The sequence below is a fragment of the Equus quagga genome, chromosome 7, assembly GCF_021613505.1.
Source record: "Equus quagga isolate Etosha38 chromosome 7, UCLA_HA_Equagga_1.0, whole genome shotgun sequence".
NCBI classification, from domain to species: Eukaryota; Metazoa; Chordata; class Mammalia; order Perissodactyla; family Equidae; genus Equus; species Equus quagga.
Window position 1 is genome coordinate 37,114,492 of NC_060273.1, and position 72,089 is coordinate 37,186,580.

A 72,089-nucleotide genomic window follows, 5' to 3' on the forward strand; every position below is an offset into this window, starting at 1 on the left:
CTGTGTTCATCAGCGATATTGGCTTGTAGTTTTCCTTTTTTGTGCTATCCTTGTCAGGCTTTGGTATTAGAGTGATGTTTGCCTCATAGAATGTGTTAGGAAGTGTTTCATCCTCCCTAGTTTTTGGGAATATCTTGAAAAGGATAGGTATTAAATCCTCTCCAAAAGTTTGGTAGAATTCCCCAGGAAAGCCATCTGGTCCTGTGGTTTTATTCTTTGGGATGTTTTTGATTGCTGTTTCAATCTCTTTCCTTGTGATTGGTCTGTTCAGATTGTATGTTTCTTCTTGACTCAGCTTTGGGAGGTTGTAAGAGTCTAAGAATTGATCCATTTCCTCTAGGTTATCCATTTTATTGGCATATAGTTTTTTGTAGTATTCTCTTACAATCTGTTGTATTTCTGCGGAGTCTGTTGTTATTTTGCCTCTTTCATTTCTGATTTTGTTTATTTGAGCTTTCTCCCTTTTTTTCTTTGTAAGTCTGGCTAAGGGTTTGTCGATTTTATTTATCTTCTCAAAGAACCAGCCCTTTGTTTCATTGATCCTTTCCACTGCCTTTTTTGTTTCAATAGCATTTATTTCTGCTCTGATTTTTATTATTTCTCTCCTTCTGCTGACTTTGGGCTTTGTTTGTTCTTCTTTTTCTAATTCAGTTAGGTGTAATTTGAGATTGCTTATTTGGGATTTTTCTTGTTTGTTGAGCTGTGCCTTTATTGCAATGAATTTCCCTCATAATGCAGCTTTTGCTGCATCCCTTATGAGTTGGTATGGCATGTTATCATTTTCATTTGTCTCTAGATATTTTTTGATTTCTCCTTTAATTTCTTCAATGATTCATTGCTTGTTCATTAACATATTGTTTAGTCTCCACATCTTTGTCCCTTTCTCAGGTTTTTTCATGTACTTAATTTCTAGCTTTAAGGCATTATGATTGGAGAATATGTTTGTTATTATTTCAATGTTTTAAAATTTATAGAGGCTTGCCTTGTTTCCCAGCATATGGTCTATCCTTGAGAATGTTCCATGTGCACTTGAGAATAATGTGTATTCTGGTGTTTTTGGATGAAGTATTCTATATATGTCTATTAAGTCCAACTGTTTTAGCTTTTTGTTTAATTCCACTGTTTCCTTGTTGATTTTCTGTCAGGATGATCTGTCCAATGATGTGAATGGGGTGTTGAGGTCCCCTACTATTATTGTGTTATTTTTTGTATCTTCTGTTATGTTTGTTAATAGTTGCTTTATGAACTTTGGTGCTCCTGTGTTGATTGCATAGATGTTTATAAGCATTATTTCTTCTTGATGGAATGTCCCTTTGATCATTATGTATTGCCCCTCTTTGTCTCTCTTATCTTGAAGTCTACTTTGTCTGATATAAGTATTGTGACACCTGTTTTCTTTTGTTTGCCATTAGCTTGGAGTATCGTCTTCCTCTCCTTCACTCTGAGCCTGTATTTGTCATTGCAGCTGAGATGTGTTTCCTGGAGGCAACAGATTGTTGGATCTTGTTCTTCAATGCATGTTGCCACTCTGTGTCTTTTTATTGGAGAGTTCAATCTGTTTACATTGAGGGTGATTATTGATGTATGAGGGCTTAGTGCTGTCATTATATCACTCATTTTCCAGTTTTCCTGCATTTCCTTTGTTTCTCATCCTGTGTGTTTTGGTCTACCCATTGAATTATGCAATTCTTTATGCTGTGTTTCTTAGTTTTTCCTTATTTATTTTTTGTTTCTGTGTTCTGCTTTTTAGTTTAGTGGCTACCCTGAAGTTTGTATTCAGAATCTTGTGCATAACATAGTACATTTTCTGATGGCCTCTTGTTTCCTTAGTCTAAACTGATTCAGTCCCTTTCCTCCTCTCCTTCTAAGTTATTACTCTCATATCTTATTCTAACTTGTGTTGTGAGTTTGTGGTGAAAGTGACAAGATTGTCTTTATTTCTTGGTGTTTTCCTTCCCTTTAGCCTAATGCGATAGTTGAATATTTGCTACCCTATTCTGATTCTATCTGTCTCCTTACTCTGTGTTTTGTCACCCCTTTCTCCCTTTTTTCTTTTTTCAGGTGTGAGGGCCTTCTTGAGGATTTCTTGTTTGGGGGGGGGGGTCTTGTGGCTACGAAGTCCCTTAGCTTTTGTTTGTCTGGGAAAGATTTAATTTCTCCCTTATATCTGAAGGATATTTTAGCTGGATAGAGTATTCTTGGCTGAAGATTTTTATCTTTTAAAGTTTTGAATATGTCATTCCATTCTCTCCTAGCTTGTAGGATTTCTGCAGAGAAATCTGCTGAAAGTCTGATAAGGGTTCCTTTGTACATTATTTTCTTCTGCCTTGGTGCCCTGAGTATTCTTTCTTTGTCATTCATTTTTGCCAGTTTTTCTACTATATGCCTTGTAGTAGATCTTTTTACATCAACAAATCTAGGAGATCTGAAAGCTTCTTCCACACACATTTCCCTCTCATTCCCTAGATTTAGGAAGTTCTCTGCTATTATTTCTTTGAGCACGCTTTCTGATCTATTCTCCTTCTCCTCACCTTCTTGAATACCTATAATTCTTATGTTGCATTTCCTAACTGAGTTGGATATTTCTTGGGGACTTTCTTCATTTCTTTTTAGCCTCAGTTCTCTCTCCTCCTCTGTCTATCAATTCAACATGTCTATCTTCAATTATGCTGATTTGCTTCTCTATGGTGTTGACACAAGCATTCAGGGAATCCGTATTTTGTTTTATCTCTTCCATTGTGTCTTTCATTGCTAGTATTTCTGACCAATTCTTCTTTATAGTTTCAATCTCTTTTGTGAAGTAGCCCCTGAACTAGTTGAATAGTTTCTCTACATTCTCTTTTACCTCATTGAGTTTTTTGATGCTAGCTATTTTGAATTCATCGCCATTTAGTTTACTTATTTCTGAGTCCTCAGGACTGAATTCTGGGTATTTATTGTTTTCTTTCTGTTCTGGAGGTTTGATGAACTGTCTGATGCTGGAAGAATGAAGTTTTTCCATTGTGATAATATTCGGCTGCCGTTACAGCCTATCGCCACTGGATGGGTGTCGAAAGCCACGTATTCTGAGCCCTCCACCATCAGCCGGGATGGTGTGGTTTGGGTCAGGGGAGGGGCACTGTCTCCTGCGTGCAGCCTGCTGTTTCCCAATCAGCTCTCAATATCTGATCTCCCGGAGTCTTAGCTTGGTGAGGTCTCACCCCATTAGAGGGCTTCCCTCTAGGCTGCAAGGGCCGTGGGAGTCCTGGTGATCCCGTGGATGTGCGACCCCTCCCTGACTCCTTTCCTCACAGGGCCTCCCGTGGCAGCAAACCTAGTCTTTAGGGGAGGGAGTGAAGTTCTCTCGTACCCCATTCCAGCTCCTCTGAGGTGGGGGTGTCAGCTTCTCCGCACTCCATCTTGTGGCTGCGTGACTCTCCGAGGATTCCTGTGCTATTAGGATATTTTCTGTTGGAATATGGTTGCTCCTTTTTGTTGTATGTTGGAGGGGAGAGAGTCCCAAGCAAGCTCACTCTGTCATGATGCTGACATCATTCTCTGAGTACCTGTTTTTAATTCTTTGGGGTATATATCTGGGATTGGAATTGTTGGTTCCCATGGTAATTCCACGTTTAATTTTTGAGGAACTGCATGGCAAGATGTTCCAGGCAAACTTTATTCATTTTCCATCCCAGACTTGGAATCAGGCATTTCCCCAACAAGCCTCAGTTCCTTTTAGTGGGAAATGATAATTCAAGACCATAATCTTGGTTCTATGAGTGCCCATTCCATGTGGTTGGTTATCATTTCACTGTTTCAGTGGACAGAACTATGAAATACTTTTATCTTTTAACTCAAAAGCCGTCATGACTTTATACTGGTACTTCCAATTAAAGTGAAAGATTACAGGGTTTTTACTTAATCTCATCTATTTTACCAGCTTTTCTAAAACTCTAATCTGACAGTCTTCCATTTAGTGATTAATTTAACTAATTTGCATTTCTTGTGATTATTTATATATTTGGATTGTTTATACTCTTTCACTTTTAAATTTTAGTTTGATCTGCTATTTTTTCTTTTTTCTCCTTTTTTTCTTTTCCTTCCTTTCTTCCTTTGTTCCTTCATTCCTTCGTCCCTTCCTTCCCTTCCTTTCCTTCTTGGTTAATGTCTTCTTCCCAATAATAGAAAACCTTAAACACATGTTCATGTTCCTTATTTTCCCTTCTTGTAGCCCAATCATGTTGATAATACATAGGGTTTTTAGTTATGGACACACTTTTTTCCTTCACATTGATTTCAGCTTCACAATACATTTTGGACAATAAAATACGCCTTACGTCCCATATCTCTTGTGGCATCTCCTGGATTTGGTTCTATCCTTTTTGAATAATAAAGAAGGATTTTAAAAGTGAATCTTTGTCTAGTAAACCTTCTGATGCATTATACACCTGGGAGTATTTTTATTACACTCTCACATTTGAATAGCAATTTGGCGACATACAAAACTCTAGGTTCAAAATTCTCTTCCTACAATACTTCAACAGTGTTACTTCATTGTCACGACTGTGAAAGCCATCTGAATCTTGCTCCTTTGTACGTGACTTGCTCTTACTCTGAAAACTCTTAAGAGTTTTTTCTTTGTCTGATATTCTTACCTTTCATTAAAACACATGTAAATTTTGTCCTTATTTCTCCTAGTTGGCACTCAACGGGCCCACTCAGTCAGGACATTTCTCTTTTTAAATTAAATAATTAAATAATGTCAGGCAATTCTGGGAGATTTGTTTCTATTTGTATCAGTCAGGGCAGGAGACAGATGGCATTCTCAAGTGAAGGTAATGGAGGAGAGTTTAATAAGGGGACGATTTTTCAAAGGAACGGGAAGGATTATGGGATGCCAACAGGGATGGTGGACTCTACAAGGGTGTAGAGTGTTTGCTACCCATAGGTCTGAAGAGGCAAAGAGAGGGAACAATTACCAGAATCTGGGATAAGTAGCCATAGTTTTAGGGAGTAGAGGAAAACAGCAACCCAGAGTGATTCAGCAAGGAGATCTCCTCCCCTTGGTCAGCAGGGGTCTCCCATTGGCAGGTCCCAATAGGAAGTAAGAGGGCAAATGCACCTGGGTGATAGGGTCCTAGGAATCAGCCTCCTGGGGTATGCAGGGTGGAGAAGGTTGGAGACTGGATTTAGGGGGTGAGGAGCAAATATAAAATCCACCATTCCATTGTTTTTTCCCCCCTCTCTATTTAAAAAAATACACTTTTTGTGTGTGTGTGTGAGGAAGATTGGCTTTGAGCTAACATCTGTGCCAATCTTCCTCTATTTTATATGGGATGCTGCCATAGCATGGCTTGATGAGCGGTGCTGGGTCTGCTCCTGGGATCTGAACCTGCAAACTCTGGGCCACTGAAGTGGAGCACCTAAACTTAACCACTGTGCCACTAGGCTAGCCCAATAATAGATTTTTTAAAGAGCAGTTTCAGGTTTACAAAAAAGCTGACCAGAAAGGACAGAGAGTTCTGAGCATGAGAGTCAACTTTGCTGCTAAAAACTCTTTAGTGGTGTCCCATTATGTGAGAGAGCAGAACTTTAAAAACATGGCCTTCCATGTTATGCTTGTTCCCCCTTTCCCCGACCTCTCTCTCCATCTCTCCATCCTTCGCCTTGCTCTCTGGGTCCAGGTATCCTGCTCTACTTCCAGCTCCTCAAACTTCCTGCACAACTTTCCACCACAAGGCAGTTATCTGATCTTTGCCTTACCTGAAATGTTGCTTCTCCCTAATCCTACTTCTCCCTTTGCATTAACTCCCACAGTGCCTTCAGACTTCAACACAAACATCACTTCTTCTGGGAAGTTTTCCTGATCCCCAAAACCAGAGCAGCATAAATTGCGACACACGTTCTTGATACTTGGTGCTATTTCTTTCTAACAGTCATCACGGCATCACAGTTTACCCTTTCTGTTTATTTGATTGAACACTCTCTCCTCACTAGCCTTGAACCTCCATGAGAGCAGAGACTGTGCTTGCTTTTGCTTTCTATGGCATTCCCTGCACCTTGCACAGAGCCTGGCACACAATAGATTCTCAGAAAATATTTTTGAGTAGTTGAGTATAAGCCAGAGACAGCCAGAAGATTGGAAGCCCCAGGACTCTCTATGTCCTGAGTAGTTGAGAACTGGGAGCTTTCCTTTACAAGTTCCAAAAAAAATATGCAATCTTGCCTTTGAAGTCGACAGGCAAAAATTGTGAATAAATTAAAACATTCCTTGTTCTTATGAAGGAAATTGTAAGAATCTGAAGCTGACACAGTCATCATTTAAGACTCAAGCTGTGAAGAGGTGAGTGTGGCTGTGACACTTTGTACCATGTTATGGGAAAATAAGTCTCTCATAAGGAAGGAGGAAGAGTGGAATGTCGAGCTTTTACATATTCAGCTCACTTTTATTCCTTAGCGTTACTTCATCAGTGAGGCTGAGAATCCATAAATTGCTACATGGCAGTATTTTTTCCTATCAATTTGAATTTATTTTAAAAAGTTGTAGCAAGAATAGAAATAAATCACTGGGGAAAGTCTATCAGATGACTAACCCAAGAAAGACCCTCTTTTTTAAAAAAATTGAGACATAATTACATATGGCATTATATTAGATTCAGGTGTACAACATAATGATTTGAACGATTTAATATTTTTATATGTTGTGAAATGGTCACCATGATAAATCTAGTTAACATCCATCACCGGTGTAGTTACAAATTTTTTTTCTTGTAATGGGAACTTTTAAGATCTCCTCTCTTAGCAACTTTCAAATGTGCAATACAGTAGTGCTAATTATAGTCACCAAGCTGTACATTACATCCCCATGACTTTATTTTATAACTGAAGTTTGCAACTTTTGACCACCTTCACCCATTTTGCCCACCCTTCCCGCAACCCCTGCCTCTGGCAACTGCCAATCTGTTCTCTGTATCTATGATCTCTCTTTTGTTTACATTCGACATATAAGTGAGATTATACAGTATTTGTCTTTCTCTGTCTGATATATTTCACTTAGCAAAATGCCTTCAAATTCCACCCATGTTGTTGCAAAGGGCAAAATTTCATTTTTATGGCTAATATTCCATCACATGTATACACACCACATTTTCATTATCAATTCATCCATTGATAAATACTTAGGTTGTTTCCATGTCTTGGCTCTTGTAAATAATGCTGCTGTGAACATGGAGATGCAGATACATTTTTGAGTTAGTGTTTTCCTCTCCTTCAGATAAATAACCAGAAGTGAAATTGCTGGGTCATATTGTGACCAAGGAACCAGGCAAAGAAAGGGTTACTGAGGATCTGGTTAATGACTAACCTAATCTGTCAAGTGTTTTTCAGACAGAAAGGAACTATGTGTTCTGTTTTGCAGAGGTTGCTGTCCTTGTTTTACAAATGTTGCTGTCTTGCAGAGAAATCACACATTTGCAGGAAGACCACCCCTCCCCAGATTGCTTCAGCACCAGACATCCTAAAACTACCCTGACTCATTAGCATTATAAATTCTGGAAGTAGGCAGCCCAAGGCTGACACAGTAGATTTGTGACACCAGATCTGCAGGGACCCTGGCTTCCTGTATCTTTTCCTTTCAACCAACCTTAGAACGTGCTTTGTTCCCTGTGGTCATAAGATGCCTGCTTCCCTCCAGCACCACATCTGCATCTTAGTAGGTGAAAGAAGAGAAAGAGAAAAGGGCAAAAGACATGTACCAGCCAAGTCTCTCTGCCTGTTAAAGAACTTTCCTGAAGCCCAACTCAGAGACGTCAGCTTCTATAGGTCATTGGCTAGAACTATGTCACATGGCAACCCCTAGTTGCAAGAAAGTCTGGAAAATGTGGCTTTTTCACCAAGAACTTGGCTACTCTGGAAAAAAATCAAGATTTTTTTAGTAAGGAGGAAGGGAAGAATGGACTAGAGTGGGAAAGTATTCACATCTGCCACATCATCCCTTTAATTCAAACTTTAAAAAATAAAGGGTTCAAAAGTTCATTTGGAAAAGCTTAACATTGCTTTGTGTTTCTTTTTAAAGCAGGAAATATAATTCAGCTACATGAGGACTGTGGCAGCCATGAGAAAGTGGCCTACAGACCTCAAACTACAGACAGCATAATTAACCCAGGGTCCCAATGACCATGCTCTGAAAGAGGCAGCCGTTCATCCTCACAGGTTTGGATACTAGTCCAGGTATGGGTTTCCTTTTCCTGCCACAGAGCCTAAGCCAGAACTACTATCTTGGGGCTTATTGATGGCTTGATCCAGTGGCATGGAATCCCATGCAGGTCAGTATCCAACCAGGTGATTCACCTCACAGAGGAGTGGGACTAAATTCCTGACCATGGAATCTGCCATTCCTATCACATACTGCATCAGTCAGAGGGAGCCAGCCTTACAGTATCTTGGAATGGCCTTCGGAAGGTGCAGCTGAAGCCCCAGCTTGGTGGAAACACTCTAATAGGATGGCATGCCTTCCTTCATTTATTTGTTAGATCAGAGACCCCTAAATGATGCTGTGTCTCCAATAGGAATCAAGGGTTGGAAGCATCACACCTAATGACTCACTGGGGGAATATGTGCTTCCTCCAGGGTTGGAGGTTCTAATGCCCAAAGGGGCACACTCTTGTTTGAGGATACAGCAAGGATGTCCTTGAACTAAGTGACTACTGCCACCAGTGCCTTTGGACTCCTTGCACAAGATGAGTTAACAACTTGACAGGGATAATTGATCCTGATTAGCAGGAGGAGAGAGATCTACTTGCACAGTGTGAGAGCAGAGAGGAATCTGTGTGAAATGCAAATGATCCTCTTGGCCACCTCCTGGTACTCCCACACACCATTGTAACTTGGAACCAACATGTGTAGCAAACCCAGACAGAGAAGGGCATGATTATCAATGAGTCACGTCCCTCAGGAATGAAGCTTGGGGCCACGCCACCAGGTAGGCCACCAAGATCTGCTGAGGTGTGACAGTTAAGGGTGAAGGGATGTAGAATGAATAGTGGAGGAAGGAGAAGATGAGTACCAGTTGCAGTTCTGAGATGCACGGCAGCAATTGGGGCTGTGTGTCATTTCACTAACTTTCCTCTTCTGAGTCTTCTCTCAGGAAGTAAAGCCCATGAGAACCACAGAGGAGGTGCTTTCTGACCCTGTATGGAAAAGTAGATTTGCCCAGTGCAAGAGGTGGGCCCTGGTGGCCATGAGAATGCATTTTGCAATCTCTGACTACAGGGATCATACTTGACCAAGAGCCCCAGCTTCTATACTCTGAAATCCCTCCTAGTGAGGCCTCTCTTCCCATGGGCTGCTGCCATCCAATGACCGAGTGGGGCAGGGATACTGAGGCTGGCCATTCCTGGGAGATGCTTTGATTTCAAATGCTTTTCAGCTTTGATTCAAGGACTTCCCAATGATCTTGCCAATCTTTCCTTAGACTTCCCAGTGACCTACAATGCTTCTACCCAAGCTTCCTGCCCTCTCTCCTTTATTCCAGGTCGGCCTTGCATCATGGTCTGACAACTCTCCCAGCCTTACTTGTCTACCTCCGCATTACCTCTCACTGGCGTTTCCTCCAAACATATTTGCACTTCTAATCCTTTTGGTACCTGCTTCTTGGAGGACTTGGGCTGACCAACCGGCATACCAAAATCCTCTTTAATGTCCATTACGACCTTGGAAAAACCCCATGATGTATGTCTCAAGTTAAAAAAAAAAAGGAAGAAGGATAGAAATTTTTTTTCACATATTGAAAAATTTTTGGAAAGAACTGTACTTCAAAAGTGATTATCGGGCTGGCCCGGTGGCGCAGCAGTTAAGTGGGCACATTCCGCTTCTCAGCGGCCCAGGGTTCGCCAGTTCGGATCCCGGGTGTGGACATGGCACCGCTTGGCATGCCACGCTGTGGTAGGCGTCCCACGTATAAAGTAGAGGAAGATGGGCACTGATGTTAGCTCAGGGCCAGGCTTCCTCAGCAAAAAGAGGAGGACTGGCAGATGTTAGCTCAGGGCTAATCTTCCTCAGAAAAAAAAAAGTGATTATCTCCAGTCCAGGGTAAGAGCTCTGGTGACCTCTGCCAGCATCTGTGTCAGCATGCCTGTACTGTGTTACAACAATGGCCGCCACCAGTGTCTCAGTCTCTAGAGAGGTCTCACCTCTCACCAAGATGCACCCAGAGCCTACCAGACAGGATCTGGTGCCCCGAACACAACCCTTTGACCTGGCATCATGGAGCTGGGAGGAGCCTTCACCATCTTTCTGGCATTCTGCTTGTCTTGTCTGCTCATCCTCATTGCTTGGAAACAGATCAACAAAGGAGGAAAGCTGCCCCCAGTTCCCACAGCAATACCTTTCCTGGGGAACCTGTTGCAAGTCCATACTGTTTCCACCTTTCAGTTTTTCATGAAGCTCAGGGAGAAATATGGTCCAGTCTTCACCATGTACATGGGTCCCCGGGCCGGTAGTTGTTTCATGTGGACATGAAGTGGTCTACTGCTGGTAGACCAAGCAGATTATTTCAGTGGCCCTGGAGAATTGGCTATGGTAGAGTGAAATTTCCAAGGTCATGGTGCAGTTATGGCTAATGGAGAATGATGGAAGATTCTCTGATGCTTCTCCCTGACCATCCTTCGGGACCTTGGGGTGAGAAAGCGGAACATTGAGGAGCCAATCCAGGAAGAGGCTGGCTTCCTAGTGGAGGAATTATGGAGGACCAAGGGTGCCTCCATTGAACGTACTTTCTTCCTGAGCCACACTGTCTCCAACATCATCAGTTCCGTCATTTTTGGAAGCTGCTTTGACTATGAGGACAAGCAGTTCCTAAAGCTGCTGCAGATGATCAGTGAGAGTTTCACTGAGATGAGCACATTGTGGGCACAGCTATATGACATGTATTCCAGAATCATGCAATATTTTCCAGGAAGACACAATCACATCTACCTTGGTAGAGGAGCTCAAGGACTTCGTTGCCTCTAGGGTCAAGATTAAAGAAGCATCCCTTGACCCTCAAAATCCTTAGGACTTCATTAATTGCTTCCTCATCAAGATGTACCAGGATAAAATTAAACCCCACATGGAATTCAACCTCAAGGACTTGGTCCTCACCACTTTCAACCTCTTCTTTGCTGGCACAGAGACTGTGAGCTCTACATTATGCTATGGATTGCTACTGATGATGAAGCATCCTGGGGTGGAAGCCAAGATCCATGAAGGACCACACCAGATCCCAAGTGTGGATGACTAGGTCAAGATGCCCTACACAGATGCCATGATCTACGAGATACAGAGACTGACAGATATCATGCCCATGGGTGTTCCCCATAATGTCATCCAGGACACTCATTTCTGAGGCTACTTTCTGCCCAAGGGTAGTGACAAGTTTCCCCTGATTGGCTCAGTCCTCAAAGACCCCAGGCACCTTCTATCCCCAACACTTCTTGGATGACCAGGGCCACTTCAAGAAGAGTGAAGACTTTGTGTCTTTTTCCCCTGGAAAGTGCATCTGCTGGGGTGAGGCCATGGCCCACATGGAACTCTTTCTCTACTTCACCTCCATCTTACAGAACTTCTCCCTACACCCACTGGTGCCACTTTCTGACATCGACATCACACCAAAGGTCTCAGGCTTTGGCAACATCCCACCAACCTATGAGCTCTGCCTCATGGTCCACTAAGAGCCCCTTCCTGGGATTGGAAAGAACCATCAGAGAACAGAGCTCTGTTCTGTTCCCATCCACCTCATCTCCCTAAATTCTCACAACAGCCCTAAGAGAAGACACAATTACTACTGTCATGGGACCACAGGTCAGTGGGGGATCATCTGAAAATATAGAGCTGTGTATTTTCTACATCCAGTGGAAAAACAATGCCCTGTCCAAGATTTCAGCAACAATCTGGAGGATTTCTTCTCATCCTCTAGATCATTGATCACCTCCACCGAGGCTTTCTGTCTCCACCAAATTCTTGCTGTAGATTCCATGTCTTTATGTTGTTCCTTTGTCTTTCCCTTGATAACGACCAAAATGTGAGTCACAATCCTTTCTCCTTGATTGTCTATTCACCACTCCCAAAAAAGGCAATAAAGAACTTAAGACTGTCAGAAAAAAAAGGTGATTATCTCCAAGTCATGGGATTCTAGGTGATTTTTATTTTGTTTGTTAATTTTTTGGTACTTCTTCAAATTTTCTACAAAAAACATGTATTACGTTTTAGAACTAGGAGAAATATTTTATTTTACAAATAATTCCATAAAAATCTTTATATATATAGGCAGGCTTTCCACCAAGGTGGCTCTGATCAACTGGAATGGAATCCATCTCTTATATATTTGCAAAGCTGGTTAACTCTCTCAATGGAGACTCCGGCACAGAATATCACAGTCCTCATATGTACTGATGTGATAGATGTTGCTGACTCTGTTCCCACCCTCTGGTCCCCTCAGCACTGCTTTTCCACATGGAACTAAACCTTTTAAGATGCATTGGACCATTGCCAGGCTTCCCTCTCCTGCCACCACCCACATCCCAATTCTTGCTGGTTGATTTTTTGCCTGTGCATTAGATGGAGGTAAGAGGAGAGGTACAGTCAGCTGAGGGGAAGGGCTTCCAGGCTTGATCATTGCCCCAGCTCTCCACCCACCCAGCCCAGTACCTGCAGAAGCACTCAGGGGGTGCAGATGAAGGACAGGAGGAAGTCCACCTCATTGTGGATGATGAGTGGCCTTGAGTGGATGCTGTCTGGCAGGGCCAGCCTGGAGGTCATTTCCCAGGTATCCACAAAGTCCACATGGAGGTCAGAAAAGGCACCTCAGAGGAGCCAATTCATTTGGCAGGTGAACTAGTCACTGCTATAAACAGACTGGTAGCCAGTGTTGGCCAGTTTGATGATCACAAGAGTACGGGGTTCCTGGGCCAGCAGTGCAGCTGCAGCAACCTGAGTCCCTGCCATTTGTTGCACAAAGATGGGTGTGGGGAAGGTGGTGAAGTGGGCACCCAGGTCCAGCACCACCACATGCAGGGGCCCCCAGCTTGGTCACCAGGCTCCCAGACCATGGAGCGCAGAGAGGCCCCTGGTGTGCAGAGGCAGCACAGGGGCCAGCTGTGGGCTCGCCAGTGTAGCACTATGCCCCGAGTGATCTCCACGGCCATCAGGGGACCCATCTGATATCTGGCATGTAGATCCACCAGCTTCAGGGCTATGGGGAGGATGACAGAGGAGGGGGCTGGTTATTTAGAGCTATGCACTCAACCTGTACAAACAAAAATTCCAGTTTTGACCTACTTTCCAGAACATGGATATTCTGCCCATTACTCAGGCCTCGTCATCCAGAGCAACACATTGCTTTGGCCCCACTGATTGTCCTCAGGATGGATGGGTCACTTAAACTAGTCCAGTCTTGATAATCCGAGGGTCTTTGCTGGAGCTAGTGGAAGAAAGTCAAGCTCTTTCCTGCAAGACAGACATGGGAGGATGGGTCATCTTGCCACCTTCTTGGAAGAGCCCATTGCTGCTGGGCCACCAAATGCAGACCAGGAATGAAGCTAAACAGAAGGGGGCAGAAGTGAGCAGTTAAGAGAAAGAGACCTGATGACCAGCTTCAGTCTTTGCTGAAAGCCAGATCCACTCCTTAACTCTTTAGCCACTTGGGCCAATTAACTCGTTTCCTCCCGGAGCTGCTTTAACTGTGTCTTCAGTTACAACAAGAATAGTCCTGAATGGATGCAAACACTGGTGGAAATGATCCATTACAGGGAGGCAGTGAGGCCGGTGTGGAGAAGGGTTGATGACAGGGAAAGCAGTGCTTAAGATATTAGGAGACTGGGCTCAGAGTGATTGTCCTCTTAGAAGTTTCTTTCAAGCTTCTTTTTGTGAAAGCTCTTAAGAAAACTTGACCCATATGATTAGATTCCTCTACTCGCAATGTTCAATGGCTCCACAAGGCCTGCAGAATAACCCAAACTTTCTCACCCAGTCCTCCTCAAGGCAGACTCTCCGCTCCAGTTTGGCTGGACTGCCTGCTGCCTTCCAGACACGCCTGCACCCTCCTTCAGATACTCCCACCACTGCCGAAGTGTGGAGTCCCCCACCATGTGGATGAGCAGTCAGTCAGGCAGCCCAGGATGCTGTCAACAGTGGAGGAGGAGTGGCCAGAGCAGGACAGTGAGCACTACACATCTCAGTGATAGAAGCCAGAGAATTTTGGGACCAGGAACTCAGAGCTGCACAGGCGCCACAGGGATAGGGCTATAGGAATGGGAAAAATGGAACAGGCTAAATTAGTCAAAAGAGCTAACAATTTTTGAGTGTTTACTCTGTGCCAGATGCATATACTTTAACCATCCTCTTAACATTAGATGGGAAAATTAAGTGAAGTGAGTTGGTAAATGTCAGAGCATGCATGTGAATGCAGGCTTCCAGACTCCACTGCCCATCCCTTAACCACTGCAGGGAGAGGCTAATCTCAGTTATGGACAGAACCCTCCAGGTGGGCTAACCTCTACCCCTAACTATCCCAGATGCACTCACCCAAGCTGCTGCCTCTCTTGGCTGCCATCTGGCTGTGGATCAGAGAAAGAATCCGAAGGAGAGCTTTGTCACATTCCTGAAGAGGCAAGTGTCTGTGACAAGAATGAAGGTGATGGTGAGGGGCTGAAAGCCTGAGTTCAGGTACGAGAATATTATTCGTAATTTTAACTACTCCTTTTTCCAAAAAGGATTCCAAGTGGCCACCATAGATATATGCATACTATATGGTATAATTAAAGATTAAAAGAGAGATTAGAAACTAGGTAGAAGGCAAAGATAATTTTATCAGGAACTTGGGAGTTTTATCAGGACACTTCCTGAAACTGAAAACTATATTTGGCTCTAAACCTCCTAGCAATACACACTCACAAATAATGTTTTATAGTTTTCCTTTTCTAGTAATAGGAGACATATGAGCTTGTTTGGAGAAATTTTTTCTTGAGTTTGCATTCTAAAAGGATCAAGGAGTGGATGAAAACTCAGACAAAAGGAAAATGACTAGAAATAACCAGGCAGCTATGAGTGTGCTTTAAAAATTGTCGAGTGAACTGATGGTATACCAATTAGCTTTTATTGCATAACAAATCACCCCAAAACCTAGTGACTTAAAACCACAAACGTTTATTATTTTTTACAATTCTGGACTTTATATCTGACTGTCTCGGTTGGAGGTGAGTGGTCTATCATGGCCTCACTCATGCATCAGGGGCCTCAGCTGGAATTGGTGGGATGGCTGAGGGCCCTTTCTGTATGGTTTCTCAACCTCCAATAAGCCAGCTCAGGCTTTTTCACATGGTGGCAGAAGTGTTCCCAGTGCTCGAGCAGGAGCTGTAAAGCCAGTTGAGGTCTAGGCTCAGAAATACACAATATCTCTTACACCACATTCTGTTGGTCAAAGCAAGTCATAACGACAGACCAGATTCAGGAATAAGGAGATAGCTTCCAGCTCTAGATGGAAGGAGCTGTAAAGGATCTGTGGAGATTTTCGTGGTTGCAATCTACCACAATGGGTGTGTGCATGAATTGGTGATGCTAAATGTTCACCATCTCCAGTTGTAGATAGGTCTTAAATGCACATTTTTTATGCCTTCTCCCATTCCCCAAGGCAGTCCTGTCAATCACGCCACACCATTCCCTCCTCAGCCCCAGAAGGAGGAAGCACTTCTAACTTCACAGAGAAAGCAAAGACCGTTGTTCCAGCCATCTCTGCTTCAAGACACCTTACCAGAAATCTAGTCAGCATCTGCACCCAGGCTCACCTCCAGAAGAGAAGCAGTCCCCCACTCTCCTACCAGACATTTTCTTTATATCCTCGCTGATTCCTTTTCAGCATTTTCCATTCTCTGTCTTGCTCAGTCTGGCTCCCACTCTGACCACTCCACTGAAAGGGCTCTGGACGAAGTTGCTCATGAACGTCATAATTGCCAACTCCACGGGACACTTAGTGCTCATTTTACCTGACTGCCTAGTAGCACTTGACATTCCTTCTTGAAACTTACATGCCCCCTTGGCTTCCTTGACCATACACTGCTCCATTCTGCACTTACTGCCCACTTCCCTCTCAGTCCATACTGGGGGCTCTTCTTTCTCTTCACGCACCTTAAATAAAATTTTTTGTTGTTGATTGGTCACGAGAACATCTCTAGACTAAAAGGTATGAAGAACTATAATGCAACATACTCACCACCCAATTTAAGAAAAATATATTATCATTACTTTGAAGTCTCCGTTATGTTTTTCTCCAATCCTATTACTTTCCTGGCCCCTCAGAGGCAACCACTATCTTGAATGGGGTTCTTTATTTCCTTGAATTTTTTGGTAGTCTTACCAAATGTGTTTGCATTTCTACACAAGGATTGTTTTTGTATGTTTTCAAACTTAAAATAAATGAAATCATATTGTAAATATTCTTCTACAACTTTCTTTTTATCACTTAAAATTATGATCCTGAGCTTTATTCATTTATTGTGGATAGCTGTAATTCATTCATTTTCACATATAGTACTCAGTCTTATGAATAATGACATAGTGTTGGGAAAACTGGATATCCACATGCAAAAGAGTGAAACTGTACCCTTATCTTACACCATACACAAAAATTAACTTGAAATGGATTAAAGACTTAAATGTAAGACCCTGAAACTGTAAAACTCCTAGAAATAAACATAGGGAAAAAGTTTTTTTTAAATTGAGTTATTGATAGGTTACAATCTTGTGAAATTTCAGTTGTACATTAATGTTTGTCAGTCATGTTGTAGGTGCACCACTTCACCCCTTGTGCCCACCCCCCACCCCACCTTTCCCCTGGTATCCACTAAACTGTTCTTGGTCCTTAGTTTTAAATTCCCCATATGAGTGGAGTCATACACAGATTATCTTTCTCTTGCTGGCTTATTTCACTTAACATAATTCTCTCAAGGTCCATCCATGTTATTGCAAATGGAATGATTTTGTTCTGTTTTGCAGCTGAGTAGTATTCCATTGTATAAATGTACCACATCTTCTTTATCCATTCGTCTGTTGATGGGCACTTAGGTTGCTTCCACGTCTTGGCTATTGTAAACAGTGCTGCAATAAACATTGGGGTGCACAGGACTTTTGGGATTGCTGACTTCAGGCTCTTTGGATAAATACCCAGTAGTGGGATGGCTGGATCGTATGGTAGTTCTATTTTTAGTTTTTTGAGGAATCTCCATACTGTTTTCCATAGTGGCTGCACCAGTTTGCATTCCCACCAGCAGTGTATGAGGGTTCCTTTTTCTCCGCAACCTCTCCAACATTTGTTGCTATTAGTTTCAGATATTTTTGTCATTCTAATGGGTGTAAGGTGATATCTTAGTGTAGTTTTGATTTGCATTTCCCTGATGGTCAGCGATGATGAGCATCTTTTCATGTGCCTATTGGCCATCAGTATATCTTCTTTGGAGAAATGTCTGTTCATGTCTCCAGCCCATTTTTTGATTGGGTTGTTTGATGTTTTGTGATTGAGTTGTGAGAGTTCTTTATATATTAAGGATATTAAGCCTTTGTCAGATATATGACTTGCAAATATTTTTTCCCAGTTAGTGGGTCGTTTTTTTGTTTCAATCCTGTTTTCATTTGCCTTGAAGAAGCTCTTTAATCTGATGAAGTCCCATTTGTTTATTCTTTCTATTGTTTCCCTTCTCTGAGAAGGCATGGTGTCCGAAAAGATCCTTTTAATACTGATGTCAAAGAGTGTACTGCCTACGTTTTCTTCCAGAAGCCTTATGGTTTCAGGTCTCACCTTTAGGTCTTTGATCCATTTTGAGTTTATTTTGGTGAATGGTGAAAAAGAATGGTCAATTTTCATTCTTTTACATGTGGCTTTCCAGTTTTCCCAGCACCGTTTGTTGAAAAGACTTTCTTTTCTCCATTGTATGCCCTCAGCTCCTTTGTCAAAGATAAGCTGTCCATAGATGTGTGGTTTTATTTCTGGGCTTTCAATTCTGTTCCATTGATCTGTGCACCTGTTTTTGTACCAGTACCATGCTGTTTTGATTACTGTAGCTTTGTAGTATGTTTTGAAGTCAGGGATTGTGATGCCTCCCGTTTGGTTCTTTTTTCTCAGGATTGCTTCAGAAATTCGGGGTCTTTTGTTGCCCCATATGAATTTTAGGATTCTTTGTTCTAATTCTGTAAAGAATGTCATTGGGATTCTGATTGGGATGGCGTTGAATCTGTAGATTGCTTTAGGTAGAATGGACATTTTAACTATGTTTATTCTTCCAATCCATGTACATGGAATGTCTTTCCATCTCCTTATGTCGTCATCCAATTCTCTCAGAAAGGCCTTGTAATTTTCATTATATATGTCCTTCACTTCCTTAGTTAAATTTACCCCAAGGTATTTTATTCTTTTTGTTGCAATTGTGAATGGTATTGTGTTCTTGAGTTCTTTTTCTGTTGGTTCATTACCGGAGTATAGAACTGCTACTGATTTATGCAAATTGATTTTATACCCTGCAACTTTGCTGTAGTTGTTGATTACTTCTAAGAGTTTTCCGATGGATTCTTTGGGGTTTTCTATATATAAGATCATGTCGTCTGAAAACAGCTAGAGTTTCACTTCTTCCCTCCCTATTTGGATTCCTTTTATTCCTTTTTCTTGCCTGATTGCTCTGGCCAGGACCTCCAGTACTATGTTAAATAAGAGTGGTGATAGAGGGCATCCTTGTCTCATTCCTGTTTTCAGGGGGATGGGGTTCAGTTTTTGCCCATTGAGTATGATGTTGGCTATGGGTTTGTCGTATGTGGCCTTTATTATGTTGAGGTAGTTTCCTTCTATGCCCATTTTGTTCAGAGTTTTTATCATAAATGGCTGTTGGCTCTTGTCAAATGCCTTCTCTGCATCTATTGAGATGATCATGTGGTTTTTATTCCTCAGTTTGTTGATGTGGTGTATCACGTTGATTGATTTGCGGATGTTGAACCATCCCTGTGTCCCTGGTATGAATCCCACCTGATCCTGATGTATGATTCTTTTGATGAATTGCTGAATTCTGGTTGCCAAAATTTTGTTTAGAACTTTTGCATCTATGTTCATCAGTGATATTGGCCTGTAGTTCTCTTTTTTCGTGGTGTCCTTGTCAGGTTTTGGTATCAGCGTGATGTTGGCCTCATAGAATGTGTTAGGAAGTGTTCCATCTTCCCTAATTTTTTGGAATAGCTTGAAAAGGATAGGTATTAAATCCTCTCTGAAAGTTTGGTAGAATTCCCCAGGAAAGCCATCTGGTCCTGTGGTTTTATTCTTTGGGATGTTTTTGATTGCTGTTTCAATCTCTTTCCTTGTGATTGGTCTGTTCAAATTGTCTGCCTCTTCTTGAGTGAGCTTTGGGAGATTGTTGGAGTCTAAGAATTTATCCATTTCCTCTAGGTTATCCATTCTGTTGGCATATAGTTTTTTGTAGTATTCTCTTATACTCTGTTGTATTTCTGCAGTCTGTTGTTATTTCTCCTCGCTCATTTCTGATTTTGTTTATTTGAGCTTTCTCCCTTTTTTTCTTTGTAAGTCTGGCTAAGGGTTTGTCAATTTTATTTATCTTCTCAAAAAACCAGCTCTTTGTCTCATTGATCCTTTCTACTGCCTTTTTCATTTCAATAGTATTTATTTCTGCTCTGATTTTTATTATTTCTCTCCTTCTGCTGACTTTGGGCTTCATTTGTTCTTTTTTCTCTAGTTCAGTTAGGTGTGGAAGCACATATTATTTTAAAGCAAATTCCAGAAATCATATTTTTTTATCTGGAACATTTCAGTACACATACACCATGTATACTTAGATGTACATTGTGTTTCGTGTATTTAGTGTGCTTGTTATACGCAGTGTATACTAAAAAACCTTTAAAAAAACATAACTACAATACCATCACCAGACTTCAAGAAAATACCAGTAATTCCTTCATATATCAAATAACTACTCACTGTTTAAAGTTCTCTGATAGTTTTTTTAAAAAGATTGTATTTTTTTGAGCAGTTTTAGGTTTACAAGGAAATTGGGAGAGAAGTACAGATATTTCTCATATATCCCCTGCCCCTAGACACACATAGCACCCCCCGCCCCCATTATTATCAACGTCACTCACTAGGATGGTATATTCTTTAACAGTGACACATCATAATCACCTAAAGACCATAGTTTACCTGAGGTTCACTCTTGGTGTTGTGTATTCCATTGGTTTGGACAAATGTATAATGATATATATCCATCATTATAATATCATATAGAGTATTGGCATTGCCCTAAAAATCCTCAGTGCTCTGTCTATTCATTTCCGCCCCACTGGCAACCCCTGTCCCCAGCAATCAGTGATATTTTTATTGTCTCCATGGTTTTTCCTTTTCCAGAATGTCATATAGTTGGAATCAAACAGTATATAGCCTTCTCAGATTGGCTTCTTTCACTTAGTAATATACATTTACGATTCCTCCACGTCTTTTCATAGCTTGCTACCTCATTTCTTTCCAGTGCCAAATAATATTCCATTGTCTGAATGTAAACAGTTTATTTACCCATTCACCTCCTGAAGGACATCTTGTTTGCTTCCAAGTTTTGCAAATTGTGAACAAAACTGCTATAAATATCAGTGCGCAGGTTTTTGTGTGGATATAAGTTTTAAACTCCTTTGGGTAAATACCAATGAGTGTGATAGCTGGATCTTATGGTAAGAGTATGTTTAGTTTTATAAGAACCATCAAACTGTCTTCCAAAGTGGCTGTACCATTTTTCATTCCCATCAGCAATGAATGAGAGTTCCTGTTGCTCCACATCCTGGCCAGCATTTGGTGTGGTCAGTATTCTGGATTTGGGCCATTCTAATAGATGTGTAGTGCCTCTCATTGTTGTTTTAATTTGCATTTCTCTAATGGTATAGGATGTGTAGCATCATTTCACATGCTTATTTGCCATCTTTATATATTTTTTGGTGAGGTGTCTGTTAAAGTATTTGGCCCATTTTTAAATTGGATTGTTTTCTTATTGTTGAGTTTTAAGAGTTGTTTGTGTATTTGGGGTAACAGGCGCTTTACTGGTTGTGTCTTTTGCAAATACTGTCTCCCAGTCTGTGACTTGTCTTCTAATTCTTTTGATGTTGTCTTTTGCAGAGTAGAAGTTTTTAATTTTAATGAAGTCCAGCTTATTAATTATTTACTTCATGGATCATTGGTGTTGCATGTATTTCATTGGTGTTTTATCTAAAAAGATATCACCAGGGGCTGGCCTGGTTGCACAGTGGTTAAGTTCATGCACTCCACTTTGACAGCCTGGGGTTCGCCAGTTCAGATCCTGGGTGCAAATGTACACACTGCTCATCAAGCTATGCTGTGGTGGTGTCCTACATAGAAGAACTAGAAGAACTTACAACTAGGATATACAACTATGTACTGGGCCTTGGGGAGAAAGAAAAAGAACTAAAAAGTCATCCCATACAAGATAATTTAGGTTTTCTGCTATGTTATCTTCTAGGAATTTTACATTTAGATCTATGATCCATTTTGAGTTAATTATTGTGAAGAATGTAAGGTCTGTGTTCTAGATTCATTTTTTTTTTTTTTGCATGTGACCATCCTGTTGTCCTTGCTAGGACCATTTGTTGAAGAGACTATCTTTGCTCCATTATATTCCCTTTGTTCCTTTGTCAAAGATCAGTTGACTATATTTATGGGGATCTATTTCTGGGCTCTCCATTCTGTTCCAATGATCTACTTGTCTATTCTTTCATCAATACCACACCATCTTGATTACTGTAGCTTTGTTGTAAGTCTTGACGTTGGCTAGGGTCAGTCCTCAAACTTTGTACTTCAATATTGTGTCGGCTACTCTGGGTCTTTTGCTTCTCTATGTAAACTTTAGATTAAGTTTGTCAATGTTCATAAAATAACTTGCTGGAATTTTTATTGGGATTGCATTGAACCTATAGATCAAGTTGGTAAGAACTGACATCTTGGTGATCTTGAGTCTTCTTATCCAGGAACATGAATTACCTCTCCATTTCTTTAGTTCTTATTTGATTTCAATCATCAGAGTTTTGTAATCTTCCTCATATAGATGTTGTATACCTTTTGTTGGTTTTATACTTAAGTATTTCATTTTTGGGGGTGCTAATGTCAATGGTATTGTGTTTTTAATTTCAAATTCCACTTGTTCCTTGTTGGTATATAGGAAAGAAATTAACTTTTATGTAATAACTTTGTCTCTTGCAACCTTGGTATAATCATTTATTAGTTCCAGGAGATTCTTTTTTGTCAAGTCTTTCAATTTTTCTACATGGACAATCACATCATCTTCAAACAGACAGTTTTATGAAATCCTCCCCAATCTGTAGACATTTTATTTCCTTTTCTTGTTTTATTGCATTATCAAGGACTTCCAGTACAATGTTGAAAAAGAGTGGTGAGAGGTGACATCCTTGCCTTGTACCTGATCTTAGTGGGAAAGGTTTGAGTTTCTCTCCATTAAGTATGATGTTAGCTGTAGGTTTTTTGTAGATAGTCTTCATCAAGTTGAGAAAGTTCCATTCTATTCCTAGTTTACTGAGAGGTTTTTTTTTTTTTTTTATCATGAATGGGTGTAGGCTTGGTCAAATGCTTTTTCTGCACCTATTGATATGATCATGTGATTTTTCATTTTTAGTCTGTTGATATTATGCATTACATTGATTTTCAAAAGCAAACCAGACTTGCATGCCTTAGATAACTTCTACTTGTACATGGTGTACAATTTTTTTTTGTACATTGTTGGATTTAATTTTCTAATATTTTTTGAGGATTTGTACATCACTGTTCATGAGAGATACAATCTGTTTTTTATTTTTTTCAGGAAGATTAGCCCTGAACTAACATCTGCTGCCAATCCTCCTCTTTTTTGCTGAGGAAGACTGGCCCTGAGCTGACATCCGTGCCCATCTTCCTGTACTTTATATGTGGGACACCTACCACAACATGGCTTGCCAAGTGGTGCCATATCCGCACCCAGGATCTGAACTGGTGAACCCCAGGCCACCAAAGCGGAACGTGTGAACTTAACCACCGTGTCACCGGGCCAGCCCCACAATCTGTTTTTTTTTTCTTCTTGTAATGTGTTTGTCAGGTTTTGATATTAAGGTAATGCTGGCCTCATAGTTTGAGTTAGGAAGTATTTTCTCTGCTTCTAGCCTCTGAAAGAGATTGCAGAGAATTGGTATAATTTTTTCCTTAAATGTTTGGTAGAATTCACCAGTGAACCCATCTGAGCTTGGTAATTTCTGTTTTGGAAGGTTATTAATTATTGATTCAATATCTTTAATGGATATAGGCCTACTCAGATTGTCTCTTTCTTGTTGTGTGAGTTTTAGCAGATTGTGCCTTTCAAGGAGTTGGTCCATTTTGTCTAGATTATCAAATTTGTGGGCATAGACTTTTTCCTAATATTCCTTTATTATCCTTTTAATGTCCATGTGATCTGTAGTGATATCCCCTCTTTTATTCCTGATGTTTGTAATCTGTCTCCCCTCTCTTCTTTTCTTAGTTAGACTGGCTAGAGGTTTGTTGATTTTATTGATCTTTTCAAAGAATTAGCTTTTTGTTTTGTTAATTAGCTCTATTGATTTCCTGTTTTTAGTTTCATTGATTTCTGCTCTAATTCTTATTAGTTCTTTTCTTCTGCTTGCTTTGAATTTAATTTGCTCTTCTTTTTCTAGTTTCCTAAGATTGAAACTTGGATTATTGATATTATATCTTTCTTCCTTTTTTTTTTTTAAAGATTTCATTTTTTTCCTTTTTTTCCCCAAAGCCTCCCAGTACATAGTTGTATATTCTTCATTGTGGGCCCTTTTAGTTGTGACATGTGGGATGCTGCCTCAGCGTGGTTTGATGAGCAGTGCCATGTCCGCGCCCAGTATTCGAACCAACGAAACACTGGGCCGCCTGCAGCGGAGCGTGCCAACTTAGCCACTCGGCTGTGGGGCCAGCCCCTCTTTCTTCCTTTCTAATAAGTGCATTCCATGCTATAAATTTTCCTCTAAGCACTGCTTCTGCTGCATCTCACAATTTTGATATGTTGTGTTTTCATTTTCATTTAGTTCAAAATATTTCCAAACTTCTCTTGTGATTTCTTCTTTGACCTATGTGTCATTTAGAAGTATACTGTTTAATCATCACGTATTTTGGAATTTTCCAGTTATCTTTCTATTATTGACTTCCAGTTTAATTCCATTGTGGTCTGAGAGCAGACATTGTATGATTTCTGTACTTTTAAATTTGTTGAAGTATGTTTAGAAGCCTATAATATGGTTTGTCTTGGTGAATGTTCCATGTGAGCTTAAGAAAAATGTGTATTCCATTGTTGTTGGATGAAGTAGTCTATAGATGTCTATTATATCCAGTTGATTGATGTTGTTGAGTTCAACTATGTCCTTACTGATTTTCTGCCAGCTGGATCTGTCTATTTCTGAGAGAGGGGTGTTGAAGTCTCCAACTGTGATAGTGGATTCAGCTATTTCTTCTTGCAGATCTATCAGCTTTTGCCTCATGTAGTTTGACACTCTGTTGTTAGGTGCATACACGTTAAGAACTGCTGTGTCTTCTTGGAGAATTGACTCCTTTAGCATTATGTAATGGCCTTCTTGACCCCTGATAACTTTCTTACTTTGAAGTCTTCTTTGTCTGAAGTTAATATACCTATTCCTGCCTTCTTTTGATTAGTGTTGGTATGGTATATTTTCCTCCATCCATTTACTTTTAATCTATATGTCTTTATGTTTAAAGTGGGTTTCTTGCAGACAATATGTAGTTGGGCTATGGTTTTTGATCCGATCTGAAATCTCTGTGTTTTAATTGATGCATTTAGACCACCAACAGTCAAAGTAATTATTCATATAGTTGGATTAATATCTATAATATTCATTATTATTTTCTATTTGTTGCCCTTGTTCTTTGTTCCTGTTTTTGTCTTCTACTCCTTTTCTGCTTTTTCGGGTTTTCATTGAACATTTTATATAAACACAGTACACACAATGGAAACATAATGGTTACTGATTTGATTTGATCTAGAGACAGGAGAATGTTAAGGAGGTAGGAGCTAAAATTTATGGAGTGTTGCCGTGGGCTGGTAGACAAAGACTTCCATGCTTGTTCCCTTTAATTCTTTCAAAATCTCTATAACTAGAGCCATTTTAAAGATAAGGAGACTGAAGCTCAAATGGTGTAAAATTGGCTTAAGACCCATGTCTAGCATATGGCCGACCCATAGCTTGAATCCAAATCTTTCTCCCTCCAAAGGCCATATTCTTTCTACTGAGAAAGGTCATCTTTTCCAGAAACTTTTTTGGAAGTAGAAATTAAGGAGCATGCCTTCTAAAAGGTAAGAACAGATAATCTATCAGGAATCTCAGTTTCATCACTTTTTCATTAAGAAAGAAAAAAATTAGAACTCCTGAAAGCAAGGCCTTGGTAACCAGCTTCTTGGAGGAAAAAGAAGCTAGAATGGTGCCAAAGGGCCGGACCCCACCAGCTCATTGCAGGGCCTGTCCTGCGGTGTGGACAGAAGGGCCTGGACCTCAGGAGCCACCACGTCAGGAGGCTGGAAATTTCCTCCCTGACGATGAAGCCTCCAGTGATCTGGACCTGGACCAACTCACGGAAGATGTTGGAAAAGAGCCGGAGCAGAAGGAGGAGCTGCCGCATAGAGACAACGCAGAGGAGTTCACCACGGTCTTCTTTGAGGAATAGTTGTGCGCTCTTTTCTCCTTCCTGCTGTCTCACCCTCCTTCCCTGGGAGCAGGAGGGACAGCCTCTCAGATGCTCCCTGAGAAGCTGATAAGTGCTGGGCTGTTCATTGGCCCCAAGGTTAATTGGCTAAATTTGGAGTTGTGCAGTTTATGTGTTAATAAAACGGGTTATTGTTTTAATTGGTTTGGTTCATCTCTAACCAGGTGCTTCCTTTTGGCTTCGCTCCCTCCTCCTCCATGTCACCATGTCACATCATTGTTCCTTGGGGGAGGCCTGCTCAGTATAGGAAGCTGGGAAGGCAGTGACCCCTGAGTCCTGGGAGAAGGACATCGAGACTGGGTTCAAATCTTGGCTCAGTCACCTACTAGCTATGTGGCCTTAGGAAAAGCACTGTGGCCATTCTGGTTCTTGTTTTCATGCCTCAAGTGAGTACATCTAATACCAGATAGGGTCGTTGATGATGTTTAAATGAAGTGATGCTTGTGAAGCACTTACACGATACCTGCTACTTATTTTCCTTAGGGAAGGAGAATGGTTCGACTCGGGGCAGTCTTTGAGTTCCAGGCTGGCTACAGGGGATTTTGGGGGTTATTGTTCCCTGGCCTGAGGCGGTCACTGAACAAAAGTACTGGAGGAGGGATCTTGGCTGTGAGCTATTGATTAGAATTCATTGTTGGCGAGAAGGACAGAAGGTGAAGGGGATGTCAGTTTTCTCCTTAGATGCATTCAGGCAAATTCTCTGGGTACTTTTATTTTGGTGGGTAAGGCTAGGAAGTTGAAGAGGGAACTGGAGCAGATGGCTCTGTCTCAGGTCCCTGGTGGCCTTCAATACCTGCTGGCTTCTGAGTCGTGTGTGTGGCCAGGGTTATTTTTGGAAGCTGAGACCCTCTGCAGAGCTTACTCTAAGGAGCTGGTCACTCAGTCCACTCCTTAGACCTTCAAGGTAGAGTATAGGGTCTCTTCCTGGGGGCTCCCATTGGGAGGGGGGCAGGGAGGTGCTGCTGGTGAGGTCTAGCTGGAGAGGGCAAGGGAGGCGTAGAGGATGATGTCATCCTGGGCAGTGAAAGAGAAGGGGGTTGGTCAGTGAAGTGGGGAGCTGTCCCCATCTTAGAGCAGCGATCCCACACCTGAGTGCCCTGCTGATACCACATCCCTCTATTCCTTCCACCCCACCTTCTTCAAGCTTCCCTCTAATTCTTTCTGGCCCTAGTCTGAGCCGCTTATCTTTGGTCTAGCTTGGGGCCTGTATATTGTGCTGGGAACAAATTAAGATCTGCTGGGGTCAGGTGGCAAGGCATCCAGGGTAGAGAAATGGGCAGGGGGCTCCAGTACTGAGGTTATCTGCTACGTCAGGATCAGAGTCGTGTGGGATGGTGGGTGAGGAAAGAGGAAAATACTGGGGCACCTGTGTGGGTAGGGAGTGTGTGGGGAAGAAGGAAGACTGTGGTGGACAGTGGGGAGTGATGGTGGTAGGACTTACCTGTATTCCCAATATTCTCGTACTTCTCCTCAGTGTTCTGGAAGGATCCCCTGCATGGGAACAGGAGGGTGCCTAGAGGCAGGGCAGGAAGGAGTTAAAACCCGCATCTGGCGGTTCTCTTTGTGGGGGGCTCTGCGACCTGCCTGGAGAGGCTCAGAAGATGAATGCAGTGGTGTAGGGTCAGAAGGAGGCTGCCGGGAAGAGGACTGAGAAGCAATTTGCAGTGTAGCCCAGCAGAGGTCACTGAGTGTGCACTGAAGGCAGATTGTTCTAGTGACGTGGCTTTTATTGAAGGGGGCAGAGAGGAGAAATCATCAGGCTGAGCTCCTGTCCTCTCTGCTGGCACTGCCTCCTTAAAATCTACAGCATGAAAAGCAGCAAAGCTAATCACAGGTCCTCTGGGTGGGTGCTCAGGCCCTAGTCCTGGGAGGAGATGCCATGGAGTGGGGGGTGGGGGGGACCCAAGGAAGGCAAGTGGCAAGATTAGGGGAGGGAGAGGAAGGAGGGAGAGGTCTGTGTGAAGGGAGAATGTGGGAATGGGAACAGAGGATGGAGAAGAGGAGGAGGTTGGAGGGTGTGAAGGACCAGGGCTGAGAAAGGAAGGGGAGCCCGGCGAGAGGAGAGGAGGCGAGGCTGGGAGCTGAGGAGGGAAGCTGCTCTGAGAAAAGACAGCAGTGGAGGAGCTGGAGGCAGAGGATCTGTGGCCCTTCACCCAGGTCACAGGGAAAGGACAGACTGGATGACGAGCAGAAAGAGGAAGAACGTGGAAGAGGTGGAGGTGTTTGGGAAGCATGGTGTTCAAGATGGAGAGAAACCAGGAGGCACAGAAGGACAAACAGAAATGGGGACGAAAGGTGGAGGAAAGGGGGCACCAGAGAAGGATGAGGGGGAAGCATTCTGCCATTCTGGGAAAGAGTCAGAGAAAGTGCTGGACCCTTCGGTCCACTGTTCTCAGGGTTTCGTTTTTGTTTTTTGTTTTCTTTAGGAGACAGAGCCTCAGGAAGTGAAGGGCCTGGCCTGTTGGGGACACCTGAGGATTCAGACTGGAGAGTCAGGATGGGAGCAGCTGTGAAAGGCTCACTCCTGCTGTTCTCATAGGAAACTCCCTGTTCCCCAAACCAGCGCCCCCTGCCCACCCTGCCCCACCTTGGAGAACAAGCACTCACCTGGCTGGGGTTCTGGCTTTAGTCCGCAGACCTGTAGGGGGATAAATGGGGTGTTAGTGTGCCATCCACAGACGGCATCTCTCCTCCTGCCTTCTCTGCTCCATCCTACTCTGAGACCATCCTTGGAGAGACCGTAGCAGCGAGCAGCTCTGCCGAAACCCCCCTGGGAAGGGCCTGGGACTCCGTACCCACACCTGTTCTACCATTGTCCCCAGCACCACATGAGGAGAGCAGCTCTTCTCTGCACCATGCGCCCCCTTTGCCTTGCCCTCTCTCCCAACCGTTCCCTCTGTTTCTTTCTCCCTTCCTTGGACTCCCCTGCATTCCCCAGTCTGCTCCTTCCACTGCTGAACCCTGGCCCCCCCAGGCCGCTCCTTCCCTCCTCTTGTCACAGGCACCCCTCACTCCTGCCCTGACAAACCAGCTTCTTGTGCTTTCCTTCTGGGTTGTGGCTGTTTTTCTCTGCCACCTTGTGAACCTCATGACTGGAATCCGTGTTTGCACTGCAGCCCGTTCCTCTCCATCATCTTCCACTGACCCTCTGCTGTCTCCCCGTGCCCTCTCCCCCCACATCCTCCTCAAGTCTGTCTGCAGTATTTCCCAGGGAATGGGCCCCTGGTCCACAGACCTCCTCTCCACCACCCATCACCATCTTGGAGGTCTCATCATGCATGGTGACAACCCTGTGAACACACTCCAGTGAACTCCACTCCACTCAGCCATTCCCTGCACTTTTATTTTTCATTTATTGGCACTGAGAACTCTAAATATTAAGTGCTGGTATCATTTTCATGCTACAACTTTCTTTCCTTCCAGCTCTCTCTCTCTGCTATACCTGTGCTTTGACCTCACTGAGCTCTTGTCCCTTGATAATCCACTCTCTTCCAGGTTATCCAAGCTCCCTCCTGAGCCCTGCACTCTCCGTCATGCTCTCACTAGCTCCTTGGCCTCCTGTGTTCCCTGTCCTTGGGCCACACCCAGCTGACAAATCTCCCATCCTGGATGTGTCCCATGGCAGAGAATGCTATTTGCTTCCCCAATATCCATTCACTTCCTACTCAATTACAGAATCTGGATTTTATTTGTAGTGGCAGTGTGCTCCCCTACAGATAGATGTGGGATGTGTGACTAAATTTTAGCCAATAAAATGTCAGGGGAAGTCGTGGGTAGGACTTTCAGGAAGGCTCTTTAAAAGGAGGACAGACAGCTGGGGCATACGCTTTTTATCCTTTCATCCTTTCTCCTGCTTCCTGCCTGGATTCAGAAATAATGGGCTGGAGTCCTCGCAGCCGTCTTGGACCATGAGGCAACCTTCAGGATAGAAGCCAGTATCCAGGACAGTGAGCAGAAACATAGGAGCCTGAGTGCCTAGGGACAGTGGCCTCTGCTGTCTGCCTCCAGATGCTTTTATATGAGGGAAAAAATTAACTCAAGGTCATTTAAGCCACTATCACTTCTGGTCTCTGGTGCTAGTGGGTTTTATCTCATAATTACGATGGTCTTCGCCACTCCACAGTTATAAAATAGTCTCACATGCTTTCTTCTAGCACTAGGGTTAGTTTTCTCCTCATCTGATTCTTTGATTTCCAAAATAAATGGAATTTGTTTTGGTGCAAATTATGAGGTAGGGAGATCATTTTTTCTTAGATGGCTACTCAATTGTTCCACCTCTACACCATTTATTACATTAACCATATTCCTGCACTGATTGGAAACGCTACCTTTTAACCTACTAAATTCTGCATGTATTTGGGCCTGTTTACATCCTGCCTGTATTTGGGATTTCCTCTTCCCTTCCATTGGCTTTTCTGTGTATTAATATGACAGTGTCAAGTCATTTTAATTATTGTAGCTTAGTAATTATAAGTGCTAATGCTCATCTAGTGCTTACTCTGTGCCAGAATCTATTCCAAGTGCGTTACGTTCAATCATCATAACAACCTCCAGTGAAGTACTATTATTATTCCCATTTTATTGATGAGTAAGTTGAGGCAAAGATAATAGTACCATGTGCCAGGGTGTGCCCACCCCGGGTGTCAGACAGGATTGACGGCAGGCAGTCATATATGTTTAGTAATATATATATATATAATTATATCCACATTCTATGCTCATCACCTCTGTGCTTTAGTATCTGATAAGGCTAATCTAGTCTTGTTGCAAATTCTCTTTAAAGTAATTTCAAATCCATTTTGGAGGGTGTTGGGGTATAAATAATCAATGCCTCAAGCCCTGTCCTCTCTGTGGGCTGTGAGTGCATACATCCAAATTTCTGATGGACATCTCTACTCAGATGCCACACAGGTATCTCAAACACAAAGTACCCAAACTAGAGAATCTTCGTTCTCTCCAAACATGGTCTTGACCTCTTTTGTTTCCTAATTTACTTGATGGTTCCATCATAGCCTCATTCACCCACGTTGAAAACAAGGGACTTATTTCCACTCCCTTGCCCCACATCAAGCCCATCACCAAGTCTTACTGGTTTCCCCTCTTAAACTTTTCCAGGATCTGGCCATTCCCTCCATCTGCACGGCCAGGGCATTAGACTGACCCCAGCCTGGCCCACCTCCGGCCCCTCCACCACAGACTGATGTATCTGTAAGGCGAAGCTGAGGTTGCCACTTTGCTGCTTCACGTTGCCTCTGGACCACAGGCTCTTGGTATGATTTACAAGGTCCTCTCCTCCAGCTGCTGCCTGCTCCACAGCACTGAGCTACTTATAGGTCCCAGAATGGCTTCCTCCCCCTGGATGGACAGTGACCTCTATCCAACCCTCACCACTTGCCTGGCTAATGCCTTTTTAGTCTTTGAGACTTTTTGAAGGTGTCACTTCCTCTGGGAAGTCCTCCCTGATCACCTCTCCTTTGTCCCAATCTAGCATAGGTCTTTCCAATTGAGGCAATTAGCCCTTGAACAAGCTTACACCTCCTTCTTCTTCTCCTTCTGAGTTCCTTGAAAGAAGGGCCTATGATTTATTTATTTTTCTATCTCCAGTTATAAGCCAGGCCCTGGAAAATGGGCACTCAACCAATACTTGTTGAGCAGAGCCAACTTCCTGTGCCTTCAGCTCTCTCCTTACCTTTCCAGGGCATACCCTCCCCTCCCCGTGAACCAAGAGTAAGGACTGATGAGAAATGATTAAGTCAAGAGACAAGAAGCATAAAATGATCAGATTGTGGAGAGGGGCTGGTCTTGATCAGTGGTTCTCCAAACTTGATCATGCACAGACTCCCCTTGAGGAGACCGTTACAAATGCAGATTCAGATCCTCCCCCATGACCTCTGACCTCGAGCCCAGCAGGGATCTGCATTTTTAAGGGCACCTGGGGTCATTCTGATGCAGATGGGTTCTGAGAAACACCAACTGGGAAGCTAGGGGAGAGGGCGGGGCTCCGGACCACTTACCTTTCCTTCTCTTCCACCTGAGGTAGACCATCAGTCCCAAAATTGTGATTTTCAGCACAGCACTGGCCAGTGCCACCCCAACCACAGGTTCCAGACTCGGGGACTGAGACTCTGAGTTCCTCTTGCCCCCTGAGTCCCTGCAGTCAACTGTGGTCGTGGTGGCAGTGGTGGTGGCAGCAGTGGTGGTAGGGCCCAGGGTGGTTGTCTTGACAGCTGAAAAGACATGAGATATAAGCAAATTCTCCCTTGGGGGTGTGGCAGTATCTGGGTGAAACTGTCACATCTTGTTCCCTAGTTTGGGGAATGTTGGGGGTGGGGAGCAACTCTCTGGAGCTCTCACAAGGGAGGGGAGTAACAGGGGAAATGCTGAAGGCTTAGAGTCCAGATCATGCAGTTTAAATCCTGACTCTCCCACCAATCACTGTTGTGACCACAGAACCTCATTTCATCACGGGATGAAATGGCTAAATCTCAGGATTAAAAAAATTTTTAAAATTGTGGTAAAAGACACAGAACATAAAATGTACCATTTTAACCATATTTAAGTGTACAGTTCAGTGGCATTTTGTACATTCACATTGTTGTGCAACCCTTACCACCATCCATCTCCAGAGTGTTTTCATCTTCCCAAACTGAAAACTCTGTCCCCATTAAACACTAACTCACCATTCCCTCTTCCTCCAGCCCCTGGAAACCACCATTCTACCTTCTGTGTCTTTGAATTTGATTACTCTAGAGATGACGTATAAGTGGAAACAAACAGTATTTGTCCTTTAAACATGGTTGTTTTAATATGTGAAAAAACATCTACAAAGCACCTGGTGTATATAGAATGTGCTTTTAAGGTTAAATTCACATTTAAGTCCAAGAAAAAGATTGTACCTTCTTTTAATGGACCATTAAAAAATTGACCAAATATTCAGCCAAAGAAAAAAGATCCAATTCCAATATTACCTTCAGGTCAGTGTGGATGGAATTCACTGTCCACTCTTACTAGAAATTAATAATAAAAATGTCAATACCATTCCTCAATTGAAAAATTAAAATATAATCAAAGAAAAAATATAGTAACATGTCAGATAAAATAAAACTGATAGTAATGCATATTAAAAGCAAAACAAAACTAAAGCTACACTCAAAGTTAACTTCACAGTAGTAAACACTCTCATTATTTTAGGTGCAAAGAATATTAAAAGTGAAATTTTCAATTTCCAGAGAAAATGTACCAAAAACAGAGAGGAGCCAGCCCTAAGGAAACTCAGAGTTAGACAGTGATGAAAACCTATGTTGGAATAAATTTATTAGGAAGTAGAACAGTGGTAGGAATAATAAATGCAAGAAGTGGTTATTTAGGGGAAAAAACACAAAAAAACTGACAAGACTCTTGCAAACCTAACGAGAAAGAAAGAGGCCATTGAAATCATGATTGAGCATGTGCTCAGTTACAGGTTGATAAGTCTAAGGACCTCTGTGAAGTGGATTATTTTCTGAAACAATAAAAAATTTGACAGGAGATCTCGTTAAGATGGCAGCATAAGCAGACTCTGAACTCACCTCCTCCCATGAACACAACCAGGTTACAACTATTTTTGGAAAAATTAGTCTGGAGAGAAAACTGAAAACTGGAAAAAAGAACCCCCAGAACAAGTGACAGCCCTGACTAAGCTAGAAGAGGCAGAAATTCCTGCTGGAGAGGGAAAAAGCCACCTTTGGGAGCAGTGGAGCATCTCAGCTGGCCAGGCAGGAGCCACCCTAAGGTACGTAGCCCTCCCTGGAGGAGTGAGGTCTGGAGCTGGGGCCGATACTGCTATAAGCATCCTTCAGACTCAGCCCAACTGAGACAAGGGTCTTACTGTCTGGCTTCACTGGCTATTAACTGCAGCGAGGATACCCTCAGAAAGGCTGTCGGCCAAAAGCCGAAAAGACCTGGGTCTTAAAGGGCCCACACACAAACTCACTCATTGCAGGAAACTAAAATCACCAGAGAGAAGGCTGACAGTCCTTTGGTGAAATGAGACTCACCTGGTGGGCTCTGGGGGTATCTTGATGAGAGGAGGGACCTCTCCAGAGACTGACACATTGGTGGGGCCATTGTTCTGAGCTGGTCCAGGTGTGCTGACACAGACCCCAGGTGGGCGCCATTGAGGTTCTTCCCTTTGCCTGTTAGCCCAGGGATCTGCCACACCCAGTAGAGCACAGATTTAATCCAGGGCAGGCAGCCCACCCTAGGGACCGGCCCCACCCAACAGCAAGTCCTCAGGTTACTTTTTGGCCTGCATTGACTGGGTGCCTTGATCCTCTACAGACAGGTGAATGTGTCTGCCTCTGTGGGGCAGGGCCTGTGTGAGGACCAGGTGAACTGTGGGGGGCATTGGTAGAGAGGCAGGGACCTCTGCAGTGCAGCATCAGGGTACAATCCAGAGAGTTGGCAAGTGTACACAGACCAAGACTGTGTTGACAGGTGTGTGTGGTCCTGTGGGGGGTGAGGCTTAGCAGCAGCAGCAGACCTGTGCTTCACAAATAGCCATAAAAAGGATAAGCCCCACCTTCCAAAGCCTGAAACAACTGAGTGCTCCCATGCCTGAGGCCAGCCGCACTCAGCTCACTCCTAAGAGAACTGACAACAGCCTTGTAGGCCTGAAGCCTATCACAACTGTAAGCCCCTGAGCCTAGCAACCAATTAAGAGGAAAACTGAAAGAGGAATGTGCTGACAGACTTTGTAGCTAATGGTGCTGAGGCTCCCCAAACTGGATTTACAAACAGTTGGCCAGGGAAGGAAAGACTAGATTCCCTGGGCACCTGAAGTAAGAGAAACCCTGCCACAGCAGAAAGATGCAAGTAGCCCACAAAGGAGTCACTCCTAGATCATTTTGACTGGTGATGAGAGGCAAGCACACTTCTGGGCCTCATAAGGCATCTCATACATAAGGCCACTTCTCCAAGATCAGGAGATGTAGCCGACTCACCTAATACATAGAAATAAGCATAGAGAAAGAAGCATAATGAGGAGACAAAGGAATACTTTCCAAGCAAGGGAACAGGACAAAACCCCAGAAAAAGGACTAAATGAAACAGAAACAAGCGACCTACTAGACAAAGAGTTCAAACAAAATATCATAAGGAGGGTCACAGATATTGCGAGAAGACGGGATGAACACAGTGAGCTCATCAGCAAAGAACTAGAAAATATAAAAAAGAACCAATCAGAAATGAAGCATGCAATACTGGAAATGAAAAATTCACTAAAGGGACTCAATAGGAGAGTAGAGGATGCAGAAGAATGGATCAGTGAGCCAGATGAAAGACTGGAAGAAATCACACAAGCTGAACAGAAAAAAGAAAAAAGAATTAGACAGAATGAGAACAGTCTAAGGGAACTCTGGGACAATATCAAGCATGCTAACATTTGGATTATAGGTGTTCCAGAAGGAGAAGAGAGAGACAAATGAGCAGAAAATTTATTTGAAGAAATAATAGATGAAAATTTTCCTAACCTAAGGAAGGAAACAGACATCCAAGAACAGGAAGCACAGAGAGCTCCAAACAAGAGAAGCCCGAAGAGGCCCACACCAAGACATATTATAATTAAAATGTCCAAAATTAAAGATAAAGAGATAATCCTAAAAGTAGCAAGAGAAAGGCCACAAGTGACATACAAAGGAAAGCCCATAAGGCTATCAGCAGACTTCTCAGCCAAAACCCTACAGGCGAGAAGAGAATGGCACAACATATTTAAAGTGCTAAAAGCAAAAAAACCTACAGCCAAGAATACTCTATCCTACAGCCAAGAATACTCTATCCATCAAGGTTGTCATTCAGAATTGAAGGAGAGATAAAGAGCATCCCAGACAAGCAAAAACTAAAGGAGTTGATCACCAAGAAACCAGTTCTACAAGAAATGCTGAAGGGACTTATTTAAGTGGGAAAGCAATGACCACAAATAGAGATTAAAAAATTATTTAAAAAAAACACAAAAACCAGGCAATAAAATCACTTGTAAAGGTAAAAATATAGTAAAGGTAGCAGGTCAACTACCTGTGAAGATAATATGAAGGTTAAAAGACAAATGTACTAAAATCACCTATTTCAATGATAAGAGGGTAATGGATAGACACACACTAAACAAGAGACTATATATAATTTGAAAAACATAAAGTGTGGCAGGAGGAGAGTGAAAAAGTAGCGCTCTTAGAGGTCAAGCTAAAGAGTCTATCAACTCAATATAGACTGTTATATGCATAAAATATTAAATAGGATCCTCATGGTAATCACAAATCAGAAACCTATAATAAGTAAGCAAAAAAGTAAGACAAAAGAAATCAAACATATTACTAAAGACAGCCATCAAACCACAAGGGAAGAGAGCAAGAGAAAAAGAAAGGAACAGAGGAGAACTACTAAAACACTCAGAAAAAAAGTAACAAAATGGCAATAAATACATATTTATCAATAGCTGCTATAAACGTCAATGGACTAAATGCTCCAACCAAATACCATAGGGTGGCCAATTGGATAAAAAACAAGATCCATGTATACACTGCATACAAGAGACACACTTCAGACCTAAAGACATTCTCAAACTGAAAGTGAAAGGATGGGAAAATATATTCCATACAAATGGCAAAGAAAAGAAAGCGAGGGTAGCAATACTTATATCAGACAAAATAGACTTAAAACAAAAACTGTAACAGGAGACAAAGACTGGCACTACATGGTGATAAAGGGAACAATCCAGCAAGAAGATATAACATTTGTAAATATCTATGCACCCAACATAGGAACACTTAAAGATATAAATCAATTATTAACAGACATAAAAGGAGAAATAGACAGTAACACAATAATAGCAGGAGACTTTAACACTCCACTTACACCAATGGGTAGATCATCCAAACAGAAGATCAGTAAGGAAACACTGGCCTTAAAGGACACATTAGACCAGATGGACTTAATAGACATATACAGAACATTCCATCCCCAAACCACGGAATACATATTATTTTTCAAACGCACATGGAACATTCTCCAGGATTGATCACATATTAGGTCACAAAACAAATCTCAATAAACATAAGAAGATTGAAATAAAACCATGCATCTTTTCTGACCACAAAGGTATGAAACTAGAAATCAACTACAGGAAGAAAACCAGAAAAGCCATAAAAATTTGGAGATTAAACAAAATGCTACTGAACAATGATTGGGTCAATGAAGAAATCAAGGGAGAAATCAAAAAATTCCTGGAGACAAATGAAAATGAGAATACGACATGCCAAAATCTGTGGGATACAGCAAAAGCAGTTCTAAGAGGGAAGTTTATAGCAATTCAGGCCTACCTCAACAAAGAAGAAAAATCCCAAATAAACAATCTACAAGTGCATCTAAACGTACTGGAAAAAGAAGAACAAACAAAGGCCAAATCAGCAGAAGGAAGGAAATAATAAAAATCAGAGCAGAAATAAATGAAATAGAGACTAAAAAACAACAGAAAAAATTAATGAAACCAAGAGTTTGAAAAGATAAACAAAATTGACAAACCCTTAGCTAGACTCACCAAGAAAAAAAGAGAGAAGGCTCAAATCAATAAAATCAGAAATGAAAGAGGAGAGATTACAATGGACACCTCAGAAATACAAAATATAATAAGAGAATACTATGAAAAGCTATATACCAACAAATTGGATAATCTAGGAGAAATGGATAAATTCTTAGAAACATACAACCTTCCAAAACTGGACCAAGAAGAAGTAGAGAATTTGAATAGACAAATCACCAGTAAGGAGATCAAAACAGCAATCAAAAACCTCCCAAAAATTAGAAGTCCAGGACCAGATGGCTTCCCTGGTGAATTCCACCAAACATTCAAAGACGACTTAATACTTATCCTTCTCAAACTCTTCCAAAACATTGAAAAGGAGGGGAGGCTTCCTAACTCATTCTACGAAGCCAACATTATCCTGATGTCAAAACCAGACAAGGGCAACACAAAAAAAGAAAATTACAGGCCAATATCACTGATGAACATTGATGCAAAAATCCTGAAGAAAATACTAGCAAATCAAATACAACGATACATTAAAAACATCATACATCATGATGAAGTGGGTTTCATTCCAGAGATGCAGGGATGGTTCAATATCTGCAAATCTATCAATGTGATACACTACATTAAGAAAATGAAGAATAAAAATCACATGATCATCTCAATAGGTGCAGAGAAAGCATTTGAGAAGATACAGCGTCCATTTATGATAAAAACTCTAAATAAAATGGGTATAGAAGGAAAATACCTCAACATAATAAAGCCCATATATGACAAACCCACAGCAAACATCATTCTCAATGGAGAAAAACTGAAAGCTATCCCTCTAAGAAGAGGAACCAGACAAGGACGCCCACTGTCACTACTCTTATTTAACATAGTATTGGAAGTCCTAGCCAGAGAAATCAGGCAAGAAAAAGCAATAAAAGGGATCCACATTGAAAAAGAAGAAGCAAAACTGTCACTCCTTGGAGATGACATTATTTTATATATAGGAAACCCTAAAGAATCCACTAAAAGACTTTTAGAAACAATAAATGAATACAATCAAATTGTGGGATGCAAAATAAACATGCAAAAATTGGTTGCATTTCTATATACTAACAATGAAGTAGCAGAAAAAGAAATTAAGAATGCAATCCCATTTACAATTGCAACAAAAAGAATAAAATATCTAGGAATAAACTTAACCAAAACCTGAAAACTATAAAATATTCTTGAAAGAAATTGAAGAAGACACACAGAAATGGAAAGATATTCCATGTTCTTAGATTGGCAGAATTAACATTGTTAAAATGTCCATACTTCCTAAAGCAATCCATAGATTCAACACAATCCCTATCAAAGTTCCAACAACATTTTTCACAGAAATAGAACAAAGAATCCTAAAATTTATATAGAACAACAAAAGACCCCGAGCACCAGTTTGGGACGCCAAAGGATTCCTGAGAAAAAAGAACAAAGCTGGAGGTATCACACACCCTGATTTCAAAATATACTACAAAGCCATAGCAACCAAAACAGCATGGTACTGGCACAAAAACAGACACACAGATCAATGGAACAGAATCGAGAGTCCAGAAATAATCCCACACATTTATGGACAGCTAATATTCCACAAGAGAGCCAAGAGCATACGATGGAGAAAGGAGAGTCTCTTCAATAAATGGTGTTGGGAAAACTGGACAGCCACATGCAAAAGAATGAAAGTAGACCATTCCCTTACACTATGCACTAAAATCAACTCAAAATGGATTAAAGACTTGAATGTAAGACCCAAAACCATGAAACTTTTAGAAGAAAATATAAGCAGTATGCTCTTTGACATCGGTCTTAGCAGCATATTTTCAAGTACCATGTCTGACCGGCCAATGGAAACAAAAGATAAAAATGAATCAGTGGAACTACATTGAACTAAAAAGCTTCTGCGCAGCAAAGAAAACCATCAACAAAATGAAAAGACAACCTAACAAATGGGAGAAGATATTTGCAAACGATATATCAGATAAGGAGTTAGTATCCAAAATATACAAAGAACTCACACATCTCAACAACAAAAAACCCAACAAACCAATTAAAAAATGGGCAAAAGATATGAACAGAGATTTCTCCAAAGAAGATATACGGATGGCCAACAGGCATATGAAAAGATGTTCAACATCATTACCTATCAGGGAAATGCAAATCAAAATTACAATGAGGTATCACCTCACTCCGGTCAGAATGGCTATAATAACAACACAGGACACAACAAATGTTGGAGAGGATGTGGAGAGAAGGGAACACTTGTACACTGCTGATGGGAGTGCAAACTGGTGCAGCCACTATGGAAAGCAGTATGGAGTATCCTCAGAAAATGAAGAATAGATCTACCATATGATCCAGCTATCCCACTGCTGGGTAGTTATCCAAAGAACTTGAAAACACAAAGGCATAAAGATACACGCACCCCTATGTTCATTGCAGCATTATACACAATAGCCAAGACTTGGAAGCAACCTAGGGGCCCATCAAGGGATGAATGGATAAAGAAGATGTCATATTTATACACAATGGAATACTACTCAGCAATAAGAAATGATGAAATCTGGCCATTTGTGACAACATAGGTGGAACTTGAGGGCATTATGCTGAATGAATATAGGCAGAGGGAGAAAATCAAACACCGTATGATCTCACTCATAAATAGAAGATAAAAACAACGACAAGCAAACACATAACAATGGAGATTGGATTGGTGGTTACCACAGAGGAAGAGGGGGAGGGCAAAAGGGATGATTAGGTTCACATGTGAGGTGATGGACTATAATTAGTTTTTGGGTGGTGAACATGATGTAATCTACACAGAATTCGAAATATATTACGATGAACATCTGAAAGCTATATAATGTTATAATCCGATGTTACTGCAATTAAAAAAATAAAAAAGTTGAAAAAGTTGATTTAAGCAATAGTAAACTATAACTGACAGGTAGACAAAGAAGATGTTAAGAACGCTATGAAAGAACTACCTTTCATAAAGATTTTAAGTTCAGGAGGTTTTATGGGTAAATTCTTGTAAAAATTTAAGGAACAGATTATTCCCACATAGAAGATTCTAGAACAGAGAGAAATATGGAAAACTATGTAATTCTAATTCACTTCATAAAATGGTAACATAACCCTGATGCTAATATCCATTCATAATTTTTAAAGATGCAGATTAAAACAACAAAGGATAGGTGTTTTTTTAACTGATCTGAGAGGAGGAAAATCCCCAGTATTGGTGAGGATTTGGGGAAAGAGGACCTTCACACAGCTGGAATATAAGTTGGCACAGCCTTTGGGAATGCATCTGAGAATATCTATCAAAATGTAAAATATCCATGCATGCCCTTTGACCCGGTGATTTCAGTGCTAGGAATTTATCCCGTGGAAACGCTGCACACGTGTTCAAAGGCCTGTGTTCAAGGGTGCTCTTTGCAGCTTTGTTTGTGATGTGACAACAACCTGAATGTCCTTAAATAGGAGACTGATTAGGTAAATGTGATACACTGTACATGGGAGACCGGCAGCCATTTTTTAAACAGGCACAGACGCCTATGTACTGAAATGGAAGGATACCTGACGTACAGGAAGTAGAAACAGCAAGTTTAGAGCAGAATAGTGTGCAGTTGGATTCTACTGTGTCATATGTCTACATCTCCATCTAAATCTGCATCTGTATCTACGTCTGTAAGGTGAACGTTTCCACGGAAGGAGGTGGTGGCCGGGGAGATAAAGTGGAGAAGGAGGATTTTACTTTTCATTTGACTCCTGTCTGTGTCATTTGAGCATTTCTTTTTTTATTATGTGCAAGTATTACCAGTACCTTTATTATTTTCAAAATGCAATATTTATCTTTATCAAAGTTGTATAGGCACATAATTTAAAGAGTCAGCAAATTCCACGCAGCTTATAAAAACAGCGACCCTGCATAAGCCTCCTCACTCCTTTCCACTCCCCAGAGGCAACTATTTTCAGCACCTTTAGCTATTTCCTTTGGCGTTAACCTTGTATTTCTAAATGACATGCACACACTGCTGTTGCTTGATTTTGTTGTTTTGGGTGGTATCTATTCACTTCCAATATTGAAACTGAGGATTTAGATCTCTTACATCCACATTTTCTCCATCTTACTCAACTTCTCAGCATTTAATTTTATCCCTTTCATGAAGCAGGTCTTCATTTGGCTTCTGGGACAATATTTTCTCTCTTGGTTTTTCTCCTGCCCCCCTAGCAGCTCCTTCTGAGTCTTCTTTGTTGGCTCCTCCTTGTCTTCCCACCTGGACCAGTCGCGGTTCAGTCCTAGGACCTCCTCTCTGTCTACACTCACTTCCCAGACAAGCTCCTCCAGTCCCAGGGCATTAACTACCGGCGATATGCTGATGACCCTCAAATTTACACATCCAGCCATATCTCCCTCTGTGCTCCAGACTCAGATCTCACTGCTTGCATCTCACTGCCTCATGGCCTCCATTACTTTCTCCAGTAGCATCTCAAATTTAAAATGTCCTGAACAGAACTCTGGGTTCCCTCCCAGACCTGTTCCCCCCCCATTCTCCCTGTCAATAAATGGCAACTCCATTCTTCAAGATGCTCAGGCCAAAAGGCTTAGAATCATCATTGGTTCTTCTTTCTTTCTCACCCCCTACATCCAATCATCTGCAAATCCTGTCTGCTCTGTCTTCACAATATCACCAGCATCTGGCTACTTTTCACCTGCCCTTGCTGTCACCCTGTTGAAGCCACATCATCTCTTACTGGTCTCCCTTCACTTGATGTTGCTCATCATTGTAGTCTTACTCTCCATAGACAGCCAGAGGGACACTTTTACAGTGTAGATCAGATCAATGTAGATCAGATCACGGCACTCCTCTGCAGGAAACCCTTACAGGCTCCCACGACACTCAGAGTGAAAGCTCTTCCCCTGACTTTCAAAGCCACCACAGGACCTGCTCCCACTGCCTGTTCTGATCTCAACTCCTGCCACCCTCAGTGTCTTCATCTTGCTTTAGCCACACTTGTCCCACCTCATGGCCTTGCCGTTGCTGTTCCCTTTTGACCAGATATTCTTCTCCAGATCTCTCCCTCACTTCCTACAGATCTGTGCCTAGCCTGGAATTTTCTCCTGGCTTCTCTAGATCCAGCCCCCAGCTCCTCTCTACCCTGCTTTGTGCCTTTGGAGGCTGGTCTTGGTGGACTCCACTCATGGGCTCTCTCACTGGCTGGTTCCTATTCAGTGGCCAGTAGTAGTCACCAGTGGGAGACAGAAGAGAGAGGAGGGTAGGTCAGGGCATAGCTCTTGGCCCCCTCCCTGACAGGAACTGTATTAGTCAGGGTTCTCCAGAGAAATAGAACCAATAGGATACACAGACATATAGAAAGAGTTTTGTTATGAGGGATTGGCGCACACAATTATGATGGCTGAGAAGTCCCACAATCTGCCATCTGTAAGCTGGAGGCCCAGGAAACCCCATGGTGTAGTTCCAGTGCAAAACTGAAGGCCTGAGAACCAGAGAGGCCAATGTTCTAAGTCTTAGTCTCATTCCGAAGGCCAGAGGACCAGGAGCTTCAATGTCCGAAGGCAGGAGAAGATGGATGTCCCAGCTCAAGCAGAGAGCAAGTTTGCCCTTCCTCCACCTTTTTGTTCTGTTTGGGCCCTCAAGAGATTAGATAATGCCCATCCACTGCTCATCTGTACTGAAAACACTCTCACTCTAGGACACAACCAGAAATGATATCTTACCAGCTATCTGGGCATCCCTTAGTCCAGTCAAGTTGGCACTTAGAACTAACCATCATGTTGACTCCATCTTCCCAGAGGTCACAGCTCCTCTCTGGGGCCCTCTCATGTACTCCAGTCCTCTCTGGGTACCAGTACTTTCTCCCTCCCCTGCTCCTTAGGCCTGTGATGATGGCCAGGAGTCTCACCATCCCCCACTGGTTTCCCTACCCTGTGTCCAACTCAAAACTCTCCTCAGTTACCCAGTTTGAGTGGTTTTTCCTGCCAGGACTCTGACTAATGTCCCAGAGGCCTACCCTGTCCCATCTGAATGAAGTAACACCCTAGCCACCTCCATCCCACTGATTCTGCTTCTTTTTCCTCCTTTTCTCCTTTTACCACCAGCTGACATACAGGCAGAATTAATTTCTTTGCTTTTTTTAGTCTTCTTCCTACACTCAAGTGTACATTCCATCATTGAGCCCTTTTTTGTTTTGTTTTGTTTTTAACTGCTGTTTGCCCAGTGCCCAGCTTAGCACCTGACACATGGCAGGCACTCAGTCAGTGTTTGTTAAGTCAGAGGTGAGACATCCTGGACCAATCCTCAATTTTCCTTATCTTACCTTTTAGTTTCTGTATTACTTTCCAGTGGCTGCTGTAACGGACCATCACAGTCTGGGTGACTTACAACAACAGAGTTCAATCTCCCACAGCCTAGGACAGCAGCCGGGGATCGAGTGTCAGGGGGCTGCACGCCCTCAGGAGGCTCTGAGGAGGGTCTGTTCCCTGTTCTTCCAGCTCCTGGCGGCCGCCTCACTCCCGTCTCCGTCTCCGTGGCCACACTGCCTGCTCTTCCGTCTGTGTCAAGATCCCTCTGCACATCTCTTCTAAGGACACTGGCGTTTGCATTTAGGTCCCACCCAGATCATCCCAGATAAAATCCTATCTCAAAATCCTTAACTGAGTCACATTTGTCACCATGTAAGGTAATATTCACAGGTTCTGGAAATTCGGATGTGGACGTATCTTTGGGGGCCTCAATTCAACGTGCTACAGTTTCTAAATCTTTGAGCTTTTATTCTACTTTCTCCGAGATTTCTAAAAAATTTGTCTTTCCATCCTTTTATTGAGTTTTCCATCCGTGTTATTACGTCTCTAATTTCCAAGAGCTCTTTTACTGTTTGGAAAGCTCCTTTGTGAAGCACTCTTTCTTGTGACACGTATGCAACCTCTTAACTTCCTGACAATGATGGTTATTTGAAAGTTTTATTTTCCCTCCATTGTTTTGGTTTCTTTTGCTCTCTGCCTTTCATGGGAGAAGCTTTCCCTAAATGTTTAGTCTAAGCATATTTTAAAATGGGATGTTTAACCTCGTCATCCCAGACACAGCTGAGGCATTGGTGCATCCGCAGTGCTGGGGGATTTGGTGTGAGGCCAAGACCCCACTCTCCCTGTGCCCTTGGCTCCCAGCATGCAGAGAGCCGGCTGACTGGAAGCTGTGTGTGTGGGTGGGAGAAAGTGCTTGTCAGTTAGTGGGCTGTAGGGTGATCGGTTAGATTTCTAGGTCTTTTTTGGCCCATCAGATAGATTTCCCAATGAAGAATCCCCTGATCTTCTGCCCATGGTGGGGGGACATCAGCCTGGCTGCCTGAGTCCTGGGCGGCATCTGAGGGGGTTGAAGTCTGTAGCATCTCATCAGTTCACCTAATCTCCAGTTTTAAATACTGAACCCTTGCCCCCACTATCCCCAGGGTACTCCCCCCAGTGTCTGTCTAGTTCATCCTTTCTGGAAAGCCCATCTCCAGTCTTCCGCTGGGTGGGAGATGGGGGGATGGAGGTTTCCTGCTTCTTAAAGTGATTTTCAACTAGTCCTCTAGTTTTCAGACCCCTTTTCTGTCCCACTTCTGGGAGTCTTTGTGGCCGCCATTCCTAGACCTTTGGGGGGTTTTGCAGTATAAATCGTCTTTCTTCAGGGTTTCCCAACTGATGGCTTAGGATTTAGCTCCTTTGGTCTCCTAAGCCAGTTACACTAGTCTATCTGCTTCCAGCTTCCCAAATTTTGTTTTTGTCCACCCAGGTCACATAGTTCTGTCCATGTGGATATTTGTCTTAAAAAATTGCCTTTGCTGTCATTTTAGTCAATTTGGGAAGGCAGGGAGGTAAACATGTGCACATAACCCACTAGCTTGGCCAGAATTTATGCCTTATCTTTATAATAAAAATTATAAAAAATAAACATTCAAAAATAATGTTGCATATTATTAATACAAAGAAAGAATATGGAGGAAAAGTCTTGTGAGATATTTACATAATCTTTGGAAGAACACCCCCAAGGTCTCCTGAGTGAAATAAAATGGGACCCATTCCTGGGTGGGAAGATTGTATATTACACTGATTTCCATTTTTTGTCAATTGCTTTATAGATTTAATGTAATTGTGATATAACAAACCCCCACGAATGTTTTTCTCAGGACTGGGGAAACTTATTCTAACATCCACGTGAAAGAACAGGCAGGCAACAATAATAAAGCTTTTGAGGAAGAAGTAATGCAGTTAAGTTGGAAATAGTCTTATCAGCCATTGAAATATGATAAGGTCACAATAACTATAACAGTGAGGGAGTGATTTAAGAGAAGACAGACCAGTGAAACAGGACAGACAGACCAGAAATGGATAGTGGTCAACAAAAGAACTTAAAAGCCAGGCCTATGAATCAATGGAGGAGAGAAGAAATATTCAACAAATGGGGTGGGGACAATTGATTTGTTTCTTGATATAAAGAGCAATTTAATTTTACCTCACACCATGTACCAATGTAATAGCAGGCCCGTCAGGACCAGTTCAGCTGACCCCATCTCTTATCAACAGAGTGGTTAAGATTCAGAAAATATGCAAAGTCCTGTAGCCAGGCCATGTGCAAAAGAAGAAGTCCTGAGCTGAAACGCCCTTGGAACCAAAGATTCTCCTCCCCATGGGACCAAAGGACCAGGACACGACCAGAACTCGGAAGTCAGACTCTTATCAAAAGCGAGGGGTCCCTAATTCAGGAAGATCTGGTGTTAAAATTCCTTCCCCATCTCATCAGAAATGTTTGGAGCCCCATCATAATGTCTATAACCCTGTCATGAATGTTTCAAATCTTACCATAAATGCTTGAAGCCCACCAATCAAAACCTGTCCCACCAGCATTTCCATGTGCCAGCCTGTTCTCTCTAACATCTTAAATTTTTCCCCAAATCCTGAACTGGGGAGACAGATCTCAGGGCACATGCCCCCTGTCTCCATTCGGATCAATCTTGCAGAATAAAGCTGATCTCTTTTCCCAAGGCTGCTGCCTAATTAATTGGCTTGTTTATGTGCATTGGGCAGAGAACCCCAATTTTGTGCGATAACACGAATAGAAATTCTCACTATATGAAAGAATTTTATTGTGAAAAGTAATCAAATCATACAAAAATTAGAAGAAATTAAAATATCTTCAACCCCCAGTGGAGTATGGAATTTGGGCCTTAGAAATAAAAGAGAACAATTACAAAGGAGAACAACTGATTCGGCCACAAAAATAAAATATCTGTATGTAAAAAAAATCAATCAGCCAGCCACAAACTTATCATTTATATTCAGTACAAATATCCCTTTAGTGTGATGTCCTTGCATGGTGGTACTTCACTTGGATTAAAAACGTGTCTTTTTGTTACTTTCTTGTATTTCTTTAAAAATAATGATCATAAATATGCAATGAATTGCATTAATTGAAAGAATGAATTTATTGATGAAAAATCTCATAGTGAATGTGACTGAAAGGAGAAATGAGAAAAGTGAGGAAGATTCGGGAAGGAGGCAGAGGGACCTAAGGAGAGGCCACATCTCTCAGAGGCCACTTAAGGGAACACAGGGAGGGGCAGACATTATAAATCCAAGGCTTAATCAGGATGAGCCACTTTCTGTTTGCCCTAAAACCAGCCCAGTGGTGCAGACGGGGCAGGAGTTTACAAGGGGAGGCATGGAGAGCATCCTTTCCAAGGGAACAGATATGCAGCACTGACATTGTTTAGAATTGCCAGCCCAAGTCATTCTAAAAAGCAAACCGACTTAGAGGATCTTTAGTTTTCCAAAAGATTTTCTACAGACAGTGCACCCCTATTGCCAGCGCCTGGGAGAGATCCCTCCCCAACTGTTCTGGAGACAGTTAACCCAGGTTCAAGTTCCCACACCCCACCCAGAAACAGAGGAAGATGTATTATGTAACTCATGGATTATTAGGTTTAAAACAGGTCAGGACAACAAGATGATCAAGTCAGTGGGTAAGGCCAAGCAATTGGTTAAGAGAGGAGGGTCTGGGGTTAAACCGGGGTCAGATCCCGCCTGCACCCTGAGGGTAACTTTGAGCAGGTGTTTAGGCTCTGGGAGCCTTGGTTTCCCTATCTGTAAAGGGAAGAGGAGAGTAGTACCTGCTGTTACTGTGGGACCACAGTGCAGGTTAACTGGGGCGATGCACACCCAGGCATTCAGCCAGACACAGTGCACAGTGAGCGGGAGGGGACGTTTTTGTAAACACAGGACCAGAAACAGAATTTGCCACCCCAAAATATGCCTCTTTGGTATAAGGATTATTTTGAGCTGATGATTGTTAAGAAATAGCAGACACAGAAAAAGCTCTGAAAACCTAGTAGAAGTTACTCTTTTGTAAGGAAAATTTACATTTATAAAAGAAATCTCCATTTGTAAGGGTGTCTCCTTCTCTGTGCCAGGAAGAGAAGGATGAGGTAAATCTCTAGAAACTCTTGCCCATGGAGAAGGCAAGGACTGAAATCTGTATAACAACTTTTCACTCATTTATTGTGCTTTTCCTGGTAACCTCCTATAACTGACTACATCTCAACAACAGAGTGTTAAAGCTGATTTTCGGGGGCAGCAAGCCAGCCAGGAGCATGAGCAGAAGAGAAAAATGTGACCCGCCCATTGAAACTCATCCTGCCAGCACTTCCACATACCAGCCAGCCCTCCTTAATCCCTTAAGCTTCACCCCAAACCTGGACTGGTGAGACAGATGTGAGAGCCTTGCTTCCTGTCTCCTTGCTGATTGACTTCCCAGTAAAGCTTTTTCTTTTCTCAAAAGCCAGTGGCATAATACGTTGGCTTTTTATGTGCATCAAGCATTGAGTCCTCTTATCTGAGAACATTATTGCTGCTGCAGACATGCCTCTTAGTGACCAGCACAGAGGAACAGGATCACAGTGGACAATGGGGACAATGTGAGTAGAACAACACAAGGAGAGGTGGTGGCAGGAGGCAAGGAGGGTAAACAGGATGGACACAGGGGAAGAGGGAGATGGGAAAGTAGAAAAAAGAGGAAGGACTGAGGCAGGAGAGTTGAGGGCCATGTTCTGTGGGGCTGGGTGAGTGGAGGAAGCTGGGAGGTCGGGAAAACAGGTGATAGGCATTGCCAGGGGACAGAGGCTGCTTGGGCCATAACTAGGGACCAACTGTGTGTGCTGGGCTGAGCTCCTGGCTGTGGGGAGACGATAAGGGGCAAACTGGAGTTCCACACAGAGACAAGGGGAGGCAGGGCACATCTGGAGAACTCATGTTCCCCATTGTGGGGGGAGGGAAGGGGCAGGGCTAGAGCCCCAGCTTAGAGCAAGAAAGGAGGATAACTGGGGAGCCTGGGAGATGCTGAGGCCTGGGGAGTGAGGATGGGGGCTGGACCTGGAGGGGGCAATGAGGAGAAGTGGAAAGGAAGGCAGCCCAGGTTTGGAGAAGATTTAGGTGAAAAGGGTAAAGTTGTCAGAGGCCTGGGGAGGAGTGTTGGAGGAGAGAGGGAGAGGAGTTTGAGAGAAGGGTCAGGGAGAGAGGGCCTGGGTCAGGCCTGGGGGATGAGGGTGTCTGTGGCCTGCAGGAGCCTCAGTGGGGTGGGCGTGGCAGCTGCCAGGGCAGCTGGACTCACCGCGGGTGATCGTGAGGTTGGTCCCCAGGATGGACTGCCACACCTCCCTGCGGCCAATCAGTGTGTTCAACTGGACCCGGCAGAAGTAGATACTCTCGTCCTCCCTCCGCAGGTTCGAGATCTGGAGGGAGCCGGTCTTTGAACCCTCCGTCCAGTTCAGGAAGAGCCGGTTCTTGTAATCCTTATGGATGAAACGAGGGGTCATGTTGTAGATGAACTCCCCATGGAAGTGCTTCCGTCTCCAGGATATACTCAAGTTGTGAACCTTGGTTAACTCCCAGTGGTGATTGAAGGAGAAGGGGATGTGGATGGAGCCACCCTGGGGGGCTGAGAGGTGCTCTGGTTGGTCGACCCCATAGCCAGTCTTTGGATTGGATCCTGGCAAGCTACCTAGAGGAGAGAGGGAGGAGGAGAGAGTTTGAAGCCATTGGGAGAGACAAAGATAACCCCAGGGGGTCTGGCACCTTCGCCCACGGGCATTAGGGTGACAGATGGTAGGACAGGCCCTCTGGCCTGGATGACCCCTCTCCAGGCTTGGGATAGGGAGGAGGTGAGGGGCTGGAGGGGACCCAGCACTGCGGGAACAGCCCTTAGTTAGGGGTGGGAGGCCTGGCTGGCAACCCCAGACAGCCCCTTCCAGGGACTCCCCCCATGGCCTCAGGCAGAGCCAGGGTGGTCCCAGCTACTCACCAGCCTGCAAAGATGCCAGCAGCAGCAGCAGCAGCAGGGGCAGCCCCACCGCCCTGCTCTCCTCCAGGGAGATGAGAAGACAAACAGCACTGTAGGGAGGCCCTATGGAGGGGTCACCTGAGGGAAATCTTGGCATCTGGAGAGCAAGGATCAGCCTTCTCTACAGGACAGAGGGAGGGTGGGAGGCTTCCTCAAACGTGCCCACCCCCAAGTGACCAGCACTTCCTTCATCAGTCTGACTTCTCCTTTTCCTGTGTTTCAAAAGAGGCTTCCTTGTTGTCAGTGCAAAGAGAGCCTGATATAGATCCCCAGCCCCCATCTTCATGCTGAAGGGCGTGGTCCTGACCTTGGCTGGAGCCTCTCCTCTCCCACCTCAACTCCCTGCCTCTGCCAGCCCCCTTGGCATCTCCTTAGGCATCAGTCTCTGTCTCTCTCTGTCTCTCACTCTCTTCCTTTGCTCTGGTTCCATCAGTGTCTCCCAGTCTCTGTCTCTCTCTCTCATCCCAGGGGAGGGGTCGGCAGCAGCACAGCTCAGGGTCTTCAGTGAGAGGAAAGCGGCCATAAGTCTCTACCAAGCTGCAGCCCCATAGAGAGAAGGAGGAGGGCGCCGATGGTGGTCAGACACCCTCAGCCCCAGCCCCAGTGCCACCAGGGGCTCCCTTGCAGTTCCAGGCAGAACCAAAGCTGGCCAAACCCCTTCCTGCCCCTGGTCTGCTCCCTACGTGCAGTCTCACACCCTCCCTGAGGTTAAGAGGTGAGGGTGGGCTGACATTCTCACCTCCCCAGGGAGTGGACCTTCTGGAGGCCACACCTTGACCCACAGAAGGCAAGACTGGACCTGCAGGACACTCTTTCCTTGCCACTCCACAGATGACGAGACCAGGCTCACAGAAGCCTTGCCCAGGTCCATGGGTCTCAAGTTGCTGGTCCAGGACTCACATTCCAGTCTTGCTGAGTCCACAGAGCCTTCTGCTCCTTCTAGATACTTCTACATGGTTGCACCACAGAATCTCTGGGCCTCAACTTCTAAACGGAGTGTTCCGGGGGTGAGCCCCAGGAGGCTGTAGTTTTACAATGCTCCTTAGGCGATTCCACTCACAGCTGTGAGATCCCTGGCTAATCCAGGGCCTGCCTTGGACAGAGCAGGAAATGAAGACTCATGGTAGTAATGTCATCCTGGTGATAGTCCCTGGGACCATCTGGAATAGAGGACACTGCCAACCTGTGACTGGTGGAGGACTGGAGTGAAAGATTGGGGCCTGGGACCTTTCGTGGCCCACAGGGCTGGCTTTGTAGGAGGCTCTGCCTCACCCCCGCCCCAGGATGAGGTTGGAATCTGCTTACTGAGAAGTCAGTGGGAGTGAGGGGACTTGATTTCATCAGAGGAATTGGCCTCAGTCTTCTGGAGGTGGAAGCAAGCAGACGGACTTCCTTTCTCCTTTTCTCAGTTTCCTCCTCCGTCTTAATAGTTTTCTTCCTTGCTTCTCCCACGGCCAGCCCAGCAGCCCCAGCTCTCTTTCTGTGTCTGCTTTTCTTATCCCTCCTCCCAAGGCTGAGAAGAGAGGTTCTGCATTTTCATGGAGTCCCCTTATCTGAGTCAGGTCTTAAATATCCATTGCCTCATTTTCAGCTTTACATTCTGTGGTGGACGTATCATTATCTTCATTTTACTCATGAGGAAACAGAGTCACAGAAACTTAATGGCATGGTGTCTTCTGGGCTATGAAAGGTGCTTGGGTGAATTGGAAACAATTGGAATGGTAGGCAGAAGAGAGGACAAGGGACCCAGTGACTCCTTGGTAGGGCCTCTGGAGGGTGGCCTGCTCTGTCTGAGGCATGACATCTGGGTTCCAATCTTGCCTTATCTCACTGGCCATGGAGCCTGGCTGGCTGGTCTCCTCCTTGCCAGGCTGTCCTAGAAGGGTGCAGGACCCCATCAGGGGTGTCACTGCCCATTCTGTTGAGTACCGGAAAACTTTTACAAAAGAGGTTCTGGATAACTTTCATATAGTAACAGCTTTTCAGGTGCCTCGGGCTCTGCTCCTTCCCCATATGGTCTCCTTAGAGGCAAGTTGCACATTTCATGTCACGTTTAAGCCCTTGGACCCATTTGGATGCCCATAAGTCTAGAAGTTGTGAGGTGTGATTTCTGCTCAGGGATGGTGTGTGGTCTCCTGGTTTGTTCATCCTCCTTTTGCCAGCAGAAATGAGAGGGTCTGGGAATGAGCCTTGAGCTGTGGCTCTACTCACAGAGGGGCTTCTGGGAAGAGGAGGGCCTGGAGTTTTGTGATTCAAAGATGGGCAGAGCCTAAAAGTAACCCTTTAGCCCAGTGGGTGGTCATGGGGAAGGAGTCAGAAGCAGTGTGATCAGGAGCAGGACAGAGTGAGGGCAGGAGCTGTGGACTACGTTTTGAGAACACTGTCTTAGATCTTCTCCAAGTTCTCCCAAGCTACCATTCTCCCTTCCTCACTGGCCACATCCATCACTGCCCCAACTCCTTGCCTCTCAATGGTACCTCACCTGCTCCTGTATTTCCCCCAAGATCAGGAATAAGTCAAAGACATCTCTTCTCACTACCTTCATTCACTGTGTTGAAGGATGTGGCCCATGCCATAAGGGAAGAAAAAAAATATTCTGTGCACATGTATTTGGCATCCATTCAAAGCAGGGCCAATTGTATTAACTATTTTTTCTTATGTTTTGTATTGCTCATACTCTGGCATTTGTGGCCTCACTGACGGGAGAGACTGCCCCTCCAAGGGCTAGCCAATTCTTAGAGACAGCATAGGGCTCTCCTGGGAGCATGCCTTTCATATGCAAACTAACCAATCCAGGGCCCACACTCTAAACCACCTCCTTTATCTAACTCACACACCAAGGCAATATTTCCTCTGCCCTAAATCAACCCTGGGCCAGGTACCAGACAACTAGAGACAGCACCTATAGCCCAAAGCCCACCAGAATTTGTCAAATTGGCCAATCCTAAGCTGTTTCCCCTGTCCTGCCTTGTCTTTCTAGTGGAAAATACAATAAAGGCTGTAGTGTACTCTTCCCTCTCCTTCTTGCTTCTGTCTGCTGACTGACTCTACTGCTTCCCCAGAGGACCCTGTATGGTGTGGTGTGCTCCTTGCCCTCAGGAAATGTAACTAATAAAAGCCTTCTTTCAATTGAAAGCCCAGAAATAAAACCACACATCTATGGACAGCTTATTTTTGACAAAGGAGCTGAGGGCATACAATGGAGAAAAGAAAGTCTTTTCAACAAATGGTGCTGGGAAAACTGGAAAGCCATGTGTAAAAGAATGAAAATTGACCATTCTTTTCACCATTCACCAAAATAAACTCAAAATGGATCAAAGACCTAAAGGTGAGACCTGAAACCATAAGGCTTCTAGAAGAAAATGTGGGCAGTACACTCTTTGACATCAGTATTGAAAGGATCTTTTTGGACACCATGCCTTCTCAGAGAAGGGAAACAATAGAAAGAATAAAGAAATGGGACTTCATCAGACTAAAGAGCTTCTTCAAGGCAAATGAAAACAGGATTGAAACAAAAAAACAAGCCACTAACTGGGAAAAAATATTTGCAAGTCATACATCTGAGAAAGGCTTAATATCCATAATACATAAAGAACTCTTACAACTCAACAACAAAAAATCAAACAACCCGATCAAAAAATGAGCTGGAGACATGAACAGACATTTCTCCACAGAAGATATACGGATGGCCAATAGGCACATGAAAAGATGATCATCATCGCTGATCATCAGGGAATTGCAAATCAAAACTACACTAAGATATCACCTTACACCCATTAGAATGACAAAAATATCTAAATCTAATAGTAACAAATATTGGAGAGGTTGTGGAGAAAAAGGAACACTCATATACTGCTGGTGGGAATGCAAACTGGTGCAGCGACTATGGAAAACAGTATGGAGATTCCTTAAAAAATTAAAAATAGAACTACCATACAATCCAGCCATCCCACTTCTGGGTATTTATCCAAAGAGCTTGAAGTCAGCAATCCCAAAAGTCCTATGTACCCCAATGTTCATTGCAGCATTATTTACAATAGCCAAGACATGGAAGCAACCTAAGTGCCCATCAACAGATGAATGGATAAAGAAGATGTGGTACATATATACAATGGAATACTACTCAGCTGCAAAACTGAACAAAATCATTCCATTTGCAATAACATGGATGGACCTTGAGGGAATTATGTTAAGTGAAATAAGCCAGCTAGAGAAGGATAATCTGTGTATGACTCCACTCATATGAGGAATTTAAAAATGTGGACTAAGAACAGTTTAGTGGCTACCAGGGGAAAGGTGGGGTGGGAGGTGGGCAGAAAGGTGAAGTGGTGCACCTACAACACAAATGACAAACATTAATGTACAACTGAAATTTCACAAGATTGTAACCTATCATTAACTCAATTAAAAAAAAAGAAAATTAAAAAAAAGCCTTCTTTCAATGTCATTAGACTCTCTGTGTCATCACTCAGTCGCCTCTATATATTAAAATCCTGCATGTACAACAATTGAGACAAAGGACATCCAGATCAGAAAGGATGAAGTGAAAACTGTCTTTATTCACAGATGACTAGATGGTTTATGTAGAAGACCCAATGGAATGTCCAAAAACTCTACTAGAATTATGATTATGAGTAATTTAAGCAAGGTTGCAGGATACAAGATCAATATACAAAAATCTTGTTGTGTTCCCAAATACTAACAGCAAGGAATTGGAGATTGAAATGAAAACAATAATGTTTATGATAGTATCAAAAATTTGAAATGTTTAGGAACAAATAAGTCAAGATGTGTACACTGAAAACTGCAAAACATTGCTGAGGCAAATTTAAAAAGAATTCTTATGAGTGGACTGAATACTATGAAGATGTCAATACTCCCCAAATTAATCTGTGGATTTAACACAAGCTCAATCAAAATTCTAGTAGGGTTTTTTCTAGAAATTGGCAAGCAAGTTCTAAAATTCCAAGAGCAATTCCAAGGACCTACAACAATCAAAACAACTCTGAAAATGGAGAATAAAGTTGGAGGATTTATACTCCCTGACTTCAAAACTTATTATAAAGGTATTGTAATAAAGATGTATTGGCATCAAGATAGATAAATACATCAATGGAACAGAACAGAGAATTCGGAAACAGACCTATACATATTTGTCAATTAATTTCCAACAAAGATGCAATGGAAAAAGCATAGTCTTCTAAACAAATGGTACTGAAACAACTGGATATTTATACACAGAAAATGAACTTCAATCCATACTTTGCATGATATACAAAATTAACTCAAAATGAATCATGGGGAAACTGGGAAAAAAGATTTGCAAATATAGCAAAGGACTTGTATTCAGACTTGTATTCAAGTCCTAGCAAAGGAGTTGTATTCAGAATATATAAAGAACTCTCAATATTTGATAAAACAAAATCTCAACTGAAGGGGCCAGCCTGGTTGCCTAGTGGTTAAGTTCAGCCTGCTCTGCTTTGGTGGCCTGGGTTTGGTTCCAAGGGGTGGACCTATGCCAAACGTTGTCAGCCATGGTGTAGCAGTGACCCACATGCAAAACAGGGAAAGATTGGCACAGATGTTAGCTCAGGGAAAATCTTCCTCAAGTGAAAAAAAAAAATCTCAATGTAAAAAAAATGAGCAAACATTTGAATAGATGCTTCATCAAAGAATATATACAGGTAATAAATAAACACATGAAAAGATATGTAACATCACTAATCATTTGGGAAATGCAAATGAAAACCACGATGAGATATCATTACACATCTATTAAATGGCTAAAATTAAAAGACCAACAATACTAACTGTTGGCAAGGATGTGGTGCAACTGGAACTCTCATATGCCACTAGTGGGACTGTGAAACAGTACAACTACTTCGGCCATTCCTTCCAAAGTTAAACCCACACCTAGTATATGACCTAGTCATACCACACAGGTATCACAGCGTTGACCAGCAGTCAACATCACCTGGGAGCTTGTCAGAAATGCAAATTCTTAGGCCTGACCTCAACCTGGTGAAGTTTGAGGACCACTGTCCTGGGTCAAGGACACTGACATTGACTGAGGACACCTGCCTTGTGTGTTACCTTTGCTTTTCACAGCAACCCTGTGAGATGAAGGAAGTTTATTCCCACCTGAGAGAAGAAGAGACTGAGGCTCAGAGAGGCCACTTCACTCACTCTGGTTCCCTCCACTGGGCTGGTCTAGAGTTTGGGTTACACTCAGGTCTGTCTGCTTTGTGAGGTTGGTGCTTATCCAAATGACTGCTCCCACCCTTGACAGTTTAACCTCTCTCCCTTCCCCTCTCCTCACACAGCCCTTCCTAGAGAGAGTGGTCCATCAGTGCTTCATTCAGAAGGCCACTTATCAAGGCCTAGGGAAACAATGGCAGGAGGGATGTGAGTGTGGCCCCTGAGATGAGGCAGTCCACCTGAGGCACAGAAAGAAGACAAGTGGGCCGTCTGGGTGCCTCTGCTGACATCAGCACTCTGTTTACTTCCTCCTGTTTTCCACCTGGAGGAGGGGCCCAGAGAGAATTTCTCCTGCCCCTGGTTGGGCGCAGGCAGGCAGTGGGCCCTCCAGGAATCAGAGTCCAGCTGGGAAGGGAGGACCCTCGTGTGAAACAAGTAGAGGGAGGCTCGGGCCTCACAAAATTAATGTTGAAACAGGCGGGGATAACATCTCCCACTTCTGTGCACTGGGTGCATTGCAATTGCATTAACTGTGTCCTCTTACTTGCTGATTCTTGATGCTCTGACATCTGGGGCCTCAGTGACCAGGCAGAGACCACCCCTCCCAGTGCTAGTGAATTCTTAGAGATAGCAAGCTACTTGCCCAGGAGCATGCCTTTCCTATGCAGACCAATCCATCCAGAGCCCACATGAGAAACACCTCCTCTATTGGGCTCTTATGCCACAGGAGGGCAATATTCCTCTGCCCTGTTCACCCCAGGGCCAGGTACCAAAAACCAGGGAGAGCCACTCAGCCCCAGAACACACATAAACTATTCTAACTAGTTAACCCTAAACCTGCTACTCATCCTCACCTTGATTTCCCCAGAAACTACAGCAAAGTCTCCTCCACACATTTCCCCTTGCTTCCTCTGTCCTCTGCCTGATCCTGGTACCTCCCCACATGGCCCTGCATGGAGTGCCGTGACTCCTGTTTCCAGGGATTTGTGAGTATAAACTCCTTCCTTCATGACAGTCATTTATGTGTCTCTGAGTCATACCATACTTGATTTTAAAAATCAAGGGTGTGTTTTAAAATAACAACAAGCCCAGGAGTTAAGCAGGGTCAGTTATGGTCCTCATTTACGCAAGAGGAAACCGAGGTCGAAAGTGAGATTATGAAGCTTGACTGAATTCACATTGCCAGTAAATGTTTGCTGTGGTTTGGGGCCTGAGACCAGAGCATGTGCTCCTGACCACTTCCCTGTGCAGTGACAACAGTCAGCAACCCTCTGGGCCACTTTAACAATGAAGTGTCCCTTTTCTGTGTTGTCTTGCTGCTACACAGGGAGATGCTTGAGGACTGACTGGGGCACTGGCTCATGGAGCTTTGTGTCCTCGTCACCTGGCATAGTGCGTGGGGCAGTCAGTGCTGACTGAATATGTGTGGAAAGAAAGAATGGAGAGACCCTTAAAGGATGCGTATCAGGTGAAGGCAATGCATGTAGCTTTCCAGGCTGTGGGCAGTGTTTTCTCTGTCACCTCACTCTATCCTCACTCAGACCCTCTCAGGGAAGTACTGTCATTATCCCGCATTTACAGATGAGAGAACTGAGGCTCTGGGAAAGGAAGTCATTTCCCCAGCAGTCTGACTCCAGTGCCTGCCATCTGTGGTTTCTGCCTCTGTCATCTTCACAAGTTTCATTTCTCATGTAAGTGAGACCTCCTCACCTGTCAGCCTCCTTCTCATGCCACCAGGCTGCCTTTCAGCTCCTGATCTATCTGACAAATGCCAACTGAGCTTCTATGGGATGAGAGCAGAGGCCTGGGAACTGGGAAGGAAGGCTTATCCCTGACCTTGCTGAGCCCCCAGCTGAAAGAAGAGAAAGGATACTCACAAAGAATGGAAACAGGAGATCTCTGTCTCCCTTCTGCTCAGAGCAGTGGTGTGCTGGCAAATGTCCAACAAACAGCTCTCCAGAAAGAAAGCCTGATTTGTAGGATCTGCCAGTTTCCATGGTGTAAATACTCCCACAATAGTGATAGAACTCCTGTTCAGACTGAATGTTGTGTCCCCCCCAAATTCATATGTTGAAGCCCAGACCCCCAATGTGGCTGCATTTGGAGATGGGGCCTCTAAAGAAACAATTAAGGTTAAATGAGGCCATGGAGGTGGTGCTGATCCAATAGGATTAGTGTCCTTATAAGAAATCTCACAGAGCGCTGCTCTCTCTTTCTTCACCCACAGGTGCTGAAGAAAGGCCATGTGAACACAGAGCAAGATGGCAGCCGCCTATAAGTTGAGGGAAGAGACCTCAGAATGAAATCTACCCTGGCAGCACCTTGATCTTGGATTCCCATCCTCTAGAACTGTGAGAAAGAAATTTCTGCTGTTTAACTCACCCAGTCTGTGGTATTCTGTCATGGCAGCCGAGCAGACTAATGTAACTACCAGTGTGAAGTCACTGAATGTGGAGTTGGCAGAAATGCGCAGCACACGCCATTGTCTAGTGTTCCCACTTCACAGACACAAGAGCATGACAACCTCAAGTCACAGATGATAGTAAGACATGGAAAAATAAGTAGGAAATGATGTTTCCTTCATTTTTTGTATGATTTATTTAATTGTAACCACATATTATTTAAATTCTTTGTGATCAAAAAAATTTTTCATTGTAGTACAATATACATACCATAAAATTTACCATTTTAACCATTTTTAAGTGTACAGTTCATTGGCATCAGTATATTCAGACTGTTGTGCACATATTATTAGATTTTTAATAACGGCTTTGTCTAATAATTGGTTCACAACATTACACAAAATTTAACAATTGGCTCCAGCACACCCCTCTCCCTAGGGTCCCCCAAGTGTTCCTCAGGTGGCTTGACAACTTTATGAAGGAAGAGCCGTGAAATGATTTTGTTTATGTGCATTTCACAGAATTCAAATTTAAGATGAATTATTTCACGCATAAATCCTTCTTTTTCTTTTCTTTTTTGTAATATGTTTTTAGTCAACTTTCACTCTGAAAGGCTGAGCATGTGCTTACGGGGCCTGAACTGGCAAATCGATCTCACCTGAGGTGAAGGTGAGCTCATCTCAGGCCACAGAACTTCATGTCATTGCCTGTCACCGGCCCACAGTATTTATTTATGTTTCGTTTAAAATAACAGAAGTTGTTCTCTCATAATTCTGGAGCTCAGAAGTCCAAAATCAAGGTGTCAGGTGTCAGCAGGGCCATGCTCCCTCTGAAGGCTCTCGGGGAGGATCCTCCCTGCCTCTTCTGGCTTCTGGTGGCTGCAGCTCTCCTCGGTGTCCCTTGGCTTGTAGATGTATCACTCACACCCACGTCTACTTCTTAGTGTTACGACTGGGCTTCACTATATTCCCAGTTCACAAAAGTGGACCAAGGGCTCTAGTGCGGTACACTGAAGGGGACATAGAAATCGTGATGAGGGTCCGGCCCCGTGGCTGAGTGGTTAAGTTTGCATGCTCTGTTGCAGGCGGCCCAGTGTTTCGTCAGTTCGAATCCTGGGCGCGGACATGGCACCACTCATCAAGCCACGCTGAGGTGGCATCCCACATGCCACAACTAGAAGGACCCACAACTAAGAATAAACAACTATGTACCGGGGGGCTTTGGGGAGCAAAAGGAAAAAATAAAAAATAAAAGAAAAGTCATGATGAAAATAGTTAACACCGAAATGCAGACAACACCATGCAGGTGACGGTGACTGAGACCAGGAGAGGACGGAGGGAGGGAGGTTGTGTCTGCTGAGACGAGTGAGTGAGGACAAAGTCTTCTCCAAAGTCCAGGGCTGATCGCTGCAAACTGGAAGTTAGCACCCCTGCCATCCTTGTCCCCTGTACATAAACTGTCACAGGACTTTATTAAACTGTGGTCTCTGTAGAAAATTAAGTATTGGGTACAAGCAAAAAACAATGTTCCTCAGTACTGATTTGTTTCTAAAGGTGAGAAGATGCCAAAATCACTGGGTATGACTCAGCGTTGTGCCTCCTGTAGCAAAACAAGATGCAAGTCCCCCTGTTGGACCCAGGATGACATTGCTGGCCCTGAAGTGCTGGACATAGCCCATCTTCCCTCCCACCTCCACCCTGCATGCCTGTCCCCCCTGCTCTTACTGGGGCTGATGGACTGACGCACCCCACATTGTGCTCAGACAATGGGAACCAGCAGGCTGCTGATCAGAGGAAGGTTGAGGGGGGAGGTGGCCGAGGGGATGTCTCCTGGCTCCTTCCCTGGGTGTGCACAGCAGAATTGTGCTTGGGGTCACTGCAGGCTGGCCACCCTCCTTTCGGACAGTAGGCTTGCCCTACCTGTGGGACCCTGCCAGAACACAGCTAGGGGTATACATGCCTTATTCCAAAATATCTTAAAGTTATCAATCAACTTCACAAACTGGTTAATCAGATGCTCTTATCTGTCTGTCCCGAGAAGTACACCTTTATAATACAAAATTGAGAAATATGTGTTTTTATACGAATGAAAGTTAGCAAAACAGAGACAACTCTTTCTAAATATTGTTGCAGGAGACTGGATATTCTGTTAATGGGCTGGTGATATTTGCAGGATTTTTAAGACATATGAATTCTTAAATTATTATATATTTATTTGTTAAAAATTATTTTTTACCTTATCTCAGTATCAGTAATCATTAAATATCATTAAATTGTTATAATCTATGTTTTCACATAATTTGTTTGCTATTGATGGTAATGTCAAATTAGACAAGCTTTCTTGAATCATTGTAGTTCTGAGGTAGCTGTGTTTTATTAATTTCCATTTGGAGAAACTTCTCTCTGTTGAGGCAGCAACAACTCGAACCGTCAATTCTATTCTTAAAGGAATCCTTAGATTTGGAAACGTCACGCATTTTACACAACATATTGATGTGTCACAGTGGGGTCATATATCATAAGATATTATTATTGCAGAAAATATTACACAGTGTTTTAATTTCATGATCTAAATTGTTATCACTTCTATCATGATTTTAACCACTTTTTAAAGCAGCATTGGTAGCTTGCTTCATGCATATGTCAAACCCGTATGTATTATATATGCTTATAAGATGTATATATATATACACACATATGCATATATGTAGATACGTAATAAGGATTTTTTAATGTTCTGCAGTTGCCATTTGCAACTGTTATGCACAGGATGCTAATTTGTGAGTGATTCTGGAACCCTGAATTGGAACATGAAGAGAAGAAAGAAGTGAATGTTTGACTCAACTAGGAGACAATTATTTGTTGTAAAAAATCTACTGCATTCAAGTTGTCTGACAAAAAGATTTCACAAGTTAATTAATTTGTCTTTTCTGTTACGTATGTACCTCCTCTGCTTGTTTCCTTCACACAGGCCCATGCAAGGACAGTCTTTTATGTCAGCAAGGTCACAACTCCCAGACCCTTATGGGATTTTGGTTCAGTCCCCTTTGTGTCAGGACATGTGGCTACTGTGGCAAGAAGCACTTCTCTGGGTATTGAAGGGTGTCAGTCATGAGACCCTTCCTTATAGGTGACAGGTTTCCCTGGGCCAGCACTGGGTGCTGTACACCACGTGACACAGATGTTCATGTGTCATCTATAAATCCACTTGTGTGTTTATGTCCAAGATCTTCTAGAGCCTGGGGTCAGAGTGGGGTCCTTCTTGCTTGACTCTAGGGGCAGTGCTGGTCGCAGCCCCTGTCAAGCAGCCCTCTCTGCATAGAGCGTGCTCCCTCCCTGCTGCCCCTCCCCCTCTTCCTCTCTGGATAGTGACCTGGAGATGTAACTGCAGACTTGCTGGACTGGCCTTGGGCCACCACTCTGTCCCTTACAGTGTTCCTGCCCCTGGCCACTCCTTCCTCTAGAAGTACTCCCATTCTTAAGCTCTCTTCCAATTGCCTTCATCTGAGAGAGCCATCTGCTTCCGACCGGAACCTGTCCCGCTTCATGACTGGACAAAGGCACGCGGAGTATGAATGCACTGTTGGCAGATGTGTGGTGGGTATAAGGGGAGAAGTGCTCCACGGCTCTTTGTCCTATTTATTGCTGGAACACCTGCTACAGGAGAGCAGAGCCACAAGGCAGATTGGAAAATGTGGACAGGAAGAAAAGGGGTTTCTAGTCCACAAAAGAAATTGTATCTTACGAGTTTTCATTCTCGGACCTGAGGTGCACGGGATGAAGTAAATCCTACTTGTGCTGTTACAAATAAACCCTAATGCCTGTGGTTTAACACAGTGGAAGTTCAGTCCTGGACCATATAGCATTCCAGCGTGGATGTTCCTGATCAAAGGCTTCCTGGGCATCTCTCCTCCAATCGGTGATTTGGAGACCCAGGCTCTTCCCTCCCGTAGCTTTATCTCCTCTAGTTCCTAAGGGTCCTCTCCATTCATCTGGCAAATGAGGAGACAGAGTGTGGAAGATTGCACAAGATGTCTTACAGCACTTCCTCTGGAGGTGATTACGTCAGTTCCTCTCACACTGCGCTCGCCGGAAATCAGTTGTCTGACCCCCACCTGTCCCAGAGAGGCCAGAAAGTGCATTTACTTGTGGGACCAGGATTAGGGTTAGGCAATGAGGCACTCCACTCAGACGGAAGATTTAAGGGGATGCCAAAAAACCTAGTAAATTTAAAAAGTAATATTGACGAATTTGCTTCCATTAAAGCCAGTGAAATAAAATTATAACAAACTCTGTTTTGGGTATAAATAAAATAAATTTTAAAGTATCATGAGTTTTAATAGGCATCATTTTCAAGTTTTCAATATATTTTCAACTCTTTAATGTTCTGTTAAAAATTAATCATTAAAAATACGTGAAAATATGTATATTGGAGCCCACAGTTTTGTGTGTCTGGTATGATAAAAGGGAAAAAAAAGAACGAGGCCAGAGTTGACATGACAGCTATCATGATCACATAGTTCAGTTCAAGGCTGAACTATGGGCAGAAATAAAATTTTACGTTTTAACCTTGACTGTCACCAGATGGCTGGATAACCATGCAGTAGTCTTTCCCTGCAGTCAGGACATTTAGAAAGGCCCGGACACAAAATACACTGTAGCTGGGATGGATGACCAATCAGAACTGGACTCAGCCTTAGCCTTGCAAACCTTGCACTTTTTGCCTTGAAAAGCCAGCCACCCAAAGACTAAGGGGGATTCACCTATCAACTTGCAGGTTGAGATGTATTTCCCAAGTTTGCAAACCTTTTAATAAAGCCTGTTTTACTTTAAATTTTCACTTTTGCCTTATAAAGCTACTCATTTGGGTTAACTTTTCTGGTGACAAGGATGGGATATGAAGCAGCCATCCGATCTCCTCCTGGGGGTTGACTGGACACTGCATACCGGTGCAGCCCAGAGCCCTTTGGCTGCTCCTCCACATCTCCAGTGACCTCAGAAGGATGACCAAGGTAAGGTCCTCTGGCATACTCGAGCTCCCATGCTTTGATAAAGCTTTAGAGGCTCTTGAAGAAGGGGATTCCCTCAATTTCTAAGGAAGACGTCCCCTCAATTTCTAAGGAAGGGATTTCTTCAACTTCTGAGGAGGGATTCCCTTATAAGGTTCAGCTGCAGCTGGTTTATGTGGATGGTTCTTCAGGGAGGTGTCTCCATTCAGGATGGGCACCTTTTGTTCTAAAGATTGCTCTAGAAAAACAGCAAATGGCCAGCCACTTACCACCATTCTTGTGGCCTTTATATACAAAAATTGTGGACCAAATACTTGCAAGTTCCTTGTCACCTAGGTCCATATTACTAGAGGTGATCTAAAATTACATTGACCACAATGGAGCTCCTTCGATATTCCCCAGTTGGTTTATTTATGCACTCATTTGGAAAAGAGAGGATTCAAAACCTCTCAGAAACAAAGGAATGCATTCTTTGATTAATATGCATAAGTTTCTAAAAGACAAAATGACTTCGCAAACAGCTTTAAAAAGGATCCTTACAGCAAAAGGAAGTCAAATTTTTACTGAAATCTTTGGCCATCTGAATAGGTCCATCTGCCAGAGAGCAATTTGGTTCCAACTATTCTTTTGAGTGTTGGGCCTGAGACATGGATAAAATTGTAAGATCTCCGTGTCTATCTGGATGTGTATGTTCATGTATGTAAGTCTCTCTCTCTATAAGTTTGTCTGCCTCTGGACGGTAAAATTTCTAAAGGATCTCTATTTAATTGGCTTAAAGTAAGCACTTATATAAATTATTTCTAAATGTAATAGAAGTTAGCCCAGATGTTTTTCAAGTTAACATGATATAAAAATGATCTTTGGTAAATAAAAGCTTGTTTAAATTTGTTGGTTTAACAAAAAGGGGCTTGTCTTCAGAGTTATTAATGTTAAATATGATAACAAACATACAACCTTTTCTACCTGGGTTTTCTGGTTGGATGGGCTCCTGCTGTTTCTGTTGTGGAATTTGTTGGCAGGAAAAATTGCTTGAGATGATGGTTAACTATTTAATGTCTAATCCAAGCATAATTGTTAAAAACAAATGTGTAAGTAAATGTAAATAAGATATAAGCTTATGCCAACTTAAACTAAATAATGGATATTCACTAAACATCTAAATAATTTCTGGATAGAATGATATACTCAAACATTGCTAGACATAAGTTTGTTTAGTCTTGGCTTTCTAATTTTTTTTACAGAGACAAAAAATATTTGGATCTATCAATTGACATGTTTTGTGCCACATTAAAAAGTTTTCTATCAGGAGAAACATGCTTCTAGAAACTATAAAATATGGTTATGGCTTTGCTAATCTACTACAAGATGCTAATATATGATAGAGAGTTCACAATTCTTTCTTCCTAGTTTTCATCGGAAAGCAAAGATTATGAATAGTTAAAATATTTTTTAAAGTTGGAAAAAGAGCTGAAGATACAAAAGGAATCAAAGAAAAAATGTGAGAACTCAGAGTAATAAACATAAATTGACTCTATACAAACCGGGTGCATTGATGCTGAGAGAGTGCAGACAAAGCAGCATGAGCTCCTTTAAAAGGCAAAAAACAATGGAATCCTTGTAAGAGCTTTCTCCTACTATGGAATGATTTACTGTAACTTCTTACTTTTCAAACTATAGTCATGGACCATTGAGAAATTATAAGTAACCTTTATTTAAATAAAAAAGGTATGTGACATCTACATTTGTATCATTATAGACAAATGGATAATATATATTTTCCATTTTAGTTATAATACATAGATAAGTTTATTATAAAATATGTGTATTTAAATAAAAGAAAATAATTGCATAAAATATATGTATGACAGGTAGTAAAATAAAAAATACATGTAAGTTTATTAAATTTTTGTTTCTGTTACATATATGATTATATATATAATTACATATATAATATACATTTATTTAATTATAATTATATATATAACCATATATATATATCATATACCGTATGTAATTATATATATATATATATATATATATATATACACACACACATACAGGTGTATGCTGGACCATAATATACAGTGTATTTCTTGCTATGGAATGATCTAACGTGTTTGAAAGCCACTACTCTTACACCACAGTAAATTGAACAACAGCAGGGTCTATGCAGCTAAATGGCGAAACTAATACAAGGCTTCTGTCCTGTACACACAATGGTAACTCCTCAAGGCCAGGCTGTTATCACTCTCTGGCAGGCTCAAACTCTCTTGCCTTGTCTTTTCAGATTTATAGCCAAACAATAATCTTTGTTTAAAAGAACTTCCCCCATTTCTTATAACTACTTGCAGAGCTAAAAATTCTGGTGGTGGCTTCCCAGATATTTGTAGCTCTGCCATCAGTGTCAAAGCTGTTATTCCATCTTTCAAATCTTTATTCTGCTTACTCATCTTAGAGCAACCCCCTTCAGCAATAATGTGGGGATCTTCTTGCCTCTGCCTGTTCTATCACTCCCAGTTTAGCAGAGCAACGTCAGGATAAACCTATAGACACAAGTGAATCTCATACTGTTATTTCTAAAATGCCTGGGTCTATTTTAACTATATTATATATGAGAAATTTATATTCATTTAATGTAGTGCATAGGTAATTATGCTGTCCTCTAAAAGTAAAATCTTTAATTATTCTGTAACAACTGCCATGCATTATTTGTTTTCTAGGTAAATTTCTTAAGTTTTAAAATTGAAAAAATGACTGCATATAAAAATTAGACAATAAAATATTTGTCTTCAGTCAGAAAGTTTAAAAAATGGAAATATTTTTATTTTGTTAAGAAAGATAAATTTGTTCCCAAGCATTAGGTAAGAAAAAGAGAAAGAAGGCATGGGACAAATTCTGAATGTAAAAAGCAAGTGACAAAAGGTTTGTGGAAGTAAAACCCTGAGGAAAGAGTTTTATGCGTGGTCAAACTGGCTAAGATTAAATTTATTTAAAAAAAAAGTTTTAAAATAAAAAATAAACTGGTACAAAAATTAAAATTTGCTTTTGCTCTCTCCTAAAAGACAAGGTCTTCTCAGATTATTGATCTCCTCTTAGCAAAAAATTGTAACAAAGTTTCTTTCCCTTTGATGTAATCTGCCTAGCAAACAAAGCTTCTCTGTGGGTTTTGCGCAGAAGTATGCAACTTGGTATGTTTGCCTTTCAAATCTCTTTCTCACTTTGGTTAAATTGATAATTAAGTATTGTTTCATAAAAATCTGTGATCCTTTTTGATCAAATATTTTTAAACCTTTTGATATTTTTAACAAATTTCCCCCAGGCTTCAAGTCCTAGGCAAAATCTTTCTTTTGACTTAAAAGTGAACTTTGAAAATTTACAATCAGCCCTGGGACTTCTCAAAGAATTTGTTCTCTCTTTCTATGAAAAGAGAAATATTATACTAATTAGACTCGTTTGATATGTTAAATTACATTTTTATGTCTTCATAAATGTATGTCATAAGACTTCCAGAACTTATATGAAATTCCTGAAAATCTAACATGTCCTTTATAAAACATTGTCATCAAAAGTGTGAGGCTCCCGGGGCTGGCCCCGTGGCCGAGTGGTTAAGTTCGCGCGCTCCGCTGCAGGCGGCCCAGTGTTTCGTTGGTTCGAATCCTGGGCGCGGACATGGCACTGCTCATCAGACCACGCTGAGGCAGCGTCCCACATGCTACAACTAGAAGAACCCACAACGAAGAATACACAACTATGTACCCGGGGGCTTTGGGGAGAAAAAGGAAAAAATAAAATCTTTAAAAAAAAAATAAAAAAAAAAAAGTGTGAGGCTCCCACTAAACATCAGGAAAGCCCCCTCAGTGGACTTTCATACAAAGACAGCAGCAACAATCTCTATAAAGGTTATGACACATATAGATAAAATCCATTCTGCTTCTCTTGCAAAAAACCCCACAAAAACGACCCCTCGTTGCCGGATTTTTGCCATCCTGATATCCTTGTCACCTGGTGACAGTCTGCTCCTAAATCAGAAAAATTAAGGTAGGTGAACCATGGCTGTAAATTAAACACTCCAGGCTATGGGAAACACAGGATGCCCACTTGGTTCTTCCTGTTTTTGTTTTTGCATTCTTTCTTTTTTTTTTTTTTTAAAGATTTTTTATTTTTTCCTTTTTCTCCCCAAAGCCCCCTGGTACATAGTTGTGTATTCTTTGTCGTGGGTTCTTCTAGTTGTGGCATGTGGGACGCTGCCTCAGCGTGGTCTGATGAGCAGTGCCATGTCCGCGCCCAGGATTCGAACTAACGAAACACTGGGCCACCAGCTGCGGAGTGCACGAACTTAACCACTCGGCCACGGGGCCAGCCCCTGTTTTTGCATTCTTTCACTCACCACAGTGCATTAAGAAAAACTGTTTCCGTCCCCAGAGGCCTCAGAATTCTCCCTCTGGGTTCTTTGAGCACCCGCAGCTGGATTTCATTCAAATGTTACTTAGTATGGGTTATTATTATGTTTCTGTTATTGTATGTATGTTTTCCAAATGGATTAAAGCCCTCCCTTGCCCTTGTGGTAATAATCTCACGATGGCAGAGAAATTGCTAAAACATTGAGGTGCACCTTCCACAGTCTCAAGCGATTGAGGCACCCACATCACTGAGTGAATCATACAAACTGTAACAAAAAACTTTTAAACCTCGTGGTTCCTGTCATCCTCAATCATCAGATAAAGTTAAAAAACACTAATGAAAAAACTGAATTCAAGGAGAAAAAATGTTAAATTACATGGGACTACATGAACTTGGAAAGATGCCCTAATGTTTCATTTGTCCAGATTTAAAGAAATCTTTCCTGTTAACTATGACTTAGAGCAATTTGTAAGCAGAATTGAAGCATTTGTCTTTTTCTCCTTACCTGATCCCACCAAAACTTGAAAACTATTTTTTCCCAAGGAAAGATTCACCGTGAGCTATTATCTGTTGCCAATCTTTCTCTTTTTTCCCTCCCCAAAGCCCCAGTACATAGTCATATATCCTAGTTGTAAATCGTTCTGTTACTTCTATGTGAGCCAATGCCACAGCATGGCAACAGACAGAGAGGTGGTGTGATTCCAGGACTGGGAAGTGAACCTGGGCCTCCAGAGTGATGAGTGCTGAACCGTAACCAGTAGGCTGTCAGGGCTAGCTCTGAAAACTTTTGATAAGTGAGTATCTTTATTATCGTGGCAATAGAATTGTTTGCACGAGTTCAATAAGAATCTGTTCTCCTTATAGCACAATTGGAAACGCTAGAGATGTTACCAAGACTTTGACCAAAATGTCATATTTGACAAAAACATGCATAAACTCAGATATAACCAAACAGCTTTGAGGAATAAGGATTGACTTCACAGAACAAATAAAGCCATTCGGAAAATATTTGCTTAGTACCTTGCTCACAGGGTCCCCAGCAACTTTACCTGGTGACTAAAGAAGGTCACTTCCCTGGCAGGTGCAAGAACCTCAGGGTATTTGGGGGACCTTGAGAAGAGAGAAATTCCCCCAAATCTGTAGGTATTATAGGTGGAGTCTGATGACAAGTCCTTGCCTTGGCTTTCCTAGCCTCTAGAAGCCTTTCAAGTGCAATCTGAGATTCCTTATAAAAAGTTCCAGGAAAGCAGATTTAAAAGATCCTATATGATCAATTACTTTTCTTGCTGTACTTGTGTAAATAATGGGGCCAAGTTTATTAAAACTAGACATTTTGCAAACCCATGAGTCTTAATTTGGCTATTTTTGTTAAAAATTAATGTAATTTATGGAGAAAAAATTATGTTTCAGGAAAAATTATAATACACATTTGTAGATAATGGATTCTAGTTCTGTTAATTACCTTTGAGGTTTTTGTTCTCTACATGAAAACTGTACTGGATCCTGAATTCTTCCAGTTTCCTCAAAAATCTGGTAGAAATCTCCAAACTAATGTTTTCAATTTTTTCCATCCTTTTCATTTGAAGTCATTGAGAACTGAGGCCACCCTTTTTTCCTGAGGCCTCTGCAAACTGAAACTGGACAGCTTGGTATAAACTTAAGAGAGATCACTATGATGGCCCATGTTTAGACAATCTTGATGCCTGTTGCTGTATAAGGCACTCAAAAAGTTTACCTGAACATCTGATGACATCATCAGAGACATTTCAAACTGCAAAGCATGCTTTGACCCTGACAGCTAGAAATCTTGTTGGCTGGCTATCCCTTGGGCTCAAGAATTAATTTATAATATGCTCCAACCATTAACCTTGTTTTTCTTTTTGTTTCATAAGGTTTCACTTGAGTTTCCAGGCCCTAACCTTGATTAGTTTATAGGCCTTTCCTACTGGATTCCCCAAGGATTGAGGTCCATTATGGAAGGGATTCTAAAATTTGGGCTATTTTGCTAATGTATGTGGTCATCTGTGTAATTATAAAATAGGGACTTAAGTGTTTCTCCAAAGCCACTGATCAGAGTACTAAAATATTAATTATAAAACCATTCCTCACTCTCTCCACCTGGTACCTAAAATATTTTAAAATAAAGGTAAAACAATTTCATTCCTCTGATCTTTTCTCTTTCACAGCAATAAGAAGCTAGAGAGGTCTTTGCCCCCATTCCTCAAGATTGAGGAAGGATCGTAAAACAGTCAGATTGAAACCAAGAATGAAAGAGTTAAAATTTTCCCTGGATTAGGGTAAAACTGTGCCTCATGCCCACAAGGTTGAGATAGGAATCAAAGTAACCAAAGTTTCTGAGCTTGTTTTGCAGAACAACAGGAAGACCTCTGATAAGAGAGCAGCTCGCTGACAGTTCCCCCGCTCACCTGATCAAACATTGTGCAGCAGTATCTGGATGCCACCCCACCCCGGGCAACCCACATGATGCTAGTTCAAGCAACCAGCTACGTTGAGCCCATGCTACACTCTGATGCCTCCCATATGGGACTAGATTGTGAATACTCCCTGAGTTGATCAAAGGTGTCACCTTGGTGAACCTATGATTGAAAGGGGAAAATGATAGAAGAAAAAGAAAAGAACGAGGCCAGAGTTGACATGATGGTTATCATGACCACATCAAGGCTGATCTATGGGCAGAAATAAAAAATTACATTTCAACCTTGACTGTCACCAGATGGCTGGATAACCATGCAGTAGTCTTTCCCTGCAGTTAGGACATTTAGAAAGCCCTGGACCCAAGATACACTGTAGGTGGGAAGGGCGACCAATCAGAACTGGACTCAGCCTTACCCTTGCAAAGCTTGTACTTTTTGCCTTGAAAAACCAGCCACCCAAAGACCAAGGAAGAGACTCACCTCTCAACTTGCTGATTGAGGTGTACTTCCCTGGTTTGCAAACGTTTTAATAAAGCCTCTTTTTCTTTAAATTTTCATTTTTGTCTCATAAATCTGCTCATTTTGGTTAACAAGGGGAGAAAGAATCTAGGTTTTGAGGAATATGTAACAGTCTCTGCCAGACCCCCACACTTCATTTTTCATTCTTTATTTATTTGATTTTTTGTCTTCTTTAGTCACAAATGCCTTTAAGATAAGACACTTTTCTCTGCGTACAGTTCTCATTGTGTCCCCAGGTTATGGTAGACATACATGTTTTCCTTCTTGTTACTTTCTAAGTGGTTTGCCATTTCTCTTTTAATTTTTTTTTGATCCACAAGTTAATTAAGGGAGTGTCTCTTCGTTTCTAAGAATGCATAGTTAAGACTTTTCGGTCCCATTTAAAAAAACAGTTTTATTTAGATATAATTCACATAGCATACATTCCACTCATTTAAAGTGCACAATTGACTGGTTTTTGGCATATTACATTATTAACTTTAAAACTTGTGGTAAAATATACATAGCAAAATTATCCATTTTAACCATTTTTAAGTGTACAATTCAGTGTCATTACTTACACTCACAATGTTGTACAACCACCACCAATATCTATTTATAAAACTTTTCCTTTACTCACCTCAGTCTGTGGTAGCCTCTAACCTACTTTCAGTCTCTATGCATTTGTCTATTTTAGGTATCTTATATAAGCAGAATTATACAATAGTTATTCTTTTGTGTTTGGCATATTTCACCTAACATAATGTCTTCAAGGTTCATCCATGTTGTGGCATGTCTGAGAATTTCATTCTTCTTTTGTTGATTAATATTCCATTGGATATAGATACCACATTTTGTGTATCCATTCATCTGTTGATAGACGTTTGGGCTGTCTCCATCTTTTGGCTCTTGTAACAGAGCTTCTATGAGTACTCGTGTACAAGTATCTGAGTACCTGTTTGCAATTCTTTTGAGTATATACCCGGGAGTGGAATTGCTGGTTCCTATGGTAATTCCATGCTTAACTTTTTGAGGAACTGCATGGCAAGATGTTCTAGGCAAACCTTTTCCATTTTCCATCCCACCCTTGGAATCAAGCATTTCTCCAACAAGCCTCGGTTGCTTTTGGTGGGAAATATTTCAAGACCATAATCAGAGCTCTAGGAGTGCCCATTCCATATGGTTGATCATTGTTTCCAGTCACTTTCTCAGTGGACAGAACTATAAAATATTTTTATTTTTTAGCTCAAGAGCCGTCATGACTTCATACTGACAGTTCCAATTAAAATTAACGATTACAGGGTTTTTACTTAACCTCATTGATCTTACTAGCTTTTCTAAAACTCTAATCTGACAATCTTCCATTTAGTGAT

At 42.4% G+C, this 72,089-nt stretch overlaps 1 protein-coding gene and 1 pseudogene across 6 annotated transcripts; one reads left to right on the forward strand and one right to left on the reverse strand.

Moving 5' to 3' along the window:
- Nucleotides 1-10,242: 10,242 nt before the first annotated feature.
- Nucleotides 10,243-11,687, forward strand: LOC124242571 (cytochrome P450 2G1-like; annotated as a pseudogene).
- Nucleotides 11,688-12,232: 545 nt separating this feature from the next.
- On the reverse strand, nucleotides 12,233-49,920 carry LOC124242827 (paired immunoglobulin-like type 2 receptor alpha). Of its 6 annotated transcripts, none has more exons than XR_006889514.1 (8): nucleotides 49,736-49,920; nucleotides 49,046-49,435; nucleotides 31,813-32,025; nucleotides 28,406-28,436; nucleotides 27,240-27,289; nucleotides 14,539-14,630; nucleotides 13,294-13,461; nucleotides 12,233-13,207 (listed from the first exon to the last, which is right to left on the reverse strand). XR_006889514.1 is itself a non-coding variant. In XM_046668176.1 (7 exons), the coding sequence occupies exons 1-6, from the start codon at nucleotides 49,869-49,871 to the stop codon at nucleotides 14,578-14,580; spliced, it is 873 nt and encodes a 290-aa protein (XP_046524132.1). In that variant the 5' UTR covers nucleotides 49,872-49,920; the 3' UTR covers nucleotides 12,233-14,256; nucleotides 14,539-14,577. The 6 variants fall into 6 exon arrangements, 3 of the variants coding, with proteins under 3 accessions (XP_046524132.1, XP_046524133.1, XP_046524134.1); XR_006889513.1 differs by having other exon boundaries at nucleotides 13,294-14,256; XR_006889515.1 differs by having other exon boundaries at nucleotides 27,240-27,311.
- Between the last annotated feature and the right edge of the window lie 22,169 nt (nucleotides 49,921-72,089).

Bases quoted from the DNA above. Each gene is read 5' to 3' on its own strand.
- LOC124242827 (XM_046668176.1), bottom strand. From the start codon at position 49,871: ATGCCAAGATTTCCCTCAGGTGACCCCTCCATAGGGCCTCCCTACAGT. The intron at 32,026-49,045 runs GTGAGTCCAGCT...ATGTCTTTTCAG, and splicing joins CAACCTCACGATCACCCGCG to CTGTCAAGACAACCACCCTG. The intron at 27,290-28,405 runs GTGAGTGCTTGT...GTTCCCATGCAG, and splicing joins AAAGCCAGAACCCCAGCCAG to GGGATCCTTCCAGAACACTG.